Raw genomic sequence first — 60948 nt, forward strand, 5'->3', positions numbered from 1 at the left:
GGAATTTTTGCCCTAAGTATTTTGAAGGCTGTGCTGAGGCCAGTACCTAAGCATTCAGCTCCATGTCATAGTTTAAATCTGTTTAATTCTGTTCAGTTTAAGAAGAAAAGTACATAGAATATCTTTATTATTCTCATTAAAAGGCAATGGACAAAAAGTATTTGATAAAATCCAAAACCATTTCTTGATGAAAACCCTGAAAAGATTGGGATAGAAGGGAAATTCTTCAGTATGATTCAAGGCATATATCAACAGCCAATAGCCAACATTATACTTAATAGAGAAAGACTGGGCACTTTCCCCTTGAAACTGGGAACTAGTCAAGGGTGCCTGCTTTCACCACTTCTATTCAGTATAGTATTAGCAGTCCTAGCCAGAGCAATAAGACAAGAAAAAGAAAAGGTATCCAGATTGGAAAAGAAGTAGTAAAATTATAACTATTCATGGATGATATGATCCTATATATAGAAAATCCCAAACAGTCTGCAAGAAAACTCCTAGAGCTAATAGAGGAATTTAGCAAAGTTGCAGGGTACGTGGCCAACAAACAAAATTTAGCTGGATTTCTATACACCAGCAATGAGAAATCTGAAAGGGAAATTAGGAAAACAATTCCATTTACAATAGCATCTAAGAGAATAAAGTACCTGGGAATAAATATAACCAGGGACATGAAGGACTTAAACAATGAAAATGATAAAACACTGCTGAAAGAGATCAAAGGAGATTTAAATAAATGGAAAGATGTCCCATGTTCATGGATTGGAAGACTGAATATTGTTAAGATGTCAATACTACCTCTTATGGATTGAATTGTGTCCCCCCAAAATGTGTATCAACTTGGCTAGGCCATGATTCCCAGTATTGTGTGATTGTCCACCATTTTGTGATCTGATGTGATTTTCCTATGTGTTGTAAATCCTACCTCTATGATGTTAATGAGGTGCGATTAGCAGCAGTTATGTTAATAGGGCAGGACTCAGTCTACAAGACTAGGTTGTATCTTAAACCAGTCTCTTTGGAGATATAAAAGAAAGAAGTGAGCAGAGAGACATGGGGGACCTCATTAAACCAAAAAATAAGATCCAGGAGAATAGCATGTCCTTCAGACATGGGATCTCTGTGCTGAGAAGCTCCTTGATCAGGTAAGATGGATGACAAGGACTTTCCCCCCAGAGCTGACAGAGAGAGGAAGTCTTTCCCTGGAGCTGGCACCCCAAATTCAGACTTCTAGCCTCCTAGACTGAGAGAATAAATTTCTGTTTGTTAAAGCCATCCACTTGGGGTATTTCTGTTTTAGCAGTACTAGATAGGTAAGATACTACTACCCAAAGCAATCTGTAGATTCAATGCAATCCTGATAAAAATTCCAACAGCCTTCTTTACAGAAATAGAAAAAGCAAACCTCAACTTTATATGGAATAGCAAGAGGCCCTGAATAGCTAAAGCAATGTTGAAAGAGAAGAACAAAGTAGAAGGACTCATCACTTACTGATTTTAAAGCATATTATGTAGCCACAGTAATCAAAACAACCTGGTACTGGTATAACAATAGATACATAGATAAATGGACTAGAATTGGGAGTCCAGAAATAAACCCACACATCTATAGTCAACTAATTTTTGACAAGGTTACTAAGTCCATTAGATGAGGAAAGAAAAATCTCTTTGATAAATGGTGCTGGGAAAATTGGATTTCTGTATGCAGAAAAATGAGATAGGATCCATACTCACACCATACACAAAAACAAATTCAAAATGGATTAAGGACCTAAATGTGCAAACTAAAGCCATAAAATTCTTAGAAGAAATAGCAGAGGCAGTGCTGTTAGGCCTAGCTTTTAACAATGGATTATTCAATAAAATAGCAAAAGCACAAACAGCAAAAGACAAAATAAATAAATGGGGCCTCATAAAAATTTAAAGCATTTGTTCATCAAAAGACTTTACCAAGAAAATGAAAAAACAAGCTACTGACTGGAGAATATCTTCGGAAACCATGTATCTGATGAGAATCTGATAACCAAAAAATGTATAAAACTTTGACAACTTGACTACAAAAAGACAACCCAATCATAAAATGGGCAAAGGATTTGAATAGATAGCTCACCAGGGAACATTCAGATGGTCACCAAACACATGAAAAGCTGATCAGCGTCGCTAGCCATCAGAGAGATGCAAATCAAAGCCTCAACAAGAGGGACTTGGGCAGACATGGCTGTGGCAGACGCTTGTCCATTTTCCCACTCTTGCCTATTCTGTAATATTCCTTTGACTTGGGCAGACATGACTATGGCAGCATGCTAGTCTATTTTCCCATTCTCGCTTATTCTGTAATATTTCTTGGACTTGGGCAGACATGGCTCTAGCAGTATGCTTGTCCGCTTTCCCACTTTCGTGTAATCTGTTAATACTTCCTTGGATTCAGGCAGACATTAGCTCTGGCAGCGTGCTTGTCCGCTTCCCACTTTTGCCTTTTTGAATATATGCTGAATAAAAGCTTCTTTTTGCTTTAAAAAAAAAAACCCGCAATGAGACACCATTTCACTCCCACTAGAATGGCTAAGATAAAAAAATAATAATAATGAGTGTAGGCGAGCATGTGGGGAAATTGGAACCCTTATTCATTGCTGGTGAGAAAATAAAATGGTACAGCCATTGTGGAAAACAGTTTGGTGGTTCCAGAAAAAACTAAAAATAGGACTACCATATGACCCGGCAATTCCACTCCTAGTTATATACCCAAAAAACTTGAAAGCAGAGACTCAAACAGACTGGTACACGAAGGTTCATTGCAGCACTATTCACAATAGCTAAAAGGAGGAAACAATCGAAATTCTCATCAACAGATGAATGGATAAACAAAATGTGGTACACACATACAATGGAATACTACTCAGCCAGTCAGTAGGAGAAATGAAGTCTTGATACAATGCTACAGTATGGATGGAGCTGGAAGACAGTATGCTGAGTGAAATAAGTCAGTCACGAAAGGACAAATTTGTATAACCTCACTTATATAAAAAGACAAGAAAAGACAAATGTATAGAGAGCAAAGTTTATTAGTGGTTACCAGGGTGGAAGGGAGGGGAAAGGGGGGTTAACAGTGATGGAAATATCTAATTGATTACGGTTAGGGTTGCACAGCCAATTATTGTAATTGCTTTCAATAAGTTGTACAACTGTAGAAAGTTGAATTGGCAAAAGTTGTGTGATAGATATATTTACAACAATAACCAAAAAAGAAAAAGAATAGCTGCTGAGGCTGCTTACGTACAGCCAAAAACCTCATAGGATTTGGTTCCTTGGGTTGGAGGTTTAGGGTCATAGTTTCATGGGACATCGCAGGTGATTGGCCTAATAACATGTTTAGTGCCTCTCTTCTACCTCCTAGTTCATTGTGTAGTGCCTGAGGTCTTAAAAGCTAGCAAGTGGCCATCCAAGGCACAACAATTGGTTTCTGTTCACCTACAGGAGCAGCAGAAGGAGAGTCAGGAATATGGAGAAGAAATGGAATGTGTGGGTAATTGCCTCCATGAACAACTGCCTTCTTTGCCATGAGACCAGAAGAACTGGATGGTGCCCAGCTACCATTACTGAACATTTTTGATCAAAGATTCTATAGAAGAATCCTAATCAAAAGTGGGAAAATGTAGAACAGAATTTCATATTCTCATGGACTCCAGACTTCCTGCCCTGAGATAACCTTTAAACCTTAAACCAAAAATATCCCCTTAAGTCATCTTAAAACCAAAATAATTTTTTAGCTTAACTAGGAAAAAAAAATGTGTGCCTTGAACATTATGCTCTTTTAAGAACTATATGGGATCAAGTTGATAAAAGCAACTTGAGAGATTAGATAGAAAATTTAGGGGGCAGTGAATTTATGTTAATGGGGGAGGAACAACTCAGAAAAGGGGGAGAATGGTTGCACAACTCAAAGAATGTAATCAATGTCACTAATTTGTACATGTAGAAATGGTTGAATTGGTGTATGTTTTGTTGTGTATGTTGTCAACAGCAACAACAAAAAATGCTGCAACGGAAAAAAAAAAAAGCAAAGCAAATGAAAAGATTCAAAGTGTGTAATGTTATATACCCTTAGCGATCTGGCAGTTTCGTATTGGCTCTCTCTCTTCATGATTTTATAATATAATGTAAGCATTCTAAAATTAGTAACACCTACATAGGTAGATATGTATGCTATATAGGTGTGGGAAGGTGTATGGGAGTACATGAGCGTACACATATAGGTATATTTGTGGGCATATGTATATGCATGTTTGTGAGGCATACATATTCATATGTACAATAAAGCTCATGGGGGCACAGTTTTGAATACTTCCTAGACATATCCAAACAACTTGTGGAATCAATTTACTGGGTTTGAAATCTCAGGACTATAATCTCTTGGGACAGCTGGGCTAATTGGCATAACTTAGTTCATAAAGATAATGTTTTACATCTTAGTTCAGTGAGTAGTGTCTGGGGTCTTAAAATTTTGCAAGCGGTCATGTAAGATGTAACAATTGGGCTCTTCTCATCTGGAGCAAAGGAGAGTGAAGGAAACCAAAGGTTCAAGGAAGAAATTAGTGCACAAGACTAATGGCCTACGGAAACCACAGCCTCTTCTAGGCTGAGACCAGAAGAACTAGATGGTGCCTGGCTACCACTCCTGACCATTCTGACCAGGGACACTAGAAGGTCCCAGTTAGAATGAGAGAAAAATGTAGATTAAAACTCAATTAAAAATACCAGACTTACTGGACTGATAGAGACTAGAGAAACCCCGAGACTATCGCCCTGAAATATCCTTTTAACCTGGAACTGAAGCCACTCTTGGAGGTCACCTTTCAGCCAAATAATAGATTGGCCTATAAAATAAACAATAACATCCGTGAGGAATGTGCTTCTTTAAAGAACCAACTATAAGAGACTAAAAGGTCAACATTTACCCAAAAGCAAAGATGAGAAGGCAAGGAGGGAAGGGGAAACTGGATGGATGGAAATGGGGCAGGAGGGGTGGAAACGGTGAGAGTGCTGACACATTGCAGGGACTGTAACCAATGTCACAGAACAATTTGTATATGAGTTGTTGAATGCGAATCTAATTTGCTGTGTAAGCTTTCACCTAAAACACACAAAAGTATTTTTTAAAAAAATTAGTAACACCTTAAACAACCTAATTCTTCATTACAGTTCCAAGGAAAATGGCGTTCTCATCTGTACCCTGGGGCAAACCCATATCCATCTGGGCAAAAATTTGAATAAACAAAAATGTTGAATAGAGGTGTATTTAAACCACATGTTTTCCTTCCTCGTTCTTAAAACTTATAGAATTATTGAACAAAGGGCAAATGTCATAATGTCATCTCTAGAAAGGTTTTGCTTACGTTGTAAGGCTGCTCTACCATCAGTTTCCGTTGAGTTGATTCTGACTCATGGTGATTCCATGTGCATCACAGTAGCACTGTCCTCCATAGGATTTTCAGTGGTTTATTTTTCAGAAGTAGTTTTGCCAGGCCTTTCTTCTAAGGCACTTCTGGGTAGACTCAAACTTCCAGCCTTTCAGTTAACAGCCTAGTATGTTTATGATTTGCACCTCCAGGGCCTGCAAGAGGTTGCTCTAGACACCCTGAAAAGTAAGTTAAAAAATTCTAGTAAAGTTACAAGTTCCACTGAGGCAGTAATTAAAAAAGAATGGAAAATAACAAATGTTGGCAAGGTTGTGCAGAAATTGGAACTCTTATACACTGCTGGTGGGAATGCAAAATGATACAACCAAGATGAAAAATGGTGTGGCACTTCCTCAAAAAGCTAGAAATATAAATACCATATGATCTAGCAATTCCACTCCTAGGTATATACCCTAAAGAAATAAGCTGTGACACAAATAGACATATGCACACCCATGTTCATTGCAGTATTATTCACAATAACAAAAAGATGGAAATAACCTAAGAACCCATCAACAGATGAATGGGCTAACAAACTGGTACATACACACAATGGAATATTATACAATGATAAAGGATAATGGCGAACCTGCAAAACATAACATGGATGAATTTGGAGAACATTATGCTGAATGGAATCAGTCAATCACAAAAGGACAAATATTGTATGTGACCACTATTATAAAGTAACAACAAAAGTTTACATGCAGAAAAGAAAAAAAAAAGTTCTTTGATGGTTACCAGGGATGGGGGGTGGGGGGAGGGAAAATTGCCAAAGAGAAAGAAGTCACGGGTTAATACTGGTGAAGGGAAAGGCAATATATAACATGGGAGAAGTCAGCACAACATGACCAAGGCAAGAGGGAATTCAAGAATAAAGCGCAACTTTAGTAACTACTATAGCATAGACGATCCTGCAACAATAGTATTAATAATTTATGAATGAATGCATAGGTAGATATGCCAAGGCATGTGGAAGGGTGTGAGGGAGCACATTCACCAGCAGATGCAGGTTTGGTGGTGGATATTCCTATATACATGACTGTAGGTTCTTCTCATATATTAATATAAACAGTAGAGCACAAAAGGTGCACAGTCAGGGAAACCTCTTAGATATAACCAAACACCTCTTGGAATGAAGCTCCTAGGCTTGAAGGTAAAGGACTAGACCTGGGGGACATCCACATCAGTTGGCACAACATAGTTCATAAAGACAATGTTCTGCATCCTACTTCAATGAGTAATGTCTGGTGTCTTAAAAGCTTGTGGGTGGCCATCTAAGATACGACTAACTATTGGTCTTCCATCTGGAGCAAAGGAGACTGAAAAAAACCGAAGACTCAAGGGAGCATTTAGTCCAAAGGAGTAATGCACCACATGAACCACAGCCTACATGACCCGAAACCGGAAGAACTAGATGGTTCCCTGTTACCTCTATCTACCGCTCTGATTTGGATGAAAACAGAGGGTCCCAGGCAGAGCAGGAGAAAAATGTAGGATAAAATATAAAATTAAAATAAAAAACCAGAGGTACTGGTCTGAAAGAGACTAGAGGAACTCCTGGAACTATGGCCCTGAGACACCCTTCTGACCTGGAACTGAAGCCATTCCCAAAGACCACCTTCCAGCCAAACAATAGACAAGCCCATAAAATACAGGATAACACTCAAGAGGAACATGCTCCTTAGAACATTCAATCATACAAGATCAAAAGGGCAACATTTGCCCAAAAGGGAAGATAAGACAGGAAAGGGCAGAAAATCTGGACGAAAGAAAATGGGGAACCCAGGGTGGAAATGCGGAGAGCACTGACGCATTGTGAGGAATGTGACCAAAGCCGTGAAACACTTTATGTATGAGCTATCAAATGGGAATCTAATTTGCTCTGTAAACTTTCACTTAATGCACAATTTAAAAAAAGATTCCAGTGAAGCTAAAAGTTCCAGAGAACAGGAACCCAGGAAGGATGAACTGTATTTCTAAAATATCTTTTTACTGGTCATGCATTTCTGTTTGGGCAGTATCCTGTAATACCCAACTAAATAGTAGATTAGAAGTCTCTGTCTCCATTTCTCGCTCACTCTCCTGTTTAAAAAACTGATAAAATTATAATATAGCTTGTCATTATAAAACTAATATTGAAAAATAGGAAAGAGAAAAAAATCACCTTTTTTCCACCTCTGAAAAATAATCACTGTTAACATTTTTTTGGGTACACACACATACATATATATACACACAAACATGTATGTGTGTGTATGTATATAATTAATAAGTAAATTGTCATCAGTTGGTTTTGATAATTTTGTTTTCTGCTCAACTTTTAACATAATTGTATTATCCATGTTATAACTTCATGAATTATTAAGTTAACTTATTTTTATTTATGATAGAAGTTCATATTCATTGCCGAAAACTTGAAAAATACAAATCCAGTCATTAGATTTAGGGCCCACTCTACTACAGTTTCTTGTAGCTATCACACCACATGTTGTTTCATTCATGCTGTGAACCTAAGGGAGCCCTGGTGGTGTGGTGGTTAAGTGTCTGGCTGCTAACCAAAAGATCGGCCGTTATGAACAGTTCTTATTTTTATCAGACAGGATCCCATTGTAGCCTGGTCTCCTACCATATTCCTGAGTGGGCAGCCTATCATGTGACCCTTCTTTAACCACTATTGATTGGACCAGGAAGAGACCCCCCTAAGCCAGACTTGGCCACTGTCTTAGTTATCTAGTCCTGCTCAAGCAGAAATACCACAAGCGGATGGTTTTAACAAAGAGAAATTTATTTTCTCACAGTCTAGTAGGATAGATGTCCAAATTCAGGGTGTCAGTTGTAGGGGAAGGCTTTCTGTGTTGGCTCTGGAGAAAGGCCCTTGTCATCGGTCTTACCCTGGACTAGGAGCTTCTCTGTGCAGGAACCCAAAGGATGCGCTCTGCTCCCTGCACTGCTTTCTTGGTGGTGTGAGGTCCCCCTGTCTTTCTACTTGCTTCTCTTTTTTATATCTCAGAAGAGATTGGCTCAAGACACAATCCGATCTTGTAGATTAAGTCCGGCTTCATTAACATAACTGCCTATCCCACCTCATTAACATCATGGAGGTAAGATTTGCAACACATAGGAAAATCACATCAGATGACAAAATGGTGGACAATCACACAATGCTGGGAATCATGGCCTAGCCAAATTCACACACACGTTTTTTGGGGACACAATTTAATCCATGATGGCCACCAAGATACCCCCAAGAAGTTGAAATTGGATCACAGATTCCAGTTGGTGTCTATTAGGTATTTGAACCAGAACATATGGAATCATTTTTGTGACCACTTAAAAACAGAATAGAGGAACAGAATTGAGAACCCAGATATAAATCCATCCATATATGAGCAGCTGATATTGGACAAAGGTCCAGTGTCAGTTAATTGGGGAAAAGATAGTCTTTTTAACAAATGGTGCTGGCATAACTGGATATCCATTTGCAAAAACATGAAGCAGGACCCATACCTCACACCATGCACAAAAACTAACTCCAAGTGGATTAAAGACCTAAACATAAAGACTAAAACGATAAAGATCATGGAAGAAAAAATAGGGACAATGTTAGGAGCCCTAATACAAGGCATAAACAGAATACAAAACATTACCAAAAATGATGACGAGAAAACCAGATAACTGGGAGCTCCTAAAAATCAAACACCTATGCTCACCTAAAGACTTCACCAAAAGAGTAAAAAGACCACCTACAGACTGGGAAAGAATTTTCAGCTATGACATCTCCGACCAGCACCTGATCTCTAAAATCTATATGATTCTGTTAAAACTCAACCACAAAAAGACAAACAACCCAATCAAGAAGTGGGGAAAGGATATGAGCACGCAGTTCACTAAAGAAGATATTCAGGCAGCTCACAGATACATGAGAAAATGCTCTCAATCATTAGCCATTAGAGAAATGCAAATTAAAACTACGATGAGATTCCATCTCACTCCAACAAGGCTGGCATTAATCCAAAAAACACAGCAAATGTTGGAGAGGCTGCAGAGAGATTGGAACTCTTATACACTGCTGGTGGGAATGTAAAATGGTACAACCACTTTGGAAATCTATCTGGCGTTGTCTTAAAAAGTTAGAAATAGAACTACCATACAACCCAGAAATCCCACTCCTCAGAATATACCCTAGAGAAATAAGAGCCTTCACACAAACAGATACATGCACACCCATGTTTATTGCAGCTCTGTTTACAATAGCAAAAAGCTGGAAGCAACCAAGGTGTCCATCAACGGATGAATGGTTAAATAAATTGTGGTATATTCACGCAATGGAATACTACGCATTGATAAAGAACAGTGACGAATTTGTGAAACATTTCATGACATGGAGGAACCTGGAAGGCATTCTGCTGAGCGAAATGAGTCAGAGGCAAAAGGACAAATATTGTATAAGACCACTATTATAAGATCTTGAGAAATAGTATAAACTGAGAAGAACACATACTTTTGTGGTTATGACGGGGGGAGGGAGGGAGGGTGGGAGAGGGTTATTTACTGATTAGTTAGTAGATAAGAACTACTTTAGGTGAAGGGAAGGACAATACTCAATACACGGAAGGTCAGCTCAACTGGACTGGACAAAAAGCAAAGAAGTTTCTGGGATAAACTGAATACTTCAAAGGTCGGCGAAGCAAGGGCAGTGGTTTGGGGACTATGGCTTAAGGGGACTTCTAAGTCAATTGGCAAAATAATTCTATTATGAAAACATTCTGCATCCCACTTTGAAATGTGGCGTCTGGGGTCTTAAATGCTAACAAGCGGCCATCTAAGATGCATCAATTGGTCTCAACCCACCTGGATCAAAGGAGAATGAAGAATACCAAGGTCACAGGATAACTATGAGCCCAAGAGAAAGAAAGGGCCACAGGAACCAGAGGCTTACATCATCCTGAGACCAGAAGAACTAGATGGTGCCCGGCCACAACCAAGGACTGCCCTGACAGGGAGCACAACAGAGAACCCCTGAAGGAGCAGGAGATCAGTGGGCTGCAGGCCCCAAATTCTCATAAAAAGACCATACTAAATGGTCTGACTGAGACTAGAGGAATCCTGGCAGTCATGGTCCCCAAACCTTCTGTTGGCCCAGGACAGGAACCATTCCTGAAGACAACTCATCAGACATGGAAGGGACTGGACAATGGGTAGGAGAGAGATGCTGATGAAGAGTGAGCTACTTGCATCAGGTGGACACTTGAGACTGTGTTGGCATCTCCTTGTCTGGAGGGGAGATGGGAGGGTAGAGAGGGTTAGAAACGGGCAAAATTGTCACGAAAGGAGAGACTGGAAGGGCTCACTCATTAGGGGGAGAGTAAGTGGGAGTAAGGTGTATATAAGCCTATATGTGACAGTCTGACTTGATTTGTAAAAGTTCACTTAAAGCTCAATAAAAATTATTAAAAAAAAAAAAACAGACTAGAGAGAAAACAGCCAAGAGAAGTAAAAGAGTGAAACCAAGTGCTGAAGCTGGAACTCCATGAAAGTCCAGAGACATTCAGGAATAGCAACTTCAGTCCTCAATTCCTGAGGCCCATCTACATGCTAGTTCCAGGAGTCTGTGGAATACGCCTGTACCCTTACAATAAATGTATTCCCTTTTGCTTACGTTAGTCTGACTGGATTTCTGAAACTTGCAAGCAAACAAAAAAATCCCTGGTTAAGTAGATCCAGATCATTAGTTTTCATAAAAAATAATCTTCAGTAGAAGCTGCACAATATTCCATGGTGAGTATAGTGGGTTGAATTTGTCTCCCAAAAATATATATTCAAGTCCTAACTCCTGATCCCTCTGAATGTGCCTATCTTAGTCATCCACTGCCGCTGTAACAGAAATACCATGGGTGGACAGCTTTAACAAAGAGAAATTTATCCTCTCCCAGTCTAGTAGGCTACAAGTCCAAATTCAGGGCATCAGCTCCAGGGGAAGGCTTTCTGTGTAGGCTCTGAAGGAAGGTCCTTGTCATCAATCTTCCCCTGGCCTAGGACCTTCTCTGAGGATGTGCTCTGCTCCTGGCACTGCTTTCTTGGTGGTACGAGGTCCCCTACTCTCTGCTAGCTTCCCTTTCCTTTTATATCTTGTAAGATAAAAGGTGGTGCAGGCCACATCCCAAGGAAACTCCCTTTACATTGGGTCAGGGATGTGACCTTAGTAAGAGTGTTACAATCCCACGCTGATCCTCTTTAACATAAAATTACAATCACAAAATGGAGAACAACCACACAGTACTGGAAAGCATGGCCTAACCAAGTTGACATATATTTTCGGGGGACACAATTCAATCCATGACAGTGGTCTTTTTTGGAAATAGGGCCTTTGCAGATGTAATCAAGTTTAGATGAGGTCCTAGTAGAGTGGGCCCTAAATCCAATGACAGGTGCCTTTATAAAAAGAGGAGAAGACACAGGGATACACTCAGAGGGAAGAAGTCCATGTGAAAACAAGACAGAGATTGGAGTGATGCAGCTATAAGACAAGTAGCCCCAAGGATTGCAGAGAGCCCCTAGAGGCTAGGAAGAGTCAAGGGAGGATCTTACCCTAGAACCTTCAGAGAGATCATGGCTCTGTCAATACCTTGATTTCAGACTTCTAGACCCCTGAACTTCGTGAGAATAAATTTCTATCATTTTAAGCTATTGTTTGTGCTACTTTGTTACGGCACCCCTAGGAAACAAACTATGTGTCCCTATTGTGAGTCATTTATGTTTTTTACACTTCTATCACCATAAACATAGGCTGCCAGAAGAGCAAATGAATCTGTCCCAGAAAAAGTAAAACGAGAATACTCCTTAGAAGCAAGGATGGTGAGACTACATCTCACATACTTTGGACATGTTATCCGGAGGGATCAGTCCCTGGAGAAGGACAGCATGCTTGGTAAAGTAGAAAAAAAAAAAAAAGTAGAGGGTCAGTGAAAAAGAGGAAGACCCTTGTGATGGTTAAGATTGTGTGTCAACTTGGCTGTGCCATGATTCTCAGTTTTTATATGTGATCACTCCCATGATGGAATCTACTGTGAATAGCCAATCAGTTTAAAGGGAGTTTCCTTGGAGGTGTGGCCTGCATCGAATATAAGCAGACATTCTGGCTTTTTGCTTGCTTTGGATCCTGCAGCTGCCTCCTGTTCATCTGACCTCCGGTTCTTGGGACTTGAGCTATCAGCTTACCTGCCGATCTTGGGCTCACCAGCCCTTGCAGCTACGTGAATCAGGAGAAGCCTTGCGGTCTTGCCTGCCAATCGTGGGACTCATTGATTCTCACAGCCTGTGACCAAGAGCCCGGCTTTTCCACCTGCCGATCTTGGGTTCGCTAGCCCCTGCGGCTATGAGAATTGGGAGAAGCCTCTATCCTAATCCACGGACTTGGGACTTGCCAGCCTCTACAATCACGTGAGCTGTTTCTTTGACATAAAGCTCTCTCTCCATATATTCATATGCTTTACTGGTTTTGCTTCTCTAGAGAACCCAGTCTAAGACAACCTTCAATGAGATGGGTTGACACAGTGGCTGCAACAATGGGCCCAAGCATAACAACAATTGTGAGCATGGCACAGGACCAGGCAGTGTTTTGTTCTGTTGTGCATAGGGTCACTATGAGTCGGAACCGACTCGAAGGCACCTAACAACAGTCATCATTAACAACACTCCAGTGAATATCCTTGTACATTCGACTTTGCTAACTTGTACAATTACTTTCCTTCATTAAATTCCCATGACTAGAATCAATGAGACAAAGGGCAGGCATGTTTCCCAAGGGTTTTTTTTTTAAAATCTACATTAAGCCTGTACTTTTTTATTTTTATTTTTTTTATTGTGCCATAGGTGAAAGTTTATAGCTCAAGTTAATTTCTCATTCAAAAATTTATGCACATATTGTTTTGTGACATTGATTGCAATCCCCACATATGACAGCACCCTCCCCCTTTCCACTCCAGGTTCCCGGTGTCCATTAGTCCCATTCCTGTCCCTTCCTGCCTTTTTATCCTGCTTTTGGACAGGAGCTGTCCATGTGGTCTCGTATATATGATTGTACTAAGACATACTTCCTCACTTGTGTTATTTTCTGTTTTATAGTCCTGTGTAATCTTTGTCTGAAGAGTGTGCTTCAAGAATGTTTCCAGTTCTGGGTTAACAGAGCATTTGGGGGGTGTAGTTTCAAGGGTTCCTCCAGTCTACATCAGACCATTAATTAAGTCTGGTCTTTTTACGTGAATTTGAATTCTGTTCGATATTCTTCACCTGCTCTGTCCAGGACTCTCCGTTGTGTTCCCTGTCGGGGCAGTTATTGGTGGTAGCTGGGCACCACCGAGTTTTGCAGGTTTCAGGCTGGTGAAGTCTCTGGTTCATTTAGTCCTTTGGGCTAGGATTTTCCTTGTGTCTTTGGTTTTCTTCATTCTCCTTTGCTCAGAGTGGGATGGGAGAAATAGCTGTATCTTAGACGGCCGCTCGCAAGTTTTTAAGACCCTAGACACTATTCACCAAAGTTGGATGTAGAAAATTTTCTTTATAAACTATGTTATGCCAATTGACCTAGATGTCCTCTGAAACTATAGTCTCCAGGCCTCAGTCCCAGCTACCCTGTCCCTCAAAGTGTTTGGATGTGTCTAGGAAACTCCTTGCTTTTGCTTTGGTCCAGTTGTGCTGATTTCCCCTGTATTGTAGGTTGACCTTCCTTCAACCAAAGTTGACCCTTGTCTACTATCTAGTTAGTGATTTTCTCTCCAACTCCCTTCCCACCCTCGTAACCATCAAAGAATGCTTTTTTCTGTGTTTCAACTTTTTCTTGAGTTCTTGTAATAACGGTTTCATACAATATCTGTCCTTCTGTGACTGACTCATTTCACTCAGCATAATTCTCTCCAGTTTCATCTATGTTGTGAGATGTTTTAAGGATTCTTCATTGTTGTTGCATAGTATTCCATTGTGTGTATGTACCATAAATTGTTTATCCATTCATCTGTCGTTGGGCATTGAGGTTGTTTCTATCTTTTTGCTATTGTGAATAATGCTGCAATGAACATGGATGTGCTTATGTCTATTAGTGTGATGGCTCTTATTTCTCTTGAGTATATTTCTAAGAGTGGGATTGCTGGATCACATGGTATTTCTATTTCTAGCTTTTTAAGAAAGTGCCAAATTGTTTTCCAAAGGGGTTGTACCATTTTACATTCCCACCAGTAGTGCATAAGAACTCCAGTCTCCCTAAAACATCTGCAACATTTGTTGTTTTGTGTTTTTCAGATTAGTGTCAGCCTTGTTGGGGTGAGGTGGTATCTCATAGTTTTGATTTGAATTTCTGTAATGGCTAACGATTGTGAACATTTCTTCATGTGTCTGTTAGCCGCCTGAATGTCTTCTTTTGTGTCTGTTCATATCCTTTGCCCATTTTTTAATTGGATTATTTATTTTTTTGTTGTTGAGGTGTTACAGTATCTTGTAAATTTTAGAGATTAGACGCTTATCAGATATGTTCTAGTCCAAAATTTTTTCCCAATATGTAGGTCCTCTTTTTACTCTTTTGATGAAGTCTTTCAATGAGCATGAGTGTTTGACTTTTAGGAGCTCCCAGTTATCTAGTTTCTCTTCTGGTGTCTGTGCATTGTTAGTTATGGTTTGCATACTATTTATGCCATGTATTAGGGCTCCTTGCATTGTCCCTATTTTCTCTTCCATGATCTTTATTGTTTTAGATTTTATATTTAGGTCTTTGATTCATTTTGAATTAGTTTTTGTGTATGGTGTGAGGTATGGGCCTTTTTCATTTTTTACAGATGGATATCCAGTTGTACCAGCACCATTTGTTAAAGAGACTGTTTTTCCCTCAATTAATGGACTTTGGGACTTTGTCAAATATCAGCTGCTGCTAGGTGGATGGATTTACATCTGGGTTCTCAATTCTGTTCCATTGGTCTATGTGTCTGTTTTTGTACCAGTACCAGGCTCTTTTCACTACTGTGGCAGTATAATAGATTCTAAAATCAGAGAGTGTGAGGTCTCCCACTTTGTTCTTCTTCAGTAATGCTTTACTTATCCAGGGCCTCTTCCGTTTCCATGTAAAGTTAGTGATTTGTTTCTCCATCTAGTCAAAAAAAATGCCCTTGGGATTTGGATCGAGGTTGCGTTGTATCTGTAGATAGCTTTGGGCAGAATTGACATTTTCATAATGTTGCATCTTCCTATCCGTGAGCATGGTATGTTTTGCTACTTATATAGGTCTCTTTTGATTTCTTGCAATAGTGTTTTGTAGTTTCTTTTATGTCTCTGGTTATTTATTCCTAACTACTTTATCTTCTTGAAGCTATTGTAAATGGTACTGATTTGGTGATTTCCTTTTTGAAGTTGTCTTTGATTTTGGTATGTTTATCTTGTATCCTGATACTTTGCTGAAATCTTCTATTAGTTCCAGTAGTTTTCTTGTGGATTCTTTGGGGTTTTCTGTACATAAGATCATATCATCTGTGAATAGGGATGCTATTACTTCTTCCTTACCAGTTTGGATTCCCTTTATTTCTTTTTCTTGCCTTATTGCTCTGAGTACAACCTCCAGTACAATGTTGTGTAAGAGTGGTGATAAACGGCACCCTTGTCTGGTTCCCATTCTCAAAGGGATTTCTTTCAGTTTCTCTCCCTTTAGAATGATGTTGGCTGTTGGCTTTGTATAAATGCCCTTTATTATGTCAAGGAATTTGCCTTCTATTTTGCAGAAAGTTTTTGTCAGGAATGGGTGTTGGACTTTGTCAAAGGCCTTTTCTGCAATAATTATAAGATGATGTGGTTCTTATCTTTTGTTTTATTTACATGATGGATGGCATTGTTTTTCTAATACTGAACCATCCCTGCATACCTGATATGAATCCCACTGGGACATATTGAATTATTTTTTTGAAATGCTGATGAATTCTATTGCCTAGAATTTTGTTGAGGATTTGTGCATCTATGTTCATGAGGGATATTGGTCTGTAATTTTCTTTTTTTAGTGGTGTCTTTGCCTGGCTTTGATATCAGGGTTATGCTGCTTTCATAGAATGAGTTCGGGAGTATTCCTTCCTTTTCTATACTCTGACATACCTTTAGTGTTATTGGTGTTTTCTCTGGAAGTTTGGTAGAATTGTCCAGTGAAGCCATCCAGGCTTAGGTTTTTTTTTTTTGTTGTTGGAAATCTTTTTTATTACCTCTTCAGCCTCTTCTTTTATAATAGGTTTATTTAGTTTTTCTACCTCAGTTTGTTTTAGTTTATGCCAAGAATGGAAGACAGCTACTTGGCCAACCGACTGGAAGAGATCCACAATTATGCCTGTTCCCAAGAAAGGTAATCCAACCGAATGCGGAGACTGTGGAACAATATCGTTAATATCATACACAAGTAAAATTTTGCTGAAGATAATTCAAAAGCAGCTGCAGCAGTATATCGACAGGGGACTGTCAGAAATTCAAGCCAGATTCAGAAGATGACATGAAACCAGGGATATCCTTGCTGATGTCAGATAGATCCTGGCTGAAAGCAGAGAATACCAGAAAGATGTTTATCTGTGTTTTATTGACTATGCAAAGGCATTCGACTGTGTGGATCATAAAAAATTATGGATAACATTGCAAAGAATGAGACTTCCAGAACACTTAATTGTCCTCATGAGGAACCTGTACATAGATCAAGAGGCAGTTGATTAAATAGAACAAGGGGATACTGTGTGGTTTAAAATCAGGAAAGGTGTGCGTCAAGGTTGTATCTTTTCACCATACCTATTCAATCTGTATACTGAGCAAATAATCCAAAAAGCTGGACTATATGAAGAAAAACGGGGCATCAGGATTCGTGGAAAACTCATTAACAACCTGTAATATTTGGAATATGCAGATGACACAACCTTGCTTGTTGAAAGTGAGGAGGACTCGAAGCACTTACTGATGAAGATTAAAGAGCACAGCCTTCAGTATGGATTACATCTCAACATAAAGAAAACAAAAACCCTCACAACTGGACCAATAAGCAACATCATGATAAATGGAGAAAAGATTAAAGTTGTCAAGGATTTCATTTTACTTGGATCCACAATCAATACCAATGGAAGCAGCAGTTAAGAAATCAGAAGACACTTTGCATTGGGCAAATGTGCTGCAAAAGAATTCTTTAAAGTGTTGAAAAACAGAGATGTCACCTTGAAGACCAAGGTATGCCTGATCCAAGCCATGGTGTTTTCAGTCGCCTCATGTGCAAGCCAAAGCTGGACCATGAATGAGGAAGACTGAAAAAGAACTGATGCCTTCAATCTGTGGTGTTGGCGAAGAATACTGAATACTCCACCGGCTGCCAAAAGAAGGAACAAATCTGTCCTGGCAGAAATACAGTCAGAGTGCTCCTTAGCAGCAAAGATGGCGAGACTATGTCTCACATACTTTGGACATGTTATCAAGACAAATCAGTCCCTGGAGAAGGACATCATGCTTGGCAAAGTAGAGGGTCAGTGCAAAAGAGGAAGACCCTCGATGAGATGGTTTGACACAGTGGCTGCAACAATGGGCTCAAGCATAACAACAATTGTGAGAATGGGCAGGTCTGGGCAGTGTTTCTGATTTTGTGAACAGCCATGTTCATCTCCTTTGCTGATTTTTCTATTTCGCTTCTCCTTTTGCTTTTAAGGAACCCTGGTGGCATAGCAGTTAAGTGCTACCGCTCCTAACCAAGGGGCTGGCAGTTCAGATCCATCAGGTGTGCCTTGGAAACTCTGTGGTGCAGTTCTACTCTGTCCTATAGGGTCGCTATGAGTAGGAATCCACTCAACGGCAGTGGGTTTGGTTTGGTTTTTGGTTTGTTGGCGCAATGGTTAAGAGCTGGGCTGCTAACCAAAAGGTGGGCAGTTCAAATTCACCACTGCTCCTGGGAACCCTATGGGGCAGTTCTACTCTATAGGGTCACCGTGAGCAGAAATCAACAGACTCCGCAGCTCCGGTTTGGGTTTTTGGGATCCTTTAAACCTCAATGCCCTTAAAGTTGAAATAGGAGCACTGTGTGCCAAAATTTTATGTGCACATGTCCTTTGGGGGAGTGTTTTTTTATGTCCTTTGACCATCCAGTTCCAATGTGTGGAATGTGTCCTAGAAATATAAAAGAATATATTCAATTTTGTTCTCTCCAGCATTGTTTATAAAGAAAATAACATAAGTATACCTCAGTATACTTTTTTTTTTTTTTTTACCTCAGTAGGCACAGTTAAGTAAATTATGGTACAGCCATACAATAGAATACTATTTAGCTCATAAAGGATAAGTTGCTATGGAAAGATCTCTAAGCTATCTTAACTGAGAAATCTAAGGTGCAAAATTATACAGTGATCCCATATTTTAAAATGCACGGATATATACTTATTCACTAAACAAATATTTATGAGTACTATTTTTTTTTTTTTATAGGGTCTCTGTAAGTAGGAATCAGCTTGATAACGGGTTTGGTTTTCTTTGTTTACTTTGTGGTAGGTAGGGTCCTCGAAAGATATACACAGAAAATAGTTAACTCTGGTGAGTGGGACATTTATTTTTCATTATCTCCATGTTAGTTGAGTTTTTATTGTACATACACAACCCGTAAAATTTTTTTAAATTAATTTTTGCTGCTTGCTGTATTTTAATTGATTACTGATTCGTGTCCCACACTACTAGCCCGTGAGGACCCCAAACAGAGACTCGGTTTTGTCTTTACCACCTTGTTGGTTTAAAATAAAGAGCTTTTAACTGAAATGATTTACATAAACGAGGTGAGCTGCTTGTCCGACCCCCGGGGGCTGGGTTCTGGGGGCTGAGGGAGGCCTGGGCGAGGCGGGAAGTGCGTTGCGTCTCTCCCGGCCCCTTCCGCCCACCAGCGTCTGCCTCCCAGGTCCCGGCCGTCAGCTGCAAGCCTTGCTCTGTCAGGATTTCGAATCGTTCTCACTCTAGTGTGAAGGGGCCCCGGGGAACCTTCGGAGAGTCAGCGGGCGCCCGAAGGAGTGGGAGAGAGGGTGCGAGGCGGACCCTGACCGGGCCAGACTGCCCTGGTAGCCTCCTGCCCGCGCGCCAGGCGCACCAGAGAGACGAGCGGCTGCGCTCATAGAGCGGCGCGGGACCCGCTGGACGCCGCGACTCCGCCGCCCGCGCGGGGCTGGGCCTGCGAGGCGGGACGGCGGGCCGGGGCCCGGGGCGTCTCCGGGGGCACCCCGGCGGTGCGAGGAAAAGCCCTCGGCCCCCTGGCCCGCGGCTGCTGGAAGTGCTGGCGAGACCCGCCGGCTCTGCGAGGCGCCGCGGCCCTGGCTCCCAGAGGCCGGCCTGCACCTACAGGTGTGTGGGGACTCCGGACCCAGCGGCGCCGCGGGCAGCGCGGGAGCCTTTCGCGAGGCCGGGCATATCTTTGTTGTACACTTTCGCTGAACCTCTGGTCCGTTAACCAGCAATTAGACAAGCATTATTGAGTGTCCATGGTGTGCCAGACTCTGCGCTAGATCCTGGGGTGCAATCTCAGTGAGATACATTCCGGGCCGCCTAGAGTGTCTTGGCCGCTGGCATCTCGTATACGTCTGTGTGCGCTCACCAAGAAGTTCACCGATATTTGTTGAATACCAGGTACGTGTCGGGCATGTAGAGGCCATGCAGAGATAAACCCCGGTCCTCAAGTAAGCTTATTCCTCCTTGGCAGTCGGGAAAAGAGGGGGATGTCAGGAATACGAGAGGAAATGAGAGGTGCGTTAGGACTGGGCTTACTTTTCCATGGGAACATCCCATCTCCACCATTGTGGCTTAGAGGGCAGAATAGGTGGCTAGGAAAAGTTTTACGGAGGAGGTGGCATTTGCTCGGGGCCTTGGGAATTTACCCTGTCAGAAGAGCAGTCCTGGCCATAAACTACAAGGCAGGTGGAGAAAACTGAGTAGTCCCCACAGTAGTGGCATGAGGAGTTTGGGAAGACTTTGGTTTCCTTGAAGGTAGGGATTCTGTTTTTATTCCAGGGTTAGCCTTATGCATGGAAAACAGTGAGGTGTTCAGTAAATTTTTATGGAGTGACAAACAAACCAGCAAAACCCAGTAAAGATCACATCCTGGGATGCCTAAAATTGCGTTCTAGAGAGTTTGAATTTAGTTAGTTCAGTGAGGAGCAATTGAAACCTTTTTTTTTTCCCCCCTTGAGGCATTGTTGAATACAGTCAGAATTGGGATTTAGAAAATAGTAATCGAGTGCAGTTTTATTCTGACACCATAGGGTTGCCATGAGTCAGAATTAAACTCCCTGGCAACTGGTTTTGGAGTTTATGGGTGGCTCAGATGCTGGGCTGCTAGTAGAAAGGTTGAAGGGTTAAGGTTTGAGTCCACCCAGAGGCACCTGGAAGCAAGGCCTGGCGATCTGCTTCTGAAAAATGAGCTGTTGAAAACGTTGTTGAGCACAGTTCTGTTCTGACATACATGGGTTGCTATGGGTTGGAATTGACTGGATGGCAACTGGTTTGGTTTTCATTTAACAATTGATTGTGGGGTAAGTCAGTAATATCACACAAAAAATTATTGTAATAGTGAATGTAAATGATAATAATAAGAGAATAAAAAGGAGGAATGGCTACAAGAGGCATTTTGGGAGAAAGAATTGACTAGACTCAGAGTGATTGGGTATAGGAACCGGTTTCAAGCCTGAGAGCATGGAAGATGGTAGTGACATCAATAAAAATGGAGAAATACAAAGCAAGTGCAGCTTTGAAAGGACTCTAGTTTGGGGGTATGTTGAAATTGTGGGGCAGGAGAGGCCTATAGCTGGAGGTATCCCGCTGGCAGTTCGAGATGTGGGTCTGGAGTGTGAAAGACAAGTTGGAGCTAGACATAGATTTGAGTGTTCTTGAGATGGCAATGTACTGAAATTGTGATTGATGAGATCACAAAAAGAGAAAGTGAGGAGAAAGAACAAAATAACTTGAAGCATGTCTACTGTTCCAGTCATGTATTGTTGCATAAGAACATAAAAAATAAATAAAAACTTATTATTATTTCTCCTGATTCTGTGGGTTAATTGGGCAGTTCCACTGCTGTGGTCTCACCTAGAGTTACTTCTATGCCTGCATTCAGCTGGTGGCTCAGCTGGGGACTAGGTTCTCCTGGGTATTGACTGGGGCACCTTGGCTCTCATCCACATGACTACTCTGCATGACTAGCTTGGGCTTCCTCACAGTATGGCAGTCTCATGGCAGTGTGCCAAGAGTTATAAGGCCACTTCCTCTTATAATGTCATTTTTGTCACATTTTATTGGTGGAAATAAGTCATAATCCAGCACAGATTCAAGGGAAGGAGAAATAGACTCACCTTTTGATGTGAACAGTGGCAAAATCTCATTACAAAAGATATTTGGGGGTAGACGTTATAATTTCAGTCATCTTTGGAAATAGTCTACTGTACCTACATTTGAGGTGGAATATTCAGTGAGAGATACACAGAGATAGATGACTTTGAGAATATAGTATCTGTCATGCAGGTAGCCACCTGGCTCCTTCATGAGTAAAGTTATCTCCCTTTCCTAGCTAAAATGTAAACTGCTCAAGCACTCTTAAAAGTCTAATAAGCCCTTCTTCCCTCATATTTCACATCCTTTAGCTCTTGGCTGGACCCCCTCAGGGTTGAAGATGTACTTCTGATTAATTTCACTGATAAAGATAGGCAAACGGGCTCAGCTTTTGAACATGACCTACTGTGGGGACAAAAATATTACCATGTGGTGTAGCGTTTTGAAGCTCTTGTAATTTTCATGTTACTGACACATTCTCATGCCTCAGATAGACATTTAGAAAAACATTTCTGAACTGTAAACCACAGTCAAGTGATCCCTGTTCTAGCATCTAAGCTTAACATGTATGAAGCTTCAGGCCCTGCTCCTGAAGATGAAGAAGGCCTTGTGAAAGTGAAGGAGGAAGATCCCACATGGGAACAGGCATGTGGCTTACAGGAGAGCAGCTCCCACACTCGGGAGGTTTGCCGCCTGCGCTTCCGGCAGTTCTGCTACCATGAGGCTTCTGGGCCCCGTGAGGTCCTGGCTCAACTCCGAGAACTTTGCCGTCGATGGCTAAAGCCAGAAACACACACCAAAGAGCAGATCCTGGAGCTGTTGGTGCTAGAGCAGTTCTTGGCCATCCTGCCCAAGGAGCTTCAGGTCTGCGCGCAAGTGTATCATCTGGAGAGTGGAGAGGAGGTGGTGACAGCGCTGGAAAATCTAGAGGCAGAACATGGAGACATGGGACAACAGGTGGGAAGAGAATGTTGTGGTGCTATGGGAGAAGAAATGGGGGAACATTTATCTTGTAATTTTTTAACTTTTTATTTTGAAATAACTTTAACTTATAGAAGCATTGGGAAAATAGTACAAAGAACTCCCATTCACCTAGATTTGCTAGTTGTTAACATTTGTTTCATGATGCCCCATAATGCACTTGTGCATGTACTTTTTTGTCTTTATATTTACATACACACACGTATGTGTATATACACACACACACACACAGGAGGCAGTCCCAGGGTTACGAACATCCCACTGGTTATGAACCAACCCCTATAAAGCCTCTTATATTAAAAATTCAAGGCATATACAATGGTTTGTAGTAACAGGCACTAATACTAGTTTGCAACCCACATCAAAACATTATTATTACTGTATTATTATGTTAAAGATGTTTTAGTGTATCTGGAAGTGTTTCTTTAATTTTTTTAGGCATAGGAAGGTACACTATATACAAAGACAAACATTCAACTAACTGATGTGTGATACGAACCGTATGTAACCTAACTGTATCAACTTAAATGTTTGGAACTCATTCTCGTAGTCCAGGAACTGCATATGTATATGAAGAAGCCCTGGTGGTGCAGTGGTTAACCTCTCAGCTGCAAACCAAAAGGTGGGTGGCTGTCTGCGGGAGGAAGATGTGGCAGCCTACTTCCATAAAGATTACGGCCTTGGAAACCCTATGGGGCAGTTCTACCCTGTCCTGTAGGGTAGCTGTAAGTTGGAATTGACTTGATGGCAATGGCTTTATATATAGATGTCTATGTTGTTGGTGTTGTTTACTGCTGTTGAGCTGGCCCACATCTCATGGCGACTCCATGCACAGTGGGATCATTGTGGTCGATAAGGTTTTCGTTGGCTGGTTTTTCAGAAGCAGATCGTCAGGCTTTTTTCCTAGTCCATCTTAGTCTGGAAGCTCCGCTAAAACCTGTTCAGCATCATAGCAACACACAAGCCTCCACAGACGGACAGGTAGTGGCTGCACATTGGCCAGGAATCGAACCTGGGTGTCCTGCACAGAAGGCGAGAATTCTACTGCTGAACTGTATGTGTATATACACGCGCACACACATATTTTTTTCCTGAACCATGGGACAGTTAGTTGCAGACAGCATACCCCTTTCCTTCTAAACATTTCAGTATGTATTTCCTAAGAACAAAAACATTCTCCTGAATAACCAGAATACAACTATCAAATTTAGGGAACTTAAAGTTGTTATGATGCTATCATCTAAATTATAGTCCTTGTTCAAATTTGGCCATATTATGCCAGTAATGTTCTTTTTAGCAATCTCCCCCCACCCCCCCATGCCCCAAACCAGGGTACAATCTAGCGTCACATGATGCAGTCGATGTGATTCTTTAGTTTCCTTTAATGTGGAGTAATTCCTGTCTGTCAGTGACTTTGATGTTTTTGAAGAGCGTAGCTAGTTATTTTGTAGAATGCTCCTCAATTTGCGTTTGTCTTATATTTTCTCATGGTTAGATTCAAGTTGTGCATTTTTGCTAGAATGCTACTGAAGTATGTTGTGTTCACCTCAGTGCATCACATCAGGAGACATGTGATGATGGTTTGTCCCATTACTGGTGACGTTAGGGTAGGATCTGTCAGATGTCTCCACTGTAAAATTTGTATTTTCCCCTTTGCATTAATAAATAATCTGTGGGAGATACGTTGAGTGTATCCTATTCCTCAACGAACTTTCGCCCACTAGTTCAAGCAGCCATCTGTTTTTGTTTTTTTCCAAGCAGGGAGTCCTTTACCTGTCTTCTCTAACTGGTTCTTCATTGTAACCCCAGCACCTAGAACAGGGCTTGCCTCTTAGTAGGTATGCAGTCAGTATTTGCCAAATGAATGCATGTCTCTCTCTTTCTACTCTGTCTTACACTCTGGTTCTTTAAACGATTAAATGGGTCTCGTCTTGTGTCCACTTGGCAATTTCCCTAACTGCTGTTAGGTCCAGTTCCTACTAAGATACCCTTTCAAGGTGAGTCTTTTGTCCCCAGGCCTCAGTCTACATTCAAGGACAGGACATGCATCTAGCAGTGACCGAATACCAAGGAGCCTCTTTGGAGTGTCAGCACCTCCAGCTCCTGCCTGAAGTAACCACCCTGAAGTATGAACCTCCAGAGATCCACTTCCAAGAAGTGAGTGGTGAGTGCCAGAGGGTGAGTTTAGTGGGGACATTGCAGTAAGACCACCGACTGGTTCATAGTCTTATCTGTACCCTCAAGTTGTTGTCTTTTTTATTTATCTATTTTTGCCTAGCCCTGTAGGTAAGCAAGTTTTTAAAAACATACGGAATTGTAAAATGTTGGAATTCTAAGATCATCTTGTCCAACACCTTCAATTAATAGTAGGAAACCAAAACCCAGAGCTCATAAATGCTCTGCCCAGGCTTAACGGAGGCAGAGCTGCTTCTAGAATTTAAGTCCCCTGACCCTCTGACCAAAACTCTCTCTCTACTACCTCTCTCCATTCTACATTTTCAATTCTATATTTGAGGACATTTTAGAGATTTATGTGGTAGCTTTCCACAAACTTACCATTTCTCCCATAGTAACATTTTCTTCATTCTCTTCCCTGCCTCTAATCTTTCCACCATTTTAAAGATGGTTATTTAGGCTTAAACAGGTTCTGCCCTTCTGTCCCTTTGAAGTACACCATCCTCTCTGCAGAGCTCTCCCCACATCCAGGCTTCATTTCTAGATAAACCTCCCCAAATACTGGCTACATTTCAGCTTTGTATAGGCCCCTGACAGTGGGATAAACCATACAAAGAATTCAAAGTCTGTAGTCTGCAGTCTGTTGGCTGACTGGGGAGAACAGACAGTACACAGTTCAAAGAGGAGATCTTAGAACCCCATAGTGAGTGTTTTTAACCTTTGTGTAAGGAGCACTACCAATTCTTTCAAGGGAATTCTTTCTTCTCTGGCAGATGCATGTACATCCAAAATTCTGCATATAATTTCAGGAGGTTCATAGTTTAGAATATCTACGTTGGTGATCTATGAATATTGATGTTTTAATGCTAAGTGCAGAATAAGTGGCTCACATAATAAACGGTATGGAAACATTAGCGGGAGATAGAATGATACATACAGGTTTCAGATTATTTGTGATATTTACCCATTGCAGCATAAATAGAGCTTGATATTTCCCTACTTACATAGCTGATGGTTCTGTCACATTTCTTCAGTTACTAAAAACCACTACCACATGGAGCCCCAAGTGTTTTTATTTATGTGAAGAATTTAGAGGGAATAGAGACCCCTGTGTTCTTGGGGGTCAAGGAAAGTTTCTGTGGAGGGGTGGACCTGGCACTGAGCCTTGAAGGATGGCAGGATTTGGAATGGAGCAGAAATGGGAGTGGGTAAGCATTCCTTTTTACCTATGAGTTGCTAAACATATTTACTGAAAGGGATTTCATTTCATTTTGATTGGAGGAAAGGGGATAATGGAAAATGGAGGAGACTGGTTGTCACAAAGGTTGTGGTAATTGACAGAAAGATAACAGCAGTTGAAAGATACAACATCCTTTAAATGAAGGCTTAAAAACTACATGAAATGGCTATGCAGAGCTGGACCCCAGTGGCATTATCTCAGGAAGAGGGATGGCTTCCCTTAGCTCTCTAAGCCACCATGAGAATGCACCACTGCAGTGGTATGTGTGATGGGGGTGAGGATGCTCTCTGGTTCCCTTGGAAGCTCTCCTTTTCATTTCCAAGTGCACTTTATATCCTCCTAGATTAAAAAAAAAAAAAAATTTAAAACAATACAGAAAAACTAGTTACCAGCAAGTCTGTTTTTACTCACGGCAGCCCCGTGTGTGTCAGAGTAGAACTGTCCTCCATACCCTGATTTTTCAGAAGTAGATGGCAGGGCCTTTCTTCCAAGGCGCCTCTGGCTGGGTGGACTGAAACCTCCAACCTTTCAGTTAGCAGCCAAGCGCATTAACCGTTTGCACCATACAGGAACTCCTTATGTCTTTTTCTTTTTTTTTTAATTGTGTTTTTGGTGAGAGTTTATATAGCAAATTAGGTTCTCATTTAACAATTTATGTGCTTATTGTTCAGTGATGTCGGTTACATTTTTCACAGTGTGTCACCATTCTCATTATTTCCATTTTAGTTGTTCTGTTTCCATTAACCTAGCTTCCCTGTTCCCCCTTACCTTCTCATCTTTAGTCTAGGGTAAATGTTTACTGTTCGGTTTCATTTAGATGGTGATTTAGAGGAGCACAGTACTTACAGGTGATATTATTTATTTTATGAGCCAATCTGTCATTTGGCTGAAAGGTGACATCCAGGAGTGGTTTGAGTTCCAGTTTAAAGGATATCCCAGGGTGATAGTCTTGGGGGTTCCTTTAGTCTCTCCTGGTCTGGTAAGACTGGACCTTTTTTTTAGGAATTTGAGTTTTGTTCTACATTTTTCTCGCATTCTGTCCAGACCATCTATTGTGTCCCTGGGCGGAACGGTCAGTAGTGATAGCCAGGTATCATCTAGTTCTTCTGGTCTCCAGGTAGGTGAAGCTGTTGTTCGTGTAGACTGTTAGTCCTGTAGACTAGTTTCTTCTTTGAGTCTTTGGTTTCCTTCTTTCTCTTTTGCTCCAGACGAATATCCTTATATCTTCGTAACCCCTCCCAAGTATTCTGGAGACTCCGGCTAAGGGCCTGCTTGCCTATCAGGTACAAACAGCTAGTTATAACCCAGGCACGTTTCTTCGGTCACCTGGACACCAGATAAACTGAAGATCAATTTCCCAGGCATACGTGCATCCTTCCCTTCCAGGCTGTTTCCTATGTGGCTAGAAGGTAGGGTTTGTTCAGGGAAGTGCTGGCTGGAGGGAATGGAATGATCAACTGGAGCCATATCTTTAAATTTGAACCAGGAAATATGGACTTAATCATTAAAAAGTTGTATGCCATCGAAGTCTTTATTTTTTAATCAAAAACATCATTTATAGTGATTGTATTATTTTTGTGTGTGTGCTATTTCATTCTTACCTGTCGTGAAATACAAGATTTAAAAGGAAAACTTGAGTCCTTTATTTTCACTAATCTGTTAATGCTCAATTGTGATTGACTCTTAGTGTCAAACTTGTAAAGTGTTTAGGTATATTGATGGAGAAGAAGGCACCTTGGGATATCATCTGGTTTATTGCATTTTTCACCATTTTCTCCGGTTCTGTTTGGCAGAGGTGAGAGCAGTGGAGCAGCATGATGTTTAAAATGAGCTTTCATACATTTGAAAACATCCCTCTGCCTCTTTCTCAGGCTTAACTCAGAAGGAGGTTAAGGAGCAAGCACAAGGTCTGATGTGGCCTTTGCTCTCTCACGTTTCCATTCTCTTTGACCTCTTTCCTCACTGCATTATGTCTTTGCCCCCTTCTATTTCTGTTGCCACCCTTTCCCTTCCCCAACTCTTTGCCCTTTTCTCTGCCAGAAGACTTGCTTTACACTGTATTTTTTAAGCTGTTGGATTTGGTGTGTGTGCATTGTGGGGAGGTTAGTAGTGACAGTCAGTTAGGGGCAAGGCTGTTACTTCTAGCAAGCTTTATTCCAGTAGTGCAGTGCCTGGCACTGTGTGGGCATCGTCACTGTTTTGATTATTATTGGTTCCTTTGGGATCAGCAGCTCCCAACATGGAAGATTCTTAAAGGTGCTCCTAGCTCATGCCTAACATCTTTTTTTTCCCTCTCTCTTTGTATTTCCTTTCCTTTCTTTTCACCTTTATCTTTTTTGCTTTCCTTTTCCCCCTTTGTCTCATCTTTCTGCTCTCTTCTACTTTTCTTCCATTTCTTTGTTCTCTGCTTGATCTTTTCTTTCTCATCAGCTTCTTCCTCCCCTCTCATTCTTTTCATGTTTTTTTTTTAATTGTGCTTAGGTGAAAGTTTGCAGTGCAAATTAGTTTCCCATTCAAAAATTTGTACACACGTTGTTTTGTGATATTGGTTATAATCCCTGCAGTATGTCAGCACTTTTTGCCTTTCCCTTTCTACCGTAGGTTCTACATGTCCATTCATCTAGTTTTCCTGTCCCTTCCTGCCTTCTCATCTTTGCTTTTGGGCAACATGTTTTTTTATTTTTCTTCATGTATGTGAAAATGGACAGCTGTAAAGCACCTCATGAGTTCATAAACTCCACACAGTTTTGTGGGTGGGTATCCTTAAAGTTTTAGAGCTCCCGAGAGAATGAAAATAGTTGTGATGCTCTGTCTCAAATGGTCTGAAGATCTGAGGGTGTAGAAACCTTGTCTCCTCTTCGTCTTAGTTCTTGTGTGTTTAACAAACATAAAAAAGTTTGGGAGGCTGAGTCCCCACAAAGGACACTCCTAAAGGCCATTGTGTCTTACCCAGGACTTTTGTCTCCTTCACCCACAGGGCCTGCTCCCCAGGGGCCAGCCCTTCTCCAGGAAGAAAACCTCAGAGACAAGGCAGCAGTGCCTGTGTTTAACTCAGCCAGGTCCCAGGTGAGCAGGGTGCCTGGGCTTGTGGGAGCTTCAGCAGCAATCCTCCATCTCCCCAGTCACCTCCTTACCCCTGAGAGCCTTTCAGGTGGTATAGTCCTCCTCCTTTGCTTGTCACAGGACATTGCAGACCATGTGCATGTCACCAAGGAGCTCTTATTGATTCCATGCTACTGCCTCTGTGTTCCTGGGGGAGTATCCACACCTCAAGGTATAGGATTGAGGGGTAGAATCAGGCCTTCAGTTTCAGGAAGTGCCCCACTTGTTTGATGCTTAGTGACTGATGTTCAGCTTCTGAGGTCTCTAATTTCTGTCTTCTGCCTGAGAATCAGGAACTTTTCTCAAATCTTTACAGTCTCCATGTTCAGCACATGTCCAATTACTATTAAGTGATGATAATGGTGAAATTCTGTATATCCAAGACGAAACTTTGCATTTTCTTCACAAGATGAACTGTTTTTCCCCTTCTTATTCCCTCAGTAAAAAAAAAAAAAAACCAAACCCGCTGCTGTCGAGTCGATTCCGACTTACAGGTCGCTGTTCCTTCAGTAGGTCGATCATTTTCCTAGTTATTTAGTTTTTTTAAGTTAAATCTCTCTGATATAAGCCCTCTTGCACACAGCTGCTAGATCATTTTTCTCAAGCTCTCAAGTTTGTAATTCCCTCAAGCCCAGTGCCTCCTGTTGTTAACAAATACTTTACCTTCCTGAAAAGAAATACACAGAAAATAAAACCTACCAGTACATATTTTTTAAATTAACATTATTTTCTTAGCTACAATATACTGGAGAAACAAAGGAAAAGTAATTTATTAAAAAAATAAAAGTATGGAGGCGGGGCCAAGATGGCGGACTAGGTGGACGCTACCGTGGAGCCCTCTTGCAACAAAGACTCGGAAAAACAAGGGAATCGATCACATACATAACAATCTATGAACTCTGAACAACAAGCACAGACTTAGAGATGGAAAACGAACAAATACGGGCAGACAGCGACCGTTTTCAGAACTAGGAGCCAGCGTACCAGGCAGGTGACCTTCGGAGCCCGATCTGGGGCAGAGCCCAGGGGGGCAGACGGCACAGAAGGGGGGCCCAGCCCTTCCCCCCCGAACCCATCCCAGGAGGAAGTCTAGCTGGTTGGCGCGGGTGGCGTAGCGGCGCAGCCGGAGGGAGAAGCACCTGGGAGGCAGTGACTGATCTGGGAGTGGGGAGAACAGCGTCCCAGCCGGGAAGCCGTCCCGCCGGGAGTTTGGCAGGAAGCCGGCGGGGTGTTGGGGGGGGTCAGCTATATTTCCCTAAAGCGACCCCGGGGCGGGGCCCACACGTTCGTGCGGGGGGACGCACACCCAGTCCGCGCGTGTGGCACGGCGCACCGGAGGGAGAAGTCCCCGGGAGGAAGTGACTGGTCTCTGAGCGGGGAAAGCAGCGCCCCAGCAGGGGAGCCGTCCCGCTGGGATTTGGGCGCGCACGCGGGCGGGGCATGAGCGCGGGGTCCAATTATATTCCCCTGAACTGACCCAGGGGGCGGGCCCACCTGGTCGTGCGGGTGACGCCCACCCAATTCGCGCATGCAGTGCGGCGCTCCAGAAGGGGAAGTCTCCGGGAGGAAGTGACTGGTCCCCAAGCGGGGTAAGCAGCGTCCCAGCCGGGAAGTCGTCCCGCTGGGATTTGGGCACGCGCGCGGCGGGGCGTGACCGCGGGGCCCAATTATATTCGCCTGAATAGACCCTGGGGGCGGGCCCACCCGTTCCTGCGGGAAACGCCCACCCAGTTCACGTGAGCAGTGCCGCGCACCGGAGGGAGAAGTTCCCGGGAGGAAGTGACTGGTCTCGGAGCGGGGAAAGCCACATCCCAGCCAGGGACCCGTCCCGCCCGGATTTTGGCGGACGGGGGCGGAGCGTGAACGCGGTGTTCAGCTCTATATTCTGTGGTGCTACACTCCTAGCTCTCTGACCCCTCCCCCACCCTCCCCAGGCGGCTCCATTAACATCCGAATACCCGGAGCCAGAGGGAGAATTCAGATAGGGATCTGACTGCATTTTTTTTAGCTGATTACCTGGAAAATCTAGTTTGCCAGTGATGGCTCGGAGACAGCAGTCCATATCAAACCACATAAAGAAACAGACCATGACAGCTTCTCCAACCCCCCAAACAAAAGAATCAAAATCTTTCCCAAATGAAGATACAATCCTGGAATTATCAGATACAGAATATAAAAAACTAATTTACAGAATGCTTAAAGATATCACACATGAAATTAGGATAAATGCAGAAAAAGCCAAGGAACACACTGATAAAACTGTTGAAGAACTCAAAAAGATTATTCAAGAACATAGTGGAAAAATTAATAAGTTGCAAGAATCCATAGAGAGACAGCATGTAGAAATCCAAAAGATTAACAATAAAATTACAGAATTTGACAACGCAATAGAAAGTCAGAGGAGCAGACTCAAGCAATTAGAATGTAGACTGGGACTTCTGGAGAACCAGGGAAACAACACCAACATAGCTGAAAAAAAAAAAAAACAGATAAAAGAATTAAAAAAAATGAAGAAACCCTAAGAATCATGTGGGACTCTATCAAGAAGGATAACTTGCGAGTGATTGGAGTCCCAGAACAGGGAGGGGGGACAGAAAACACAGAGAAAATAGTTGAGGAACTCCTGACAGAAAACTTCCCTGACATCATGAAAGACGAAAGGATATCTATCCAAGATGCTCATCGAACCCCATTTAAGATTGATCCAAAAAGAAAAACACCAAGACATATTATCATCAAACTTGCCAAAACCAAAGACAAACAGAAAATTTTAAAAGCAGCCAGGGAGAAAAGAAAGGTTTCCTTCAAGGGAGAATCAATAAGAATAAGTTCAGACTACTCAGCAGAAACCATGCAGGCAAGAAGGGAATGGGACGACGTATACAGAGCACTGAAGGAGAAAAACTGCCATCCAAGGATCATATATCCAGCAAAACTCTCTCTGAAATATGAAGGAGAAATTAAGATACTTACAGATAAACACAACTTTAGAGAATTTGCAAAAACTAAACCAAGACTGCAAGAAATGCTAAAGCAGATTGTTTGGCCGGATGACCAATAATATCAGGTACCAGCACAATACAAGGTCACAAACCAGAATGTCCTGATATCAATGCAACTCAAATAGGGAAAGCACAAAAACAAAGAAATTAAGACATTCTAAAAAATAAATAAATGAACAAAATAATACACATAACAGAAAATCATGGAAATCAATAGATAAACGATCACAATAATCAAAAAGAGGGACTAAATATAGGAGGCATTGAACTGCCAGATGGAGAGTGATACAAGGCGATATAGAAGGATACAAGTTAGGTTTTTACTTAGAAAAATAGGGGTAAATAATAAGGTCACCACAAAAAGGAATATCAATTCCATAACTCAAGAAAAAAGCCAAGAAAAACGTAACGACTCAACAAACACAAAGTTAAACATTATGAAAATGAGGATCTCACAAGCTACTACGAAAAACGTCTCAGCACAAAAAAGCATGCGGAAAAATGAAATGGCTAACAACACACATGAAAAGGCATCAAAATGACAGCACTAAAAACTTATTTATCTATAATTACGCTGAATGTAAATGGACTAAATGCACCAATAAAGAGACAGAGAGTCACGGACTGGATAAAGAAACACGATCCATCTATATGCTGCCTACAAGAGACACACCTTAGACTTAGAGACACAAACAAACTAAAACTCAAAGGATGGAAAAAAATATATCAAGCAAACAATAAACAAAAAAGAAGAGGAGTAGCAATATTAATTTCTGACAAAATAGACTTTAGACTTAAATCCACCACAAAGGATAAAGAAGGACACTATATAATGATAAAAGGGACAATTGATCAGGAAGACATAACCATATTAAATATTTACGCACCTAATGACAGGGCTGCAAGATACATAAATCAAATTTTAACAGAACTGAAAAGTGAGATAGACACCTCCACATTTATAGTAGGAGACTTCAACACACCACTTTCGGAGAAGGACAGGACATCCAGTAAGAAGCTCAATAGAGACACGGAAGACCTACTTACAACAATCAACCAACTTGACCTCATTGACTTATACAGAACTCTCCACCCAACTGCTGCAAAATATACTTTTTTTTCTAGTGCACATGGAACATTCTCTAGAATAGACCACATATTAGGTCATAAAACAAATCTTTGCAGAATCCAAAACATCGAAATATTACAAAGCATCTTCTCAGACCACAAGGCAATGAAGCTAGAAATCAATAACAGAAAAACTAGGGAAAAGAAATCAAATACTTGGAAAATGAACAATACCCTCCGGAAAAAAGACTGGGTTATAGAAGACATCAAGGAGGGAATAAGGAAATTCTTAGAAAGCAACAAGAATGAAAATACTTCCTATCAAAACCTCTGGGACACAGCAAAAGCAGTGCTCAGAGGCCAATTTATATCGATAAATGCACACATACAAAAAGAAGAAAGAGCCAAAATCAGAGAACTGTCCCGACAACTTGAACAAATAGAAAGTGAGCAACAAAAGAATCCATCAGGCACCAGAAGAAAACAAATAATAAATATTAGAGCTGAACTAAATGAATTAGAGAACAGAAAAACAATTGAAAGAATTAACAAAGCCAAAAGCTGGTTCTTTGAAAAAATTAACAAAATTGATAAACCATTGGCCAGACTGACTAAAGAAATACAGGAAAGGAAAAAAATAACCCGAATAAGAAATGAGAAGGACCACATCACAACAGAACCAAATGAAATTAAAAGAATCATTTCAGATTACTACGTAAAATTGTACTCTAACAAATTTGAAAACCTAGAAGAAATGGTTAAATTCTTGGAACAATACTACCTACCTAAACTAACACATTCAGAAGTAGAACAACTAAATAGACCCATAACAAAAAAAGAGATTGAAACGGTAATCAAAAAACTTCCAACAAAAAAAAGCCCTGGCCCAGACGGCTTCACTGCAGAGTTCTACCAAACCTTCAGAGAAGACTTAACACCATTACTATTGAAGGTATTTCAAAGCATAGAAAAAGACGGAATACTACCCAACTCATTCTATGAAGCTACCATCTCCCTGATACCAAAACCAGGTAAAGACATTACAAAAAAAGAAAATTTTAGACCTATATCCCTCATGAACATAGATGCAAAAATCCTCAACAAAATTCTAGCGAATAGAATCCAACAACACATCAAAAAAATAATTCACCCTGATCAAGTGGGATTTATACCAGGTATGCAAGGCTGGTTTAATATCAGAAAAACCATTAATGTAATCCATCACATAAATAAAACAAAAGATAAAAACCACATGATCTTATCAATAGATGCAGAAAAGGCATTTGACAAAGTTCAACACCCATTTATGATAAAAACTCTTACCAAAATAGGAATTGAAGGAAAATTCCTCAACATAATAAAGGGCATCTATGCAAAGCCAACAGCCAATATCACTCTAAATGGAGAGAACCTGAAAGCATTTCCCTTGAGAACGGGAACCAGACAAGGATGCCCTTTATCACCGCTCTTATTCAACATCGTACTTGAAGTCCTAGCCAGGGCAATTAGGCTAGACAAAGAAATGAAGGGTATCCAGATTGGTAAGGAGGAAGTAAAGCTATCACTATTTGCAGATGACATGATCATATACATGGAAAACCCTAAGGAATCCTCCAGAAAACTACTGAAACTAATAGAAGAGTTTGGGAGAGTCTCAGGATATAAAATAAACATACAAAAATCACTTGGATTCCTCTACATCAACAAAAAGAACACCGAAGAGGAAATAACCAAATCAATACCATTCACAGTAGCCCCCAAGAAGATAAAATACTTAGGAATAAATCTTACCAAGGATGTAAAAGACCTATACAAAGAAAACTATAAAACTCTGCTACAAGAAATTCAAAAGGACATACTTAAGTGGAAAAACATACCCTGCTCATGGATAGGAAGACTTAACATAGTAAAAATGTCTATTCTACCAAAAGCCATTTATACATATAACGCACTTCCAATCCAAATACCAATGTCATACTTTAAGGGGATAGAGAAACAAATCACTAATTTCATATGGAAGGGAAAGAACCCCCGGATAAGCAAAACATTACTGAAAAAGAAGAAGAAAGTGGGAGGCCTCACCCTACCTGATTTCAGAACCTATTATATAGCTACAGTAGTCAAAACAGCCTGGTACTTTAGTCAAAACAGCCTGGTACTGGTACAACAACAGGCACATAGACCAATGGAACAGAATTGAGAACCCAGATATAAATCCATCCACGTATGAGCAGCTGATATTTGACAAAGGACCAGTGTCAGTCAATTGGGGAAAAGATAGTCTTTTTAACAAATGGTGCTGGCATAACTGGATATCCATTTGCAAAAGAATGAAACAGGACCCATACCTCACACCATGCACAAAAACTAACTCCAAGTGGATCAAAGACCTAAACATAAAGACTAAAACGATAAAGATCATGGAAGAAAAAATAGGATCAACCTTAGGAGCCCTAATACAGGGCATAAACAGAATACAAAACATTACCAAAAATGATGAAGAGAAACCCGATAACTGGGAGCTCCTAAAAATCAAACACCTATGCTCATCTAAAGACTTCACCAAAAGAGTAAAAAGACCACCTACAGACTGGGAAAGAATTTTCAGCTATGACATCTCAGACCAGCACCTGATCTCTAAAATCTACATGATTCTGTCAAAACTCAACCACAAAAAGACAAACAACCCAATCAAGAAGTGGGCAAAGGATATGAACACACATTTCACTAAGGAAGATATTCAGGCAGCCAACAGATACATGAGAAAATGCTCCCGATCATTAGCCATTAGAGAAATGCAAATTAAAACTACGATGAGATTCCATCTCACACCAACTAGACTGGCATTAATCCAAAAAACACAAAATAATAAATGTTGGAGAGGCTGCGGAGAGATTGGAACTCTCATACACTGCTGGTGGGATTGTAAAATGGTACAACCACTTTGGAAATCCATCTGGCGTTATCTTAAACAGTTAGAAATAGAACTACCATACAACCCAGAAATCCCACTCCTCGGAATATACCCTAAAGATACAAGAGCCTTCACACAAACAGATATATGCACACCCATGTTTATTGCAGCTCTGTTTACAATAGCAAAAAGCTGGAAGCAACCAAGATGTCCGTCAACGGATGAATGGGTAAATAAATTGTGGTGTATTCACACAATGGAATACTACGCATCGATAAAGAACAGTGACGAATCTCTGAAACATTTCATAACATGGAGGAACCTGGAAGGCGTTATGCTGAGCGAAATGAGTCGGTTGCAAAAGGACAAATATTGTATAAGACCACTATTATAAGATCTTGAGAAATAGAAAAAACGGAGAAGAACACATGCTTATGTGGTTACAAAGGGGGGAGGGAGGGAGGGAGGGAGAGGGCTTTTTATTGATCAATCTGTAGATAAGAACTGCTTTGGGTGAAGGGAAAGACAACACTCAATACAAGGAAGGTCAGCCTAATTGGACTGGATTAAAAGCAAAGAGGTTTCCGGGATAAAATGAAAGCTTCAAAGGTCAGCGGAGCAGGGGCTGGGGTCTGGGGAACTTGGTTTGAGGTGACTTCTAAGTCAATGGGCAAAATGATTCTATTATGAAAACACTCTGCATCCCACTTTGAATTGTGGCGCCTGGGGTCCTAAATGCAAACAAGCGGCCATCTAAGATACATCAATTGGTCTCAACCCACCTGGAGCAAAGGCAAAGGAAGAACACCAAGGTCACACGACAACTAAGAACCCAAGAGACAGAAAGGGCCACATGAACCAGAGACCTACATTATCCTGAGACCAGAAGAACTAGTTGGTGCCCGGCCACAATCGATGTCTGCCCTGTCAGGGAGAACAACAGACAACTCCTGAGGGAGCAGGAGACCAATGGGATACAGACCCCAAATTCTCATGAAAATACCATACCTAATGGTATGATTGCGACTAGAGGAATCCCAGAGACAATGCTCCCCAGATCTTCTGATGGCACAGGACAGGAACCATCCGTGAAGACAAATCATCAGGCATGAAAAGGACTGGTCAGTGAGGGGGAGAGAAATGCTGATGAAGAGTGAGCTAATTAACTCAGGTGGACACTGGAGAGTGTGTTGGCAACTCTTGACTGGAGGGGGGATGGGAAGATAGAGAGAGAGGGAAGATGGCAAAATTGGCATGAAACGAGAGACTGTAAGGGCTGACTCAATAGGGGGAGAGCAAGTGGGAGAAGGGAGTAAGATGTATGTAAACCTACATGTGACAGACTGATTGGAATGGTAAATGTTCACTTGAAGCTTAATAAAAATTAAAAAAAAAAAAAAGAAAGTCTGCTAAATAAAAAAATAAAAGTATGTATTTCAAAATGAAAATTTTTGTACATGATTACACCAGAAGAAATAACAAAGTAGTCATTCATTTGCATGACATATAATCAAGTTTGGATTAAAAGACCAGACAAAGAAAGGGGGAAGTAACCATAATTGAAGTAAGGCAATGATGTCAAGGCAAAGTATGGACTGACAAAGTGAAGAAAACAAGGAGATATTCTTTAAAAGGAGGTGGACTTTTTAGTGCCAAAATAATTCTGTTTACAGTTTGTGATTGGGCAGTGATGATAGAGAGGAAATATCATCAGTCTGTAACAAACTGGGCACTGTATCCTATCTCAGGCAATGGGAATGAGAGGGCAGATTAGAAAATTAAAAACTTAGTGAAAAGCCATGTGACCAACTGTCTTAATTATCTGGTGCTGCTATAACGGAAATAAGCACCAGTGGATGGCATTAACAAACCGAAATTTATTTTCTCACGGTTTAGGAGGCTGGAAGTCCAAATTCAGGCACCAGCCCTGGGGGAATGCTTTCTCTCTCTCTCAGCTCTGGAGGAAGGTCCTTGTCTTTTCTGACCTTCTGCTCTTGGGCAGTCTTCACGTGCTTGGCATCTCTCTTACCCCTTCTCTCCTTGCTAGCTTGCATTTAATCTCTTTTATATCTCAAAAGAGATTGACTCAAGATACACCCTACACTAATCCTGCCTCATTGACATAACAGAGACAACCCATTCCCAAATGGGATTAAAACCACAGGCATAGAGGTTAGGATTTATATTATAACACGTATTTTGGGGAGGACACAATTCAATCCATGACATTCCACCCTTTGGCTCCCAAAAATTCATGCCCTTACCACATGCAAAACACAGTCACCCCATCACATCATCATCAAAGTCTTAAGTCAACTGAAGTCCAAAATCTCATATTCTGACTCAAATATGGGTTAGACTTTAGGTGTAAATTTTTATGGAGCAAAATTCCCCTTAACCTGTGAACCTGTGAAACCTAGATCACAAGTTATCTGTTTCCAAAGTACAATGGTGGAACAGGCACATGGTAGATACTTCCATTACAAATGGGAGAAATTGGAGGGAAAGAAGGAATAATGGGCACCAAGCAAGTCCAAAACCCAGCAGAACAATTTATGTTCACTTTCAAGGTTTGAAAATAATCCTTTGTCCTCTGAGACCATCTAGGTAATGGTCCTGCCCTCTAGACACTGGTCGTTTGCCATGCCCTCTGGGTTCTGAGTGTAGGCCCCTTGGCCCTGGGCTTCAGCTCAGCCTTCCAGGCCCTCTGGAATGGCAACTCTGCTTCCTTGGCTTTAGGCGGCCCCATCTTCCTAGTCCATCTGAATGTCAACGCCACCCCCTTGGCCCCATTCTTCTGCCCCTTGAACATGGCAGCCCCACCTCCTCAACTTTGGGCAGCTGCCCCATCCCCCGGCACAACTTGATGGCAGCCCACGCTCCAGAACCAAGTTGGCAAAGATCCAACTCTTTGAAACCAAGAAGGCCCTGCCTCTCATGCTCCTTCCAACAGTTCTGCTAATCTCCAAGCTGGTCTTTTTCTTGGAAGACAACAGAAGTAGCTCCTTTGGTCTGTTTCCTGCCTGTAGAGTTCTAAGAGTCATATGGCATTCTTTCCTTTCTTTGTCCCCTTCAGTCTAAGCTGATAGGTCTTCTGTTGTGGTAGTTGGTTAGATCCATCAGTCACAGGCTTAATCTCTTTAAGAAAAGATTGTGTAGCCACATTCTTGGTGAACATTCTAAGACATGTGTCCTTAGTTTGTACAACAGAATTTTCCAAATCTTTAAGTTCTGTTTTCATTTTACACAGTTTATTTTTAAGTCCTTCTCTTTCCTCTTGCATTTTACTGTAGGTGGCAAGGAGAAACCATGCTTCCCCTTTAAAATCTTGCTTACAAATCTCATCAGCCAGATATCCAAGTTCATCACTTACAACCTCTACCTTCCACCAAACATTTGAACATAATTCTTTGCCACTGCATAAAAAACATTACCTTTCCTCCACTGTCCAATCACATATTCACCATTTTCTTTTAAAGCCTTTCTAGAGCACATTTAACATCCACAATTCTAGCAATATCCCTGTTGCTGGCACCATATGTGTTCTTCTGAGCCATCACCAGAATTGCCTTTGACGTCTGTCTTAGTCATCTAGTGTTGCTGTAACAGAAATACCATAAGTGGATGGCTTTAACAAAGAGAAATTTATTCTCTCACAGTCCAGTGGGTTAGATGGAATTCAGGGCACCAGCTCCAGGGGAAGACTTTCTTTCTCTATCGGCTCTGGAGGAGGGTCCTTGTCATCAGACTTGCCTTGATCTGGGAGAATCTCAGCACAGGAACCTCAGGTCCAAAGGATGCGCTTTGCTCCCAGCACTGCTTTCTTGATGGTATGAGTTCCCCATGTCTCTCTGCTCACTTCTCTCTTTTATATCTCAAAAGAGATTGGCTTAAGACACTGCCTAACCTTGAAAACCTCATCAGTATAATTGCCGCTAATCCATCTTATTACATCATAGTGATAGAATTTACAACATATAGGGAAATCATGTCAGAAGATAAAATGGTAAACGATCATACAATCATGCAAGGGAATCATGACCTAGCCAAATTGACAGATATTTTGGGAGGATACAATTTAATCCATGACAACATCCATAATTCTACCAACAGTCTCTTCAAGGCAATTTAGGCTTTTACTATTCGGCACATTAAAATTCTTTCAACCACTACCTGTTACCCAATTCCAAAACCGCTTCCACAATTTAGGTATCTGTTAGAGTGGCACGTCACTCTTTTGGTACCAAGTCCTGTCTTAGTTATCTAGTGCTGCAATAACAGAAATACCACAATTGGATGCTTTTAACAAACATGAATTTATTTTCTCACAGTTCAGGCTGGAAATGCAGGTTCAGGGCGCCGGCTCTAGGGGAAGACTTTTTCTATCTGTCGGGTATGGAGTAAGGTTCTTGTCTCTTTTGAGCTTCTGCTCCTGGGCGATCTTCATGTATTTGGCATCTCTCTTCCTCTGTCTCTCTTTGCTAGCTTGACTTTTATGTCTCAAAAGAGATTAACTCAAGGTATACCCTATACTAATCCTGTCTTATTAACATAACAAAGACATCCCATTCCCAAATGGGATTATAAACACACACACAGGCATAGAGGTTAGGATTTACAGCACATATTTTGGGGTACACAGTTCAATCCAGACCTTTGGGGACAATTTTAGAAAACCACAGGCAACACCCAAAATAAAGAAATCATTTTAGCATATAATTTTTCCAACCTAGTAGAACTGCCCCATATGGTTTCCAAGGAGCACCTAGTGGATTTGAACCACCACCCTTTTGGTTAACAGCCATAGCTCTTAACTGCTACACCACCAGGGTTTCAGATATCTTATCACTCTTCTATATTTGAAATATTTTAAACAATCTTTTTAAATGAAATTCAGTGAGATATCTGTACGTATATTAGGCTCCAGGTCTGTTAAAAAGAGATCTCAAAACTCCTCCATCTTATATTTACACTCAGTTTAATTGCATTTATAGTAACTGCAGTACTGCATTGAATTGCCCTTCAAATACTTAGTATGAAAATGCTAGAAAATAGTGGAATGATCCAAGTGAACCCATTAATCAATACTTTTGAGACAATGTCTTTATTCCATGTAAGCTTATTTCTCCATAACCTCCTAAATTACTGGGTTTTTCAATATCATCCTATAAAAACTTTTCAGAATTCTTACATACTTAAGGGCAGCCAATTTATTTTAGGTTTAATCCAGCAGAACACTTGAAAGTCATGCAGGATGTGTAGCAGTACTTTGTAGTGTGGAAGTGTCCCACACATTGCAATATGTCTGCCATCTCTGGCATCATCCTCTGAATGGCATTGGCAGGAGGTGATGGTAGGCAACATTATTATAACCAAAAAGTTTTCCACAGATTTAAAGAATGCCCCTGAGTGGTTTGTACCACTGTTCTACAGTGTGGTACACTCTTCATAACTGGATCCCTTATCCTTACCACAGTGAAAACAAAGAGCTCATGTGTTGTCTTTTCAGACGTTGGTGAAGACTGAGGAAGAAGCAGCCCAGGCCCTTGCCCCACAGGAGTGGCCTCATCTGGGTTTGGCTGAGAGGAACCTCTCTGGGAACTCAGCTCAGGAAAAGGTTACAAACCTCAGTCTGATGAGTAAGGACAGACCTCTGGCCAGTCCCCTGTCTATGCTTTCTCCCATCATTAACCTTGGTTGTTCCCGGTGAACCTATGTTTCCTACAAATGCTGACCCTTCTTCTGCTAGTCTCCAGACTTCTCTCAGCCCCTATCCTTTTGTGTCCCTCTCCATCGATTCACACAGCTTGTTGATTCTTGTTGTTACCTTCTCTGATCATCCCTCTGTATTCTGATTCCCTCAGCAATTTCTCCTTTGCTCCTCTTTTTCTTCCCTACCAAGAGTTGTATATAACTTATATTTGTAGACATCCCTTCATACCTGGAAGCCCCTCATCCTTCTCTGCCCTCTTCACTTCAGAAGTTCTCTTCACTCTCTGAGAATGCTACCATCCATGTATACTTTTCTCCAAATGTGCTTTTCCCTATTAGATCCTCTCCTTAGCTGAGCCCTGCTGCCCTACTTGACCTTTTTCAATATCTTTCCATATTGTGCCACATTTTGCGGGCTTGATGAGACTGAGAACTCTTGGGATATCTGTTGATTTGTGGGGTTTTTTTTTTGTTTGTTTTTTAATTTGGAATATCCTGTGTTCTACCCTGGAGGGTGTTTTTTTTGAAAATCAGGAAACAGGTGACATTTAAATCCCTAATGTATATTTCAGCTGAGGAAGTTGTAACTAAAGATGGATTGTTTCATGCAAAGCAGGAAACTTTTTTTTTTAATGTATATTTCAGCTGAGGAAGTTGTGACTAAAGATGGATTGTTTCATGCAAAGCAGGAAACTTCTGAAGAAGTGGACCCAGGTGGGGAGACCTCAGGAATACCCAACAGGTGAGTGTCATGGTCCTGAGTGGAATGAATCCTGCAAGTATAAGAAGAAACTAGAATTGAGTCAGGGAAACCAGATGGTCAGAAGGCTGCTTCCCTGGGATAATATAGAAAGAGTGCCGCTCTTACCTCTGTGGTCATAGGAGGCCCCATGTCAAGAATGTGACCCGTCAATATACAACAATTATGCAAAAACATTCACTTGTAGCACAGACCTTTGTACCCAGGAATCCTATCCTGAACCAGTCTACTCTGTGTGATCACTCTTTGCTGGGTTCCCTTATGTTTTTGTAGAGAAGTCAGAAGGCAGAGAACTTAAACCAGAATGAAGGCTGCCAGTGAGGCCGCCATGACAATTAAGAAAGAGATACCATCAGAGCTGGAAGAGGACTTAGGGAGGACAAGTAGAGTGTTTTCAGCCTTCATTCAAGAGAGTCCCGAATAAGGAAAACATCAGAGGGAAAGTAGCCAATGAAGAAGGAGAAATTAAAATTAGTAGGAGATGCTTAATAAGTGTCAGTTGTATGAATGAGAATGTGTAATACGGATACTCCTAAAGTGGAAAGGGAGGGACCACGTCACAGGCAGAGGATTGGTTTCTGAGGCCATTAACTTCCCCAAGACTTGAGAAAAAAGGAGAAAGGAAACAATGGAATAATAACCTGAAGAGCAGGGCCATGGGAATTATTGTTGGCATTTGTTTGTTTTAGGGAAACAGGGAGATAAATTTCAGCTAAAATTAAAATGCCGTAAAGCTTAAGAGAAAAGGAACTTTGCATAAACCTTTTTTTTAGTGAGGCCTGAGCCAAGAGTGGTGATCTTCAGTGACTGAGTGGAGAGTTGTATCTGGAGAATAGGAATCTGTTACTGTGCCTCTTGGGTGTATTCAGCATTAGGTAACTGAAACCATGACTCACAGTGCTTCAAGAATAAAGATATTTTATTCTTTTATGTAACAAGAAGTCTTAAGATAGGCTGTTCCAGGTTTGGTACAGCAGCTCAGCTACCATAATGGGTTTAACGTATGTCTGTGGTCAATATGTGACATGTAAAATAGCCACTTTTGTTTTTTGTGCATGTGTTTTAAATTTATTTAAATAGTATTGTGATAGGTATTGTTCCGTTTCTTACTTTTTCAGTCAGCATAATGTTTTAAAATCCATCTATATTTCTATGTATATATTTATTCCTTTCCTTATAGCTGTTCCATAGGTACCCCATGGAATACATCCACCATGTTTTGCCTATCAGCTTTCCCCAGAGATGGTCACCCACATTGCCTCTAGCTCCCCATCACCATGATCCGTGCTACAGTAATCATCCTCAAACATGCCCCTTGGGTGAAAATTTCTTTCAGATAAATACCTAGGAACAGGATAACTGGATCATAGGATGTGCTTATATTAAATTTACCCACTGCCATCGAGTCAGTTCTGACTCATAGTGCCCCCATAGGGTTCCCAAGGCTGTAGATCTCTACAGAAGCAGACTGCTGCATCTTTCTCCCACAGATCGCTGGTCATTTCGAACCACCGACCTTTCAGTTAGCAGCCAATTACTTTAACCACTGAGCAACCAGGGCTCCTAAATTTAATTTGGTTCTGCTAAATTGACTTCTAGAAAAGATACATGATCTCTACTCCCAGAACAGTAGATGACAATTCATTTATTTCCATATCTCCTCCAATACTTGGCATGATTCAGTTTTCATATTTGGGGATCCAGGCTCTTGGTCTCTTCCTGTTCTACCATCCTTAGTGTATTGGTTATTTGGCCTTTAACCACAAGATGGTGCTGCAGCTCTAGGTACTGCGTCTTTGCTTAAAACCAGGAAGAAGGGTACCTCTAGCTTTATCTGTTCCTTTTATCAAGAAAGCAGAAACCTTACAGAAACCCCCAGCAGTCTTCTCCTTATTCTCATTGGTTGAAATTGGAGTCACATGATCATCCTAGCTACAAGAGAGACAGGGGAATTGCATATCTAGCCAAGGGGAATGGGATTACCATGACTGATTTAGACCAGTCATAAGTTGTAGACTGGACCTGGAAACATCGCTGTCCCAGGCACAATCAGGTTCATGGTTAGTTGGGAGGAAGAGGGCAGGAGATGTTGGCAGGAAAATGACAGTCTGCCACAGTCATGGAGCAGATTATTAGGGATCTGAAACTTTCTTTCACAGGATGTCACAGGCTAGGATGAACTAGAGGGAGGTGTGGATCAAGAATTGGGTTTGGAGAATCAAGATGAACTAATAAAAGAGAAACCAAGGCATAGTTATATTGAAAAGACTTTTTCAGGCACACCTTTAGAAGTTTCTAACTTTTATTTTATTTCATATTCTTCTTTTCCTGTACTGATACATTCAGCAAACATTTTGTCAGTCATATTCAAAGTCATATATAATACAGAGTCCCTACCCTCAGTAAAAGAGCCCTGGTAGCATAGTGGCTAAGTACTTGTCTGCTAACTAGAAGGTCTGCAGCCTCTCCAAGGGAAAAAGATGTGGCAGCCTGCTTCCGTACAGATTACAACCTTGGAAACTCCATGGGGCAGTTCTGCTCTGTCCTGTAGGGTGGCTATGAGTTGGAATTGATTGGACAGCAACAGGTTTGGTTTTTGGTTTTACTGTCAGTAAGTCAAATGGGAAAAGAGACACTGCAGATGAGGAAGCACACAACTACCACACACTATGATGAAGTGTCATGGTAGCTATGTTAGAATATGCAGGAGAGGCCCCTGAGATTTGAGTATCAGAGAAAGTGTCTCAGAGGAGGTGACATCTGGGACAAGACTTGATGAGTAAGTAGGAATTTGCTAGATAAAGTGGAAAAGAAGTAGAAAAATAGAATTGCAAATGCCTAGAGAGTATACGAGAAGAACTACCAGAGAGTGGAGTCATAGGAACCACAGAAGAAGACGGTTTCAAAGAGCAAATTTCTGCTTGAAAAATTCTGAGTCATCTTTGGAATAGGAAGAGAGGTCATATTTAGAAATACCAAAGACTGAATAGAAAATTTGAGAAGAGTGATGAAGATGTGAAATAGCTAATGTGGGGAACTGGGGAGAAAGGAAAAAGAAAGTGAGAAGGATTTCTGGGCAATATTGAACTAGCTGAAGTTGAGGACCATTATTTTTAGCAGAGTCTACTTAATTGTGTGATTTCTTTGGCAGCTCACTCTTGGATGAGGAACAGAGAAAGCCAACAGTAGTACTGATCTGATGCCGAAGTTTCACTGGGCAGATGAGACAGATGGACACTGGGGCAGGGTGGTTGATGATCCTGGTAAGAGAGGGGCTAACGTGGTAGGTCATGGGGTCTGGACTGACTAGGAGGAAGGTGAAAACCAGAGAGAATGTAAGGTGAGAGTGAGATGGAAGAACAGGTCTCATGGAGTGAAGAGAATGAAGAGGCTAGAGCGGAAAGAAATTGGGACTAGAGAATGAGCTATTGGAGTTTAGATTTCAGCAATGAGCGAAAAGGGTCAGTGTAACGGCAGGATTCAAGGAATGTCCTTGAAGTTGAGGGTGTCAGAGAACTCTAAGATGGATGTGTTGAATGGATCATACATGTGGACCTTGACAACACTCAGGATGATAAACTCTTTTAAGTAAATAAGTGAAGGTATGTAGTATAAAAAAAAAATTTTTGTTTTTTTATTTTTTAAACATACTCTTTTCAGTGCTTTTTTCCCTTAAGTCTTTTAAAACTAGACTAGTTTACTAATTAGACATAGTAAATGAAATGCAAATTTCTAGAGTTAAAAAAGGAGTTTGTGTAAAATAATACTTTTCATCTTAGTAACTTTAGCTTACTTCCTTGTAAACCCCATAAAAATCAGTTCAAGTACAGTAAATCTGAGTTTCTCTTACATTTCTCCCTGGAGCAGCATGTCCACTGGATGGGTGTAGAACTAGGACAGGCTAAGTCCTCCCATATTCAGAGGTTCTGTGAGAGGTATGAGGGGACCCAGTAAACTCCAGCTCTTTTCCTTGTCCAAGTTCAGAGCCAATTGACAGAGACACAGGAGTCAAACAGATGGTGCTGGAAACCTCAGCTTTATTACTGACAGAAGCTAGGCTAGATGAAGCAGCTCAGAGGCAGAGCTAAGTGGTCTCCTACAGGCAGAGCTGGAGTATACCACACCTCCTCTGGCATAGGCCTGCCTGATAGAAGTTGAGCAAAAAGGACCAACAAATGTCTGTATCCTGCTTCTAAAGAGGACAGAGAGAATCTGCACTAAGGATGCCTAGTTCCTTCTCCCAGATTCAACAAGTAGTTGAGTCATGAGGAGTGACTGAGAGGTAAGGAGTGAAGCTAGAATTGTTAAGTGTAGCTGAAGTCCTCTCCATGGAAACACGAGAAGTTGTTGGTTGATGAATCATGGTGCCCTTATGATAACGAAACAAAATGTTGCCTGATCCTGTGCCATCTTCATGATTGTTGGTATGTTTGAACCCATTGTTGTTGCCAGTGTCTCAATCCAACTCATATATAATGTCATTTATCAAACATGAGAAGTAAGTAATCCCCTGCAAAAGAAGATTTAGGAGGCTTCAGAGGGTTTATCATGTATGAAAGAATAAGACTGAGGAGTTATAGCATGTGTTGTTTTTTCTTTCCCAGAGACTGTGTACCCCAGATCTCTTATAGCATGCCTGCCCCTCCTAAAAGGACAGTTGCACATTTGAACACTCTGAAGGACCGTCACCTGGGTAACCTGTGGGCCCAGATGCACATTTCATCCTTGGAATATGGTGCAGGAGACATGACCCGTAAAGGCAAAAAAAAAGACAAACCTCGAGTGAGTGAACTGCTCCAAGGCCTCGCATTTTCCGGTGACTCAGAGGTGGAGGAAGATAATGAGCCTGAGACTCAGCCTGCTCAAAAGAAGCAGAAGGTGTCAAGTGTGCCAGAGAAGAATTGGACCAAAAGAGACATTAAACCCAGCTTCCCAAGTTGGTCAGCACTGGATTCTGGACTTTTGAATCTCAAGAATGAAAAGTTGAACCCAGTCGAACTCTTTGAATTATTTTTTGATGATGACACTTTCAACTTGATTGTAAATGAGACCAATAATTATGCTTCTCAGAAAAATGTCAACTTGGAAGTCACAGTTCAGGAACTGAAGTGTGTGTTTGGTGTCCTGCTTTTGAGTGGGTTTGTGAGGCGTCCTAGAAGGGGGATGTATTGGGAAATCTCTGATGCCGATAAGAATCTGGTTAGAGATGCAATTAGAAGGGACAGATTTGAATTGATTTTCTCATACCTACATTTTGCAGATAATAGCCACCTAGACCAAAAAGATAAGTTTACAAAATTAAGGCCTCTCATAAAGCAAATGAATAAAAATTTCCTCTTGTATGCTCCCCTAGAAGAATACTATTGTTTTGATAAGTCCATGTGTGAATGCTTTGATAGTGACCAGTACCTGAAGGGAAAGCTTACAAGAATTGGCTATAAAATTTGGTGTGGTACAACCACACAGGGTTATCTGGTTTGGTTTGAGCCCTATCAAGAAGAACCAACTGTGAAGGCAGATAAAGATCTTGATCTTGGTTTAGGTGGGAATCTAGTGATGAACTTTGCTGATGTTCTTTTAGAGAGAGGTCAATATCCCTATCACCTGTGTTTTGATAGTTACTTTACAAGTGTCAAACTGATGTCAGCCTTGAAGAAGAAGGGACTGAGGGCAACAGGAGCAATTCGTGAAAGCAGGGCTGAAAAATGTCCCCTTATGAATGCAGAACACATGAAAAAAATGAAGAAGGGGCATTTCGATTTTCGAGTGGAGGAAAATGATGAGATAATGTTGTGTCGTTGGCATGGTGATGGCATTATCAGCCTGTGCTCCAATGCTGTAGGCATAGAACCAGTGAATGAAATAAGTTGTTTTGCTGATGATGAAGAGATCCTTCAGATAAGTCAGCCATCCATAGTAAAACTGTATGATGAATGCAGGGAAGGTGTAGCTAAAATGGATCAAATCATTTCTAAATATAGGGTGAGGATAAGAAGCAAGAAATGGTACTCAATTTTGGTAAGCTACATGATTGATCTAGCCATGAACAATGCATGGCAGCTACACAGAGCCTGTAACCCCAGTGCTTCTCTAGACCTCTTGGATTTTCGGAGATGTGTTGCACATTTCTACTTGGAACCCAATGCTAATCTGTCAGATTAAGGCAGATAAAATGGACACAGTGCAGACCTTAACAAGTTACAGGAAAGTCGTAACTACACATTAGATTGTACATCCCAAAGCAAACCTGATGTATGTAATAAGATCATGAATTAAGATTTTAAAAATCAGACATTTTTTCAAAGACTATTATAACAAGTAATGTTAAAAATTATCTGTAAAAATATTGAATTCCAGTGGTACCTTTTTCTATGTCCAATTTTGATGTCAGATGTGGGAAATCATTTGTTTGAATTGATTATTTTGTGCATTTAAAGAATGAATCCTGCCTCTTTTTTAAAAAATTGTTTCTGGAGAATGCTATTTTAAAAATGCAGGCAATGTTGTAGTAACCATAGAGTGGTGCCCAGTGTGTAGTCTAAAAATAGAGCCCATGAGGTAAGGATGATCTAAATAAAATGTAGGGGGTGAGCAGCCAAAGAACTCAGCATTGGTGTAAAACTGGATCACACTGTGTGTAGTGTGTAGATGAGAAGGGCCAGGCACCGCTGTTGCAGGAGAGCGCTGTAAAAGAAAAAGTCAAGAGATGAAGCAGTGTCTTTGAATATTGAAATGAAAAGCATGTCCCACTGTAACTTTGGGAGTCGAGAACAGAAGTCAAAAAAGAAAACTGAAGAGAGGTGAAGCCAGTCAGTAATGGTAGAGTCATCATGAGAAGAAAGAATAGCAGTAGAGTTAGGTTGACATAAAACCCATTAATCCCATGCTGAAATCAATTAAGGAGAAAAGTGAGTGAGTCTAGAATTAAGCTCATCAGTGATAAATAATCCGAGGAGAAATACCAGATGTGAACTCTGAATCTTTAGTGTTGAAGCCTAGTATTGGTGAATTAGTCCGGAAGTTAAAGACAAGCCAGATTCACCTCATTTTGGGGAATATTAGCCACAATTCCTTGCCTTTTACTTCATAACCATTTACAGTCTACTCCTGGCTGAAAGGCAGGTGGTCAGGCTTGAGTTCTTTCAAAAAGAATGTCTATTATGTGCATAGCTGTAGGTGGCACAGATGGTTAACTGTAAAGGCTAGCAGTTCGAACCTACCCAGAGGCAACTTGGAAAGGTTTCCGGAAGATCACAGCCTTGAAAACACTGTAGAGTGCAGTTCTACTCTGCACACATGGAGTTGCCATTAGTTGAAAATGACTCAGCAACTGGTTTGCTTTTTGGTGGTAGAAATATAAGCCAGGTGTAATAGAGTCACAGATTCACATGTTCCACACTCAGATGCTCAAAGAAAACAAGTTTGTAAGTGATCTGATGTTCTTCATGAACTACTCACATGACTAAAGTGGGTTTTCTGGTTTCAAGTGGTGGAAAGTCTGGTATCTACAAAGCTTGGAATGTCCTGACCAGAAGATGCCCATCCCTGCCCACACTTTCTACCAAATGGGGCTGCAGGCTAGCCTCACCACTGCCTCTGAGGCTGAAGGGCTCTGGAAAGTTGCTTTTATTTCAGGCCCAGTTTTTCCCTCCTACTAGATCATTCCTATTGACACAGAAACATTCTGTAATAATTCCTAATCTTAAAAACAAAGTTCCTTGACTCAACTTCTACATATTAATCCATATCTCTGATCCCTTTACAGCAAAGTCCTTCAAAGAGTTGCTGCTATTAGCTGTTCTTCACGTTTCCTCTTATTCTTTCTCTAACAACTAGGTTCAGCATAACATATATCAGAACAGTTTGTCAAAGATACTAGAGGAGCTCCAAATTACTACACTCAATAGCCAATTCTCAATCCTCATCTTTCTTGACCTATCAGCAGCATTGACCCAATTAATCACTGCCTTTTGAAACACTTTGATTTGGCTTCTCTCCTGATTCTCTACCTCATGGCTACTCCTTTATAGTCTCCTATGCTGGTTTCTCCTGCTCATTTCCCTGACTTCCAAATGCTTGGTATACCTCAGCTCAGTCTTTGGACTTCTCTTACCTTTCTATACTCATCCCTCAAGTTACATCATCCATTCACATGACTTTTATATAACATCTATATTCTGGTGACTCCCTAATTTTTTATCTCCAGGCCAGACCTCTCTTTTGAACTCCCGATTCATATATCCAATGCTTTCTGTACTTGACATCTCTACAGACATCTCAAACTTAATGATTCCAAAACCAAATTTTCCTGATCTCACCTCCAAATTTCCTTCCCCCACGGACTTCCCCATTTCAGCTTCATTCTTAGATGCTGTGATCATTAAGGTTATGTGTCAACTTTACTGGGCCATAATTCTCAGTGGTTTGGCAGTTATGATGTAGTTTGGCAGTCATATGATGATGTGATCACTTCAGTGATGAGATATGATATAATGTTATCACCTCCATGATGGGATCTGCTGTGAGCAGCCAGTCAGTTGAAAGGGAGTTTCCTTGGGGATGTGGGCTGCACTGAATATGTAAATGGACTTTCTGGCAAGACTTATGGGCTTTTGCTCACCCTAGATCCTGCAGCTGGCTCTTGTTCATCTCACCTCCAGTTGAGACTTGAGCTAGCAACTTACCTGCCATCTTGCTTGCCAATCTTGGGATTCGTCAATTTTCGCAGCCTGTGAGCAAGAGCCCTGCTGTCTGACCTGCTGATCTTGAGTTCACCAGCCCCTGCGGCTACGTGAATCAGGAGAAGCCTCTGTCCTGACCCAAGGACTTTGGACATTCCAGCCTGTACAACCATGTGAGCAATTTCCTTGATATAAATCTCTCTATGTATTCATATGCTTTACTGGTTTTGCTTCTCTAAAGAGCCTGCCTAAGACAGTTGCTTTAAAGTAAAAGCCTTGGAGTCATCTTTAACTCCTTTCTTTTGTTCACACTCCACATCCATTTGCAAACATGTACTGTCATATTCAAGGGATATGCAGAATTTACATACTTTTCATTCATCTGTCACTGTTTTTCCATTTCAAACCACCATCATTTCTTACCTGGATTATCGCAATAACTTCCTATCCAGACTCCATGCTTTCCCCTCTCCTCCAACTTCCCCTACAGTCTATTGTCATTACAGCATCTGGAGTAATCCTTTAAAATATAAGCCCAATCATATTATTTTCTGATCAAAGCACTTCAGTGGTTTCTTAAGTCAGAGTAAAAGCTAAAGCTCTTATATTTGCCTGAAGGACCCTTCACGGGCTGTACCTAATCTGACTCCTTCATACACACACTCATTGCTGTCAAGTTGATTCTGACTCATAACAACCCTATAGGACAGAGTTGAACTGCCCCACAGGGTTTCCAAGGAGCAGCTGGTGGATTCGAACTGCTGACCTTTAGATTAAAAACCGAACTCTTAACCACTGCACTACCAATGGGATTCTTTCATATTGCACTTGTATTTTCTACCCTTCTCTACTTCACTTACTTTGCTTCAGCCACACTGGCCTCTGTGCTGTTTTTCAAACAGAGCCTTTGTACTTGCTGGCCCCTCTGTCTGGGGGAATGTTCTTCACATAGACATTTGTATGACTCCCTCTCTTCCTTCAGGTTTCTTGGCCTTCCTACATAAAATAGTAACTCCCTCCCACCTCCACCCTCTATCTCCCTCACCTCACGTTATTTTTTATCATAGAAATTATTACCATCTGATATATTACATACTTGTTTCTTCCGCCCTCCCCCCAACTAAAATGTAAGCTCCGTGAGGGCAATATTACTCAAGAATAGCCCCTCCATACCAATTTATTTCCAGGTAGGACTTGGTCCCTTTCAGGAAAATCATTAGAAAAGAACCAAGGGATAGGGACTGGGAGCCTGCTCAGCAACACCCCACATACACAGTCATCCACCCAGGAGACACCAGCACCTGGTTTGCAGGCAAGCTACTCATTCCAAAGCAAAATAAATTTGATAAGAGCAGAATTAGCCACTTGAAAATCTTATACTCCAAGATGGCCCCATTTAGGGACCTGGGAGCCAATGGAATCAGTCCAATTCAGCAACAGTATAGATCCTAAAATGCCTAATAAGGTTGCAATTATGGCTAAAGGCTTTCCCACACTCACCACACTCATATGGTCTCTCTCCAGTGTGACTTCTCTGATGTTTCATAAGGAGTGTTCGCCTACTAAATTTCTTACTGCACTGACTGCACTGATAGTTTCTCACCAGTGTGAATTCGAAGATGCTGAAAGAGCCCTGCATTCTGACTGAAGGCTTTGCCACACTCGTTACACTGATAGCACTTCTCTCCAGTGTGTATCCTTTGATGCTGAACAAGGTATGAGCTCAAGCGGAAGGCTTTCCCACACTCTTCACATTCATATGGTTTTTCCCCTGTATGGATTCTTCTGTGTCGAATGAGGCCATTGCTGGCACTGAAGGCTTTCCCACACTCCTTGCACTGATAGGGTTTCTCTCCAGTGTGGCTCCGCTGATGTTCATTGAGTCCTGACCTCTGGCTGAAAGCCTTCCCACATTCTTCACATTCGTATGGCTTCTCTCCAGTGTGGATTCTCTGGTGCTGAATGAGGACTGAGCTCTGAGTGAAGCTTTTCCCACATTCATTGCACCTGTAATGTCTCTCTCCAGTGGGGTGTCCCTGCTGCTTTTCTAGCTTACTCTCATGTCTACAAGTTTTTCTGTACTTAGAATCCAGAGGAACATCTCTTTGGAGTCTGCTAGATATATCCCCCAAATAGTCTATTTCTTTTGAGATTTCTTGCTTCGGTGCCACCTCCTGGTTGTCAGGTATATTTTTACCATCTGGAATAATAAATGAACCAAGCAATGTCATCACTTTTCTTTATGAAAGAAGACAACCACAGGATGGGGTATATGAGATCCACATCAAACACACACATTCTAGGAATGGCAGTGTAATTTAAGGAGAAATGAAACAGGGATATTAAGACTAGAAGAGTAAGAGATCATCAGCAGTGCTGAAATGGCTGGAGAGGATCACCCAGAGAAGGTGAAGCCCCCACAGGATGTACACAAGCCAGTATTATAGAGAATTTACTACAAACCTGGAATGTTTTTAGTGTTTTGCATGTATAATTAAATCCTCAAATGACCCTATAACTGAAGCACTATGGTTATCCCCATTTTATAGATGTGTAAACTGAAGGCACAGGGAGGTTAAATGACCTGTCCAATGCCACAGAGATAGTAAGGGGCAGTGCTTAAATTCCAAACCAGGCAGTTTGGCTCCTCTACAGAGCCACCAGAGATCCCCTGAATGAACTTGTCATAGTTCTTACCTTGTTCTTGAAATTGGTGGGGACTGAAAGATTCACATTTGAGCTGAGTCACCATGGAGTGAAGCTGTATGACTGTTGATTCCGGCTTGGCCTTCAAATGTATCACATCCTCTGAGAGCACTTCAGAATGTCCATGTTCATGATCTGGGGCCTGGAGGCAGGTAGGTATATTGGGGTTCATAAGAGAAGGATTACAGGAGTCTAAGCTAATAGTCAATGAAAGAGATCATACGGAACCTTATGAAACATTTTCTAGAGAGATGGCACAGCAGAAGGACCAGAGTTTCATTCCACACCCAAGAACAAAAGAGGCAGGGAAGAGTGGCCAAACATTGTGTGGTGGTTTTAAATATGTTCACATATTTTGATACTCCTCTCTTCAAAAGGTAGAGACGAATTTCCCTCTCTTTGAGTGTGGGCTATACTTATTGGCTCACATACAAATAGATTATGTGGCAGATGTAATAGTATATAACTTCTGACCCTAGGTCATAAAAAACATTGCAGTTCCATCTTGTTCTCTGTCAGAGCACTCATTTTGGGAAAAGCCAGCTGACATGCCATGAGGACACTCCAGCAGTCCTACATAGAAACCCACATAACAAAGTACCAAGACTTCCTTCCCAGCAGCCAGAAAGGAAGTGAGGCCCCTACCAACCACCATGTAATTGAGCCATCTTGGAAGTGGATGCAGCAGGCCTGGTCAGTTCACATGACCATAGTTTTGGCTGACATCTTTACTATAATCTCATGAGAGATCCTGTTAAGTAACTCCCAAATTCTTAACTCACAGAAACTGCAAGATAATGTTTGTTGTTTCAAGCCACTAAGGTTTGGGGATAATGGTTAATTAATACATATGGCTATAACCAACCAACCTGTATCACCAAACTTTGACCTTCATTTAGTATTTGATGTCTAGGATCCCATTTGGCTCCTCTCACCTGTTTCCCTGGCTCACTTAGCTCTCGCTCCAGATCTTCAACCACAGCCACTGCCTCCTCCCCACTCTCTGGATGGTGCTCCTGCACCCAGGCCTGTAGCTCCTTGGGCAGTATGGTCAGGAACTGCTCCAGTACCAGAAACTCCAGGATCTGCTCTTTGGTGTGTGTCTCTGGCCTCAGCCACTGATGACAGAGCTCCCGGAGGTGGCTCAGTGCTTCTCGGGGACCAGGAGCCTCTTGGTAACAAAATTGCCGAAAAAGTTGGCGGGAAGCCTCTTGGCCAGAAAAGCTGTTCTTTTGAAGGTAAGTTTCTTCATCCCAGATAGGATCTTCCTTCACCGTCACAATCTTAAATCCATCCTGTTCCTCTGTGGAAGCCATTCTGGGGTTAAATAACTCAAAAGGCTCCTCCAGCTTGAGGCGAAGGGGCAACTATGATTTAAGATTCCCTGATTTCATCTTCTTCAGAAGGAGACACCTGATGACAAGAAATCATGTATTAACAGAAATAAATAATAAGAGGAGGGGAAAATATGAAAAAAATAAATAGTATGCTATCATTAATGTGTTTTTTTTTTTTTCCTTAAAGTACATGTAGGTATTTATTTATATATGCTTAGAAACTGGAAAAAGGGTATATAGCAGAGTACATCAGTGCCCCAATTCTTCACCCCTCCCTGGACCCATATACTTGCAGTGCGTTTCCACTCTGACTCTGGGTTCAACAATGTGACTTGATTTAGCCAATTGATATTAACAAATGTGATGCAAGTGGAGACTTGAAAGGTACTTGTGTGATTGGTGCAGTCCTCTGCAATTACTAGGTAATTGCCAGGAGAAGAATATATCCAGACTAGCCTTCAGGTGATTGAGAAATGTGGAACAGAGCCAAATTACCTAAGCGGAGCAGATGAGACCATCCAGAGTAGCTAACAGCCAGCTAACCCCCAGACATGTGACTGAGTCCAGCAGAGTTGCTTGGCTGACCCATAGTTTACTGCAGATGTATAAGCAAGCCTTGCTCACCCCACATCAGCTGAACCCCATAGATTTGTGTGCTAAATAAATGTTTATTGTTGGAGCCCTGTTGGCATAGTGGTTAAGAGCTCAGATGTTAACCAAAACGTTGGCAGTTTGAATCCACCAGTTGATCTTTGGAAACCCTATGGGGCAGTTCTACTCTGTCCTATAGAGTTGCTATGAGTTGGAATTGACTCGACAGCAAAGGGTTTTTCTGGTTTATTGTATATGGGTTTGGGTATACCACCAAAGTTTTGTGGTTGTTTGTTACACAGCATTATTGTGGTAATGGATAACTAATATAGAGGAATAGCCTCGGCGGTGGCGGGGTGGGGGGTGGTGAGGTAACTGGTGGGAGGGAAGAGGAAGGAATATCTACTTTTCACTGAAAACCCTTCTGTACTTCTTCTGTACCATTTGAAATAAAGTAGTTATTCCAAGAAAATAAATACTTTTACTCTATTTTTAAAATTAACTTAAAAAAATACATCCAACTGAAAGTAGAAACAGTTAACTTTTGTTTGTAAAAGAGTTTCAATTATTGGACAGATACTTATGAAACTATGCGAAGAGGTTGGAATACACAGGAGCTTACAGTTCATGGAGATACAATACAATGAAATAAATGCCATAATTTTGCAGGTATGCACAAGGTATGCATTTGAACAGAACAAGGGGACACTGCATGTTTTAAAGTCAGGAAAGGTGTGAGTCAGGATTGTATCCTCTCATCATACTTATTCAATCTGTATGCTGAGCAAATAATCCGAGAAGCTGGACTATATGAAGAAGAACTGGGCATCAGGATTAGAGGAAGACTCATTAACAGCCTGCGATATGCAGATGACACAACCTTGCTTCCTGAAAGTGAAGAGGACTTGAAGCACTTACTGATAAAGATCAAAGACTACAGCTTTCTGTGTGCATTATACCTCAACATAAGAAAATAAAAATCCTCACAACTAGACCAATAAGCCACATCATGATAAACGGAGAAAAGATTGATGTTGTCAAGGATTTCCTTTACTCGCATCCACAATCAACACCCATGACAGCAGCAACTAAGAAATCAAAAGACACATTGCATTGTGCAAATCTGCTGCAAAAGACCTATTAAAAAGCAAAGATGTCACTTTGAGGACTAAGGTGCACCTGACCCAAGCCATGGCATTTTCAATCGCCTCATATATGTGCGAAAGCTGGACAATGAATAATGAAGACGAATTGATGCCTTTGAATTATGGTGGCAAAGAATGCTGAATATACCATGAACTGCCAGAAGAATGAACAAATCTGTCTTGGAAGAAGTATAGCCAGAATGCTCATCAGAAGTGAGGATGGTGAGACTTCGTCTCACACACTTTGGACATGTTATCAGCAGGGACCAGTCTCTGGAGAAGGACATCATACTTGGTAAAATAGAGGGTCACTGAAAAAGAGGAAGACCCTCAATGAGATGGGTTGACACAGTAGCTACAACAATGGACTCAAGCACAACTATTGTAAGGATGGCACAGGACCAGGCAGTGTTTTGTTCTGTCGTACACAGAGTCACTATGAACTGGAACTGACTTGACGACACCTAACAACAACCTATTATATGTCAAGCTTCACACACATGGTAAAAGTGAAACAACTGCAGAGTTTGTTGCGTTCCCATCTTCTGTCATTGTACTGAAAACATGGCAGAGAGAGCAAAAAAGAACATGTTCTCATTAGCTTCAACATATTTAGCAACACTAACAAGATACTGAAAATCACAAACCACCTGTGTTGTAAAACAAATCCTAAGGATAACTGATTGCAGTGGGGAGGAAACATAAATGGGGATACTCTACAGAAAGACTGGTGGGGTCTCCTTTTCAACAAGGCAATGAGAAGTGGGGATGGCAGGAGAAGGGTGGGGTTTATAGATTAAAAGGGATTTAACCACATGCGATAATGGTCCTTGATTGGATCCTAGTTGGTACAAACCAACAGCAAAAGATCTATGGGGCAGCTGGGGGAAATCTGATTATGAACTAGGTATTAGAAGATATTAGGGACGATCCTGCATTTAATTGGGGATGCTAATGATATTGTGGCTATGTATTTTAGAGGTGCAGATGGAACTACTTAGGGTTGACAAGTCATGTTTGTAGTTTATTTTAAAATACTGAAAAGAAATGCGACAAAAACTGCATTATGCTAACGTGAAATAGCATTCTAAAACTGAGGCGTTTGACATAACTAAAATGGCTGACACAGGTCTGAATTAGACTTCATTTTGTCCTAGGCCCCTGCTTCTGCGTTTTAGAGTACCTGACCCATGACCATATTTTTGACCATGATAACTTGTTCTGAAACATTCCGAAGTGGCTCATCCAGAACTTGCAGGACACAGAAGGAACCTGCTCTGCCACGCAGGAAAATGGCTAAGATTGAATACCCCGGCCAATAAAAATTCTTGATAAATGAGTCTTACCAAAGTGCATTGAATGTGAAGCAATCAAAGGCACCCCCTCCCATTCTTCCCAGTTCTACAAAGTTCTACAAAACTGAGTATAAAAGACCTATGCTTATACTCCCTCTTCTGACCTCCACTTTGAACTTTCATGTTGCGCTTGCTAATTTGCAAATCTTTGAATCAAACTCTTATTTTACAGAAACTCTGTTTCATTTTTAACACTAATAACCGTTAAATTAGTGGTATAGGGTGATCCAACCCAACGCGGAAATTATCGAACAATATCACACACAAGTAATATTTTGCTGAGGTCATTCAAAAGCAGCTGCAGCAGTACATTGATACAGAATTGCCACTAATTCAAGCCAGATTCAGAAGAGGACACAGAACCAGGGGTATCATTGCTGATGTCAGGTAGATCCTGGCCGAAGGCAGAGAATACCAGAAAGATATTTGCCTGTGTTTTATTGACTATGCAAAGACATTTGTGGATCATAACAAATTATGGATAACATTACAAAGGACGGGAATTCCGGAACACTTAATTGTGCTCTTCAGGAACCTGTACATATACCAAGAGGCAGTCATTCGAACAGACCAGGGGGATACTGCATGGTTTAAAGTCAGCAAAGGCGTGTGTCAGGGTTGTATCCTTTCACCATACTTATTCAATCTGTATGCTGAGCAACTAATCCAAGAAGCTGGACTATAGGAAGAACAGGGCATCAGGATTGGAGGAAGACTCATAAACATCTTGGGGTATGCAGATGACACAACTTTGGTTGCTGAAAGTGAAGAGGACTTGAAGTACTTATTGATGAAAATCAAGGACTACAGCCTTCTGTGTGCATTATACCTCAACATAAAGAAAACAAAAATCCTCACACCTGGACCAATAAGCAACATAATGATAAATGGAGAAAAGACAGATGTTGTCCAGGATCTTATTTTACTTGGATCCACAATCAACAGCCATGGAAGCAGCAGTCAAGAAGTCAAAGGACTCATTGCATTGGGCAAATCTGCTGCAAAAGACCTCTTTAAAGTGTTCAAGAGCACAGATGCCATCGTGAAGACTAAGGTGCACCTGACCATGGTGTTTTCAATTGCCTCATATGCATGGAAACACTGGACAATGAATAAGGAAGATCGAAGAACTGATGCTTTTGAATTATGGTGCTGGCAAAGAATATTGAATACACTATGGACCGTCAAAAGAATGAATAATCTGTCTTGGAACAAGTACAGCCAGGATGCTCCTTAGAAGCAAGGGTGGAAAGACTTTGTCACACATGCTTTGGACATACTATCAGGAGGTATCAGTCCCTGGAGAGGGACATCATGCTTGATAATGTAGAGGGTCAGAGGAAAAAGAGGAGGGCCCTCAAGGAGATGGATTGACACAGTGACTGCAACAGTTGGCTGAAACATAGCAACAATTGTGAGGATGGCGCAGGACCCGGCAGAGTTTCGTTCTGTTGTACATAGGGTGGCTACGAATCGGAACCGACTTGACCGCACCCAACAACAATTGTTAAATAAAAGTGATGGGTATACAGGGGTTCGTTATATTATTCTCCATCGTTTCCTGTGTTTTGAAAGCTTCCATGATACAAAAAGATTGTTTTTTGTTTGTTTTTAATGACAAAGAAGAGACTGCACCAAATTGCCTCTAAACCATCCAGACCGTAGATGGTCTTTGAAATGGAGCGGGACCCACAGCCGGACGTTCCTCCTCCACCTCCCCACCTCCCGTCCGGCCACAAAGCCCCGCCCCTCCAGGAGTCTCCTAGGAGTCGTAGGAGAGTCGTAGGTTACGACCCCGGTGGGGGCGTCGCGGGAGCTCCGTATGCTCCTCTACTGGGGCTGCTGGAGCTTGAATGTGCTGGGAAAAAGCACCTAGGAACCGCGCGTGCGCAGACGTCCCTTCCCCGTCTGCCCCAAGGCACGGACCTTAAATCTCCCAGAGCCTGGCGGGTCCTCCTTGGGATGATGCCCCAGATCCGGTGGCGGAATTGAAGTACCCCGAAAACCAAGAACCGCAAAGGCCGGAAGTGCGTCAGCCGCTTTGAGCTGAGCCGCCAAGCCGAGCAACTCACCTCTCTACGAGCTTTCTTAGACTCTCTAGGAACTCCGGAGGTTGTTGCGCCTTGGTGACTGTGTATGTAAATACAAAGTCGGGACCCGAAATCCCTGCCCGTCTAGGTGCGAGAAGGAGAAATCCCAGTGAGGGACTTCTGTGCGGAGCGGCTCCAAGCCTCTGAGAGTCAGATGGTCGTACTAACAAACCGTTAGGGCTAGAAGGGACTTCATAGTTCTTCCAGTTCTAATACCACCCATTCAATGGTTCTCATGGGGGCAAGAATATTAAATTTGTGCTTTAATCTTCCACCTCTGTCTTCTGGAATCTCAGCG

At 41.5% G+C, this 60948-nt stretch overlaps 2 protein-coding genes across 4 annotated transcripts; one reads left to right on the forward strand and one right to left on the reverse strand.

Annotated features, from left to right (window-relative positions):
• The first annotated feature begins 19362 nt into the window (after nucleotides 1-19362).
• On the forward strand, nucleotides 19363-49516 carry PGBD1 (piggyBac transposable element derived 1). 3 transcript variants are annotated; one of them, XM_049886146.1, is made up of 7 exons: nucleotides 19363-20096; nucleotides 22103-22748; nucleotides 24789-24936; nucleotides 29165-29253; nucleotides 41783-41912; nucleotides 42631-42727; nucleotides 47350-49515. In XM_049886146.1, exons 2-7 carry the CDS (start codon nucleotides 22356-22358, stop codon nucleotides 48905-48907), a joined length of 2415 nt encoding a protein of 804 aa, XP_049742103.1. In that variant the 5' UTR covers nucleotides 19363-20096; nucleotides 22103-22355; the 3' UTR covers nucleotides 48908-49515. The 3 variants fall into 3 exon arrangements, with proteins under 3 accessions (XP_049742103.1, XP_049742118.1, XP_049742114.1); XM_049886161.1 differs by lacking the exon at nucleotides 29165-29253 and having other exon boundaries at nucleotides 24789-24929; nucleotides 47350-49516; XM_049886157.1 differs by having other exon boundaries at nucleotides 19363-22748.
• A 3392-nt stretch (nucleotides 49517-52908) lies between these two features.
• On the reverse strand, nucleotides 52909-60595 carry ZSCAN31 (zinc finger and SCAN domain containing 31). The gene is made up of 4 exons (XM_049886303.1): nucleotides 60487-60595; nucleotides 55068-55545; nucleotides 54124-54274; nucleotides 52909-53626 (listed from the first exon to the last, which is right to left on the reverse strand). Exons 2-4 carry the CDS (start codon nucleotides 55446-55448, stop codon nucleotides 52998-53000), a joined length of 1161 nt encoding a protein of 386 aa, XP_049742260.1. The 5' UTR covers nucleotides 55449-55545; nucleotides 60487-60595; the 3' UTR covers nucleotides 52909-52997.
• Nucleotides 60596-60948: the final 353 nt, after the last annotated feature.

This window comes from Elephas maximus, chromosome 1 (assembly GCF_024166365.1).
Source record: "Elephas maximus indicus isolate mEleMax1 chromosome 1, mEleMax1 primary haplotype, whole genome shotgun sequence".
Lineage (NCBI taxonomy): Eukaryota > Metazoa > Chordata > Mammalia > Proboscidea > Elephantidae > Elephas > Elephas maximus.

Excerpts from the sequence above, each read along its gene's own strand:
- PGBD1 (XM_049886157.1), top strand. The coding sequence starts at position 22,356 with ATGTATGAAGCTTCAGGCCCTGCTCCTGAAGATGAAGAAGGCCTTGTG. Across the intron at positions 29,254-41,782 it reads TTAACTCAGCCAGGTCCCAG|ACGTTGGTGAAGACTGAGGA; the intron begins GTGAGCAGGGTG and ends TTGTCTTTTCAG. Across the intron at positions 41,913-42,630 it reads TACAAACCTCAGTCTGATGA|CTGAGGAAGTTGTGACTAAA; the intron begins GTAAGGACAGAC and ends TGTATATTTCAG.
- ZSCAN31 (XM_049886303.1), bottom strand. The coding sequence starts at position 55,448 with ATGGCTTCCACAGAGGAACAGGATGGATTTAAGATTGTGACGGTGAAG. Across the intron at positions 54,275-55,067 it reads TAAGTGAGCCAGGGAAACAG|GCCCCAGATCATGAACATGG; the intron begins GTGAGAGGAGCC and ends ACCTGCCTCCAG. Across the intron at positions 53,627-54,123 it reads CCACCAATTTCAAGAACAAG|ATGGTAAAAATATACCTGAC; the intron begins GTAAGAACTATG and ends TTATTATTCCAG.